Consider the following 61,011-nt stretch of genomic DNA (forward strand, 5'->3'; position numbering starts at 1 on the left):
TCAGGCGATAGTTTCAAAGTGATTTTATTTCATTTACCTCCGTCTCTCTCTCTTTGCTTGTCTCTTTTGCATCTCTGTACTCACTGATTATTGTAAAAGCACACATTAAACAGATGTTATTAAAGGCTGTCTGTACCAAAGTCCAGCTGGAGGGAAAGGCAGCTACTCATATAGTTAATGAGACTATAGTCTAATGCTGATTTCTTAATGTTTGCTACATGATACTATGAACAGTGAACTTACTATAACAGTGAACTTTCTCATGTTGGTTGTAGTCTGTTATGAGTAGGTAACACAATATAACTTTAATATCTTACTAATCTCTAATATAGCCCACCATGGAGCCTGTAGCCTAAACTGAGCAGCCACTGGAGCTGGACTAAAGCATGTTGATTTGGCTAGCCACACTACGAGCAGTCCAAGCAAAAAAAATGAAATATAGTATTTTCATTTTACAGTCTTAATGTGTTAATTGTGCTCATAAATTCTCAGCTAGCTACATTTTTGCCATTGCGATGTTATGTGTTAGCTTATAGCCTGTGTGCCGCATACCTGAACAGCTCACGAACTCAAAGTTGCTCTGGTTCTCTGGGCTGTAGCGTCTCGTACAGAGACAAACAGCAGGCAGATCAGCCTATGGCTGAGCCACAGCTGTACTGAGGTCAGCTGAGAACCTCTCCCTGCTCGCTGTGTAGTTTCTTCGCAGTGACAGCGCTCACAGAGAACAAATCAAATTTCACATAAAAAATGAGGCATAACATTCTTTCCAATCAATAAGTTGGAGATGAATTGACTTATTTGCATTTATAATCACTCCAGCTGGTTTCCGGAAACGTTTAATCCGCAACGAGAAACTGTCAAACACTAAGGCTACGTTTACACAGCAGGTAAAAGCGGCCCAGATCCGATCTTTTTCCTCAAATGTGTGGCAGTGTGAACAGCAAAAAACGCATTGAATCTGACATTTTCAATTCCGATTTGAGACGCTTTCAGATGTGGTACTGAAATCCGACACGTATCCGATCTGCGGCAACGCGACTCAGTCTGAACAGCCAGATCGGAATTCATGCGACTTTTACGTCAGTCCAACTCGACATTCGTCATAATTTCGCGCTGCTGAGACTCATAAACATTTAGCCTGATGTTTCTGTACCAAAACATTAAAAGAGCCTCATCAAACCGCTCCGTGCTGCAGCGTCAGAGAACAGTTTAAAGAATCCGAGGACTCGAACCAAAGAAGTGACCGAATAACGAGCCTTTTTACGTCGAACTCGACTGTCAACCACTGGAACTTTATACTCGCTCCTGTGATGCTGGGAAGACGAAACTGAAAGCTCCAGGAGCGACAGCCGTTCACTGGCCGTCATGACTGTTTACCTCTGGACGAGCCGCCATGTGAAGCACTGTTCTTTTACGCATGCGGGTCGGTTTAGGAGCTGATCTGTTCAGACTGATGTCGCCTACAGGTCACATTTAAAAGATAATGTGAACAGCCAAACAAAACATCGGATTTGGGCCACTTTTACCTGCTGTGTAAACGTAGCCTAGTTCGAGCCAACGGTCACGCGCTGCCCCCACGCTCTGATCACCCCTTACAGGCTTAGCTCAGGGGTCGCAACCGAAGCATTTTATATCCGTTTTACGATCTTGGCTGTAAATAAGTCTCAGTGTGTGCTGATGTGCTGGTATAGGCTAAAAACATAACATAAACGAAAACGCAGACTTACTGTGCTCTGCTTTAAGCTTTAGCTCAGCTCAGTCAGGAAACTTTAAAATGTAAAATGTCTCTGAACGTCCGACTTTTTCCGAGGCTGAAGTCAGATTCTCATTTACCAGCTTCTTGTTCGAACTGTCCCGTTTCACCTTAAATGGTGCATGAGGCACCAGAATGTACGTTACTGCTGCGCCATTTAAGGTGGAACGGGAGAATTCGAACGAGAAGCTGACTTCACGACTTAGGCTACGTTTACACAGCAGGTAAAAGTGGCCCAAATCTGATTTTCTCACCAAATCCGATGTTTTGTACGGCTGTTCACATTATCTTTTAAATGTTACCTGCATGCGACATCAGTCTGAACAGATCAGCTCCTAAACCGACCCGCATGCGCAAAAGAACAGTGCTTCACGTGGCGGCTCGTCCAGAGGTAAACGGTCATGACGGCCAGTGAACGCCTGTCGCTCCTGGAGCTTCAGTTTCGTCTTCCCAGCATCACAGGAGCGAGTATAAAGTTCCAGTGGTTGACAGCTGGACTCGTCACCCACAATATCGAGTTCGCCGTTAAAGGCGCGTTATTCGGCCGCTTCTTTGGTTCGAGTCCTCGGATTCTTTAAACTGTTCTCTGACGCTGCAGCCTCGGGCTCCTCCGGCCGCGCTCGGCCGTTTCGTTCTAAACCTCTTCGAACACGGAGCGGTTTGATGAGTCTCTTCTAATGTTTTGGTACAGAAACATAAGACTAAATGTTTATGAGTCTCAGCAGCGCGAAATTATGACGAATGTCGAGTTGGGCTGGCGTAAAAGTCGCATGAATTCCGATCTGGCTGTTCAGACTGAGTCGCGTTGCCGCAGATCGGATACGTGTCGGATTTCAGTACCACATCTGAAAGCGTCTCAAATCGGAATTGAGAATGTCAGATTCAATGCGTTTTTTGCTGTTCACACTGCCACACAGACACGCATCAGTGTCACATTTGAGGAAAAAGATCGGATTTGGGCCACTTTTACCTGCTGTGTAAACGTAGCCTAAGTCAGGATTGCGCAATCGCCACCAGCCCAGTTAACGACCGCGTTCTGTGGTTCAGAATTTGCGCGGATTGACTGAAAATTATCGCTACAGCTACACAAAAATATGTAGGCGCTACAGCTGTTAGATACATGTTATACAACTATAGCGGCTACAGCTACCAGCTACAAATATTTGTAGCTAACTACAAAAAGTAGCGCGCTACTTAGCTACTCCCCCATCCCTGCAAGAGCATTTGTGAGGACAGGCGCTGATGTTGGACGAGAAGGCCTGGCTTGCAAGTGATGTTTCAAATCCACACCAAACTCATCAAACCATGTCTTTATGGACCTCGCTTTGTGCACAGGGGCAGAGTCATGCTAGAACAGGAAAGAGTCTTCCCCAAACTGTTGCCACAATGTTGGAAGCATGTAATTGTCTAAAATATATATGTATGCTGTCGCATTAACTTTGCTCTTTACTGGAATTCAGGAGGATAGAGACTGATAGTCAAGTCAAGTCAAGTCAAATTTATTTGTATAGCGCTTTTTACAACTGATGTTGTCACAAAGCAGCTTCACAGAAATCCATTAAGGACAAAGTTTTAACATGAAATGTAAATCTTCCAGGTGAGCAAGTCAGTGGCGACAGTGGCAAGGAAAAACTCCCTCAGAGCTGGGGAAGAAACCTTGGGAGGAACCAAGGCTCACAAGGGGGGACCCATCCTCCTCTGGTCAAACTACCTACAAAATTATTATAGTAGTAGTAATAATTAGGAGTCCACTTCAGTGTAGGGTGGGCAGCTAGTCCAAGGCAGGTGGCGGTAGCTGGGCAAGTGGTGGTGACTGGGGCGTGGGCAATTGGTCTGAAGCGGGTAGAAGGAGACAATCATCCATCAGTGTACGGCCGGACAGGTGGGCAGTCGTTTTCTCGGAAGAAAGGTAGGGAGATGGAGTTAGTTTAGTTCTGTATGGGTGTATGTATAATAATATGTAAATCATTTCCAGAGTGTGGCTAATGACTCCAGCAGATCTGACTATAACAGCTTAACTAAAAGGAGAGAACCAAAAGGACACACAGATACGCCCTGAAACAATTTGGCATCCCTCTGCTCCTCCGTCCACAAACCTGAGTGATCGCGTGCGAGCGGCGGGACGACAGCACCAGTCTCAGTTTACTATAATTCCCTGCGTCCATGGCCCTGGATCTGCTGCCTTTATCTAAGGGGAAACATTAACTACCAAAAGCTAAACTAAACAAGTGAGTTTTCAGCCTAGATTTGAAGATTGCGACTGAGTCTGAGTCCCAAACATTTTCTGGAAGATCATTCCAGAGTTTGGGGGCTTTATAAGAAAAGGCTCTTCCCCCAGATGAAACCTTCTGAATTCTGGGAACTATTAAAAAGCCAGCACTGAGTAATCGTGGTGGCTCGTAATGGGAAATAAGGTCTTGTAGGTACTCAGGAGCCCATGTGGGGCTTTATACGTCAATAAAAGAATTTTGTAATCAATACGGAATTTAACAGGCAGCCAATGAAGTGATGATAGAACTGGACTGATATGATCAAATTTTCTAGTTTTAGTGAGGACCCTGGCTGCAGCATTTTGAACTAGTTGAAGTTTACTCAAATTCCTGCTGGTGCATCCTGATAGTAGTGCGTTACAATAGTCTAGCCTTGAGGTAATAAAGGCATGTACTAATGTTTCTGCATCATGCAGCGATAAGGCATTTCTTATTCTGGCAAAATTGCGAAGATGTAAAAAAGCTGTCCTAGTGATACTGCCTATGTGTTGATCGAATGATAAATCTGGATCAAATATGACACCAAGATTTTTTGCTGCTGAACCAGGTATAACTGGGAAGTCAGCGAGATTTAAAGTTAAATCTGATAATTTATTTCTTGATAGTGAAGCATGATCTGTCACTCCAGTGATGGCATACTTTACACCACTCCAGCGGACACCTGGCATTGCGCACGGTTCTTATGCTGCTCTTCCTTCCAGAGGCAGTTTGGAACTCTGTATTGAGTGACGCAACGGAGAATAGGTGATTATTATATGTATATGCACTATGTGCTTCAGCACTCTGTGGCCCTGCTCTTTGAGTTTGAGTGGTCTACCGCTTCATGGCTGAGTTGTTGTCCCTCCTAGATGCTTTCATTTCACAATAATGGCAATTACAGTTGACCAGGGCAGATATTTCCTATGACAGTGCCACATTTAAAGTCACAAGGCTCTTCAGTACGACCCATTCTACTGCCTGAGTTTGAATATGGAAATTGCATGGCTATGTGCTTGATTTTATACACCTGTTATCACTGGGTGTGGCTGAAACACCTGAACTCACTAAACAGGAGAAGCGCCCACGTTATTTTGCCTATATAGTGTAGCTTTTGGACTGGAATAGAGTGCACATCAGTGACACTGCTTGTTATTAAACTGAATGTGTCTTTGTTGCTGAAAAGTGAAAAAAAAAATGTTGCAAATTAATGAGTAGGAACTACTTTTTGTCCTCTCCCTCTGCTTCTCATACACACAGGCAAAGACAGCCACATGTGCTCTACAGTGGCACATCATACAGAATTATTTTACTCCACTAAACAGTCAGTTTATGTGTCAGTTTATTTAATACCAATGCAAACGCTTTCAACTATAATTTTCAATATTTACTGGTTTTCACTGAAGAATTTAAAGGTGGGCGATTCAAGAAAATTCAAGATATTTTCATGATTTTTAGTATGTCATATTCATTTTTACTTTAACTATTTTTACTCAACATTTCACATACTGTGTTGTACTAAATCCAGCTGAACAGCACTATTTTTTTCTTTATAATGAAACAGGCAGTATCACGTGTTCCTTGTAAATATGACCAGATAAGACAGACACCGTTGTAGCGCAGCAGGGAAAAACATCTACAAAAAGATTCCCAAGGCTACAACCAGCAAGCCAAGTTGCTGCAAGTGCTTTAACATAAAATTGAATATTATATAACTGACCCAGGTTAGCGAGTTGCTAGCTTGAGATGTGGTGTGAGAAGTTTTGCTAATGATGAATGACTACCACAAGACTCTCACATTGTGGTCAGAGATGTTTCAGATGGTTTCATAAGATCTTTTGACTCTTTATCCTGTGTCGTCACACCACAGGAGAGAATGTTATCTGGGTCCAAGTGAGTTCAGTCGTAATCTCCACTGCAAGTGAGAAATATGTCAGTTAGGTGAAAAAAATCAATGAAAAAGTCACTATAACGATGCATACATAGTCCCATACATAACTACTGACTGCGCCTCCTCAAATTCAAGTATTTGCATTATGTACAATGAAATTCATCCTCCTATATATTCCTCACAGTTTAACATGGTTACAATTCACAAAAAAATCAGCACAGCAACCGATTTAGATGAATAGTACAAAGTGCAGATTGCACAAGTAGAACAAATACATATTAGTATTTGAGAAAATCTGAGTGGAATTACATGGTCTAATATGTGGGTGAAAAGGCAATCTGATGCTTTTATACCTTGTAATAAGGAGAAAACTGCCCATATAGAGGTATAAAAATACTTAATACCTTTCCTGATACAGTGCTCATTAGAAATATTTTTGAAAAAGTGGCAAATTTATGCTGATAAAATACATCTAGCTCAGAAACGACTCCCTATATGGCCTTGGGATTGAATATTGATATGATTTGAAACAGGTTATGCCAGCAGGTGATAATGATTCATCCAGGAAAAGCCTAGTCCTTTAGGAGCAAAGATGGGCTGAGGATCACCAGTTTGCCAACAAATATGTGAAATAAATATGTGGGAAAAACATTGTTTAAAAACAATGTTTCTAAAAGAATTCAGATATTTCGCCATCTATGGTGCATAACATATTTAAAAATTCAAGAAATCTGGAGGAATTTCAGTGCGTAAAGGGCACAAGCCTAAACTGAATAACTGCTCTCCAATACCTCAGATGGCACTACATCAAGAACTGTCATTATATAAGCGATACAACCACGCTGGCTCGGGATTACTTTGGCAAACCTTTGTCAAGCACGTTGATACGTAGGTACATCCACAAATGCCATTAAAACTGTATTGTACCAAAAAGGAAGGCTCATGTTAACCATGTCCAGAAGTGCTGTGGACTTCTTTGGGCTTGGAGATATTTCAGGTCTCTTTTGGAAGAGATGGAAGCCACATGTTCTAGACCGAACACAATGAAAGGAGCACCCACATTGTTCCAAGTCCAAAAGCCAGGGTCTGTCATGGTACGGGGCTGTGTCAGTGCCCTAAGCAAAGGTCACTTACGCTTCTGTGATGGCACGGTTAATGCCAAAAAGTACATTGAGATTTTGGAGCTACACATGCTGCCTTGAAGAAGACGTCTTTTCCAGGGGTGCCCATGCATATTTCAACAAGACAATGCAAGACCACATTCTGCACACAGTAGAAAGGCATGGCTGTGAAAAAAGAGGGTGTGTGTGCCGGACTGGTCTGCCTGCAGTCCTGACCTGTCCCCAACAGTGAATGTATGGCTCATTTTAAAACACAAAATGCAACAGTGAAGACCCCACACTGTTGTACACCTTAAAACTTATTTGCAGGAAGACTGGGACAAAATTTCAACTGGAACAGTTTAATTTTAATTTAACATACCATCCCAACTTTGTATGATTTGGGGTTGTATGAAAATGTTTTCTCTAATATATGGCAAAAATAGCAGTTAGTGTACAGTAGATCTATATAGTGTTTATTGGCATTACTATAGAGTACAATAGATCTATATTCACTGACTACAGACTACTGACCATTCAACCATTTTATTAGGTCCACTTTCCATATAGGTTCACATTGTATATCTTCAGTTACTGATTGTAGTCCATCTGTTCTCTGATAAATTTGTTAGCCCCACTTTACCCTGTTCATCAACTGTCAGGATCCCGCCAATGAGCAGGTTTGGGCATTGCTTGGGGGGTGAATACAATACATCTGCATGGTGTTTATTAGTGTTAATACAGAGTACGATACATCTGTATGGTGTTTTAGTGTTGTTAGATAGCCCAGTAGGTATATATATAATACATTTACAATACATTTGTATAGTGTTAGTGTTATTGGAGAGTACAGTAGATCATTAGTGTTTATTAGTGTTATTAGATAGCACAGTACATCTATGGTGTTTATTAGTGTTATTAGATAGCACAGTACATCTGTGGTGTTTATAAGTGTTATTTGATAGCACTGTAGATCATTAATGTTTATTAGTGTTATTAGATAGCACAGTACATCTATGGTGTTTATAAATGTTATTTGATAGTACAGTACATCTATGGTGTTTATACGTGTTATTAGATAGCACAGTACATCTGTGGTGTTCATTAGTGTTATTAGATAGCACAGTACATCTATGCTGTTTATTAGTGTTATTAGATAGCACAGTACATCTGTGGTGTTTATAAATGTTATTTGATAGTACAGTACATCTATGGTGTTTATACGTGTTATTAGATAGCACAGTACATCTGTGGTGTTCATTAGTGTTATTAGATAGCACAGTACATCTGTGGTGTTCATTAGTGTTATTAGATAGCACAGTACATCTATGGTGTTTATAAGTGTTATTAGATAGCACTGTAGATCATTAATGTTTATTAGTGTTATTAGATAGCACAGTACATCTATGGTGTTTATTAGTGTTATTAGATAGTACAGTATATCTATGGTGTTAATTAGTGTTATTAGCACAGTACATCTATGATGTTTCTAGGTGTTTTTCGATAGCACAGTACATCTATGGTGTTTATAAGTGTTATTCAATAGCACAGTAGATATTTGGTGTTTATTAGTGTTATTATAGAATATAGTAAATCTATGGAGTTTATTAGTGTTAATAGATAGCACAGTAGATATTTGGTGTTTATTAGTGTTATTATAGAATATAGTAAATCTGTAGAGTTTATTAGTGTTAATAGATAGCACAGTAGATATTTGGTGTTTATTAGTGTTATTATAGAATATAGTAAATCTGTAGAGTTTATTAGTGTTAATAGATAGCACAGTAGATATTTGGTGTTTATTAGTGTTATTATAGAATATAGTAAATCTATGGAGTTTATTAGTGTTAATAGATAGCACAGTAGATATTTGGTGTTTATTAGTGTCACTATAGTATATAGTGAATCTAGCTATAAAGTTTATTATTACAGAGTACAGTAAATCTCTCCTTTCTCTTTCCTAAAGTCAATCACTAATTTTAAACCTTTTGTTTCGCTGCCCTGAAGTAGTATAACTATCACGCACCATGTCACTGCCTCACCCTCAGCTCTACGTCTTTTTGAATTCAGTAGGAAATTGTCCTTCAGTTCCCGGTACATTCAAATTTTTTTGCTGAGCTGCATTTATGAACGGGAGAATGGTACATTCCTTCAACGGTTATTGGCACAGGGAACTATTCGTCAGTAAACCACAATCGATTTGTGTCATCGCTGCCTGGCCAATGTTAAAATTGAAAAAAGTAATCCCCCGCTTTATATCTGTAAAAGGTGCCTCCCCTCTCTATCAGGCTCAAGCCCGGGTTTATAGCTGGTCCCTTTGGTTTTGGTACAGCCTTTTCCACACTCGCGGCTTCTCTTTTTTTCCACGCCGGTCAAGATGGCGGCGGTATCGCCGAGATGGAGCAGCCGCTCGGCATGAGCAGTTTTTATAGAAATTAGCCGCAATATCTCATTTAAATCTGAGTAAACAAGACTGTGTACATTTTTTTTAATTACTCATGAGCTTCCCGTAACTTTCGACCTTTCGGATTTCGTCGAGTATTGGGATATTTTCTGTCAAAATGTTCAAATTCTAGACAGTTTACTGTCTCGTCCACTGCACTAGCAAGCTAACGCCGCCGAGAGTAGAATGGGAGAGAAGCTGGAGCTGAAGCTGAAGTCGCCGGCCGGAGCCGAAGCTGCGGGATACCCGTGGCCGCTGCCAGTATACGTAAGTTTTGAAAGCGTAATCGACCGTCTTCAGTTCTGACTCACATTTATGTCAGTGTTGTTCAGCAAGCGAAAGCGGTTTGAGCTAGACAGCCAAGATTAGCGCGTTAGCCGGGTTGCTAGCTAACATTAACGTTACCCTACCTCCAGCTGGGGTTTGGTTTAGTCACTGAAGGCTCGCTAGGGTTTTTCTTAGACGGTTCGCTGAGGTAAAGTGTTTGAAACACGTTAAGGTTCTCAACAATCAATGGCAAACGAAATATGTGTAAGCTGTGTTCTCCAAAATGTGCTTATAAGGACATTTGGAGTCCAAAAGTAACAGTTTCATTTATAAAATTAGCAACAAGAGTCATTCTTTAGACAATTGACGTTATTTATCTATGGATGTGGGTAGCCTCGGATGTATGTCTAATTTTGTCTTGATAAAAACAGCCACGGCTCACCCCCTCTAATGTTATTGCAGTGTAGTGTAGTAGCGAACTGACCTAGTTGGCCATCACAACTACTGTGTGGAGCAGCTAACGCTAGCTGGCATTAACGGTCGCTACTATCAAGCCTGACATGGCGGCTTTTCTAACAGAAACGATAACGTTTGGTACTTTTTGTTGGCTGTTAGCATGTCTTGGAAACGAGTGTTGGCTTGTTTATGAACGTTTAACTCCTTCTGAACGAGCTTGGGTTCATATGCGGTGAGTGCTAACGTAGCTAGCTTATTATTCCGCTCAGTGCGAGCTGTGACTGTACGACAACATTGCAGACGGATCTAGCTGGGGATAGCAAAACGAGCTAAGCTGAGCAGTTGCTTTGTCAACGGTCTAATATAGATTAGGTATGCAAGGTTAGAAAACAGCCAGCCTATATTTGTCTGGCGTTGTTTCAAATTGTCCGTGATTTTTTTTCCCAGGTTTTACATTTAGCTTCGTGAACAAAAGGCAGACGACCCGGGTCAGCTGGTGCAGTCGGGCATAGTATTGCCCCTGTGAGGTCGACATTGTGTGTGGATTTCGTTATCAGTCTGACAGCTAGAGGTTTTTGTTGTTGTCCTTGTTTTTGATGGACCTCTTCACGCTTGCTTTCTATGTAACTCACTCTTTGTTATCTTAGTTGAACGATCATCGTGGGACCAATTTCAGGTCCGTAAACGCAATAAACATCAGATGTTTTGTGTGTAGCCATCGAGTCTGGGCATGCAGCAGCACTACATGTTAGTCTCAAGATCACGACAGATTTTCTTTTGCAGTTGTTGAAAGTTTGTGCGTAAGAAAATGGTAGACAAATGAGTTAATAGTCCGTCTGGTCTAGAGAGGAACTTTATGGTTAGAGAACTGTGCCATCATGTGAGGCATGACTTGTGGAAACGACCTACCTTAGGTCGCTTCTTACAAGAAGGCAACGAAAAGCCACAGCTTGTGTACTGTACTCACAATGCTTGAGTTCCATAGTATGAGTAGCACCAGTGACATTGTGTACAGTTGGGTTGTTGGCTGTGGGCAGGACAGCATTCCACAGATTTTTTCGCCTTAATCATTCCCTGCTCTCTTTGCAGTGGTATAAAAGCTCAACCATCAGAGAGAACAGGAAAACAATATTCAGATTTGTGTGATTGCATTGTCGTAAGTCCAAAGTATGTTTTGACCAAAGCATGAGCATTTGGGCTGTTTTTTTACTTTTAGGCTGTTACACTTTTCCTCCCATTCCTCATTTTTTCCCCAGCCACAAAGCTTTCTCATGTTCATACTGTTGTTGAATGTTCGTCCTGTTAACATGACCATCGAGTGCCACTCAACATCTGAGCTGCAGACGGAAATGGAGGCAGAACGCAGCATGTGGTTTCCACAGAGACTACAGGGTTTCAGTTGTGTTCCCCCACTCTTTGACAGCAAACGTAATGACTTCCATCAAAGGGGTTCTACTTAGAAAACGTGAATGCGGCTTTCTCTGAATTCAAATTTTTTTCTTCTGAAAACTATTTGAACTCCATTCTCACCTGCATCACAGAAAAACGCCCCCAAGGAACACCATTATATAATTTGTCACTTACACACTTTGCTAGCTCAGTATGAAAGATGACCTCATCTACAGGCCTACGGAGTCTCAATTCACCTCAAATGACTCTGCTCCATGAATTTGGTTGATAAGCACTGCCGCACCCATTGTGAGACATGTTTCAGCCCTCTGTGAAGGCTGATGTTGGATGAATAGAGTTGTACAGATGTGCTCAAGTTGTTAAGCCTTATGATCCTTTGTTTTGGAATGGCTGATTTTCTGTAAAAGAAGGTTTGCATGTCAACATTTAAGCCTTTTGCATTTTTATCACTAAATCTTGAAAAGACCGTAGAACTCTCTTCATTCCCTCTTTCCCCACATGTATTCCAGCAGGACTGGGAGGGGTGAACTTAGTCGATAAGATCAAAATACTTTGATCCTTGCCTCGTTTTTCTTGTTACTCAGTAACTCTTGTAGCTCTTGCTCATAGAATTCTACACAGCACCAAATGATCTGCTTATTTGTGGAAGACTAGATAGAATTTAGTAATCATGTGACTCATTTTTATTTTCTCCCGGGCTGGATGAATTGTTCCTCTGTGTTACTGTTAGCAGAGCAACTCAACCAGCAGCTGCCCGTCTGTCATTATACCTCACCATCTCATGTTGTGACACAAACAAAAGCGTCTTACTCATCTCTACCAGGGAACTGTTGCTGTACACTAGCACCTTTCACCTCTGGGTTGGGGCGTAGTAGCAGTCATTATGCTGTGGTAACTGTATCAAAAGTACAGCCGGATAACAGTGTGATACTGTGTGACAGAGGGAGGAAGAACATCTGGAGGCTAAAAATCACCCATAAGTGCTTCCATGTGATGGAACACCTTGTTTGTGCTGCTTCTGCAGGAGTTGCTTGACTAGTATTTTCAAACAAACGTTTTAAGCAGACACTCTGGTTTGAAGTGACCTCACATAGTTTGATGGCTCTCTCTAAGTAACTTGTGTGGAGGGGTGGTCAATGTATTGGTATGTCATTGCTGTCAAAATTTGTGTTTTTCTGAGTAAATTATGGGTATCATCAATACTTTTACAACAGTGGACAACAGCATGTATTATAAAAAGGTTTAGACCAATTATAAAGAGCCTATAAATAGGCATGTAACAATATACTTGGCCCATGATTCAGTACTGGGTTAACGATTCAATATTCACACTATTTCGAGCAAAAAAAGGTTAATAGGTGTTGTTTGTTTGCAACTCTGGTGCTCAAGCAAAGCAGTTGCATTCGATGCCTAATTAATAGAATGTCCATTCTCCACAAAGCACATATTCACACTTTTACATTGCAGTATTGCAGTGTCACAATACATTGTTGTGTCCCTGCCTGTAAACAGTAAAAAAGGTGTTTCTTTTCCAGTTTTCTGTTTTGTCTCTTCCGACTTGTTCACAAACCCTGTGAAATATCATAATGTAAAATTTTTGCCATATCACCCACTCCTAGTGGTGTGTTCTCAAAAAGAACAGCAAATTTCCCCCAGCGCTGAAGAACATCGGAAGTTACATGAGGTCATCTGCTCGACATAGTGATAAATAATCATCGAGGCATGTGTAGTAAGAGAGGTGTGTTTTCCCCCCACACCTTCCCATGAGTCATACTGTGGAAGCAGAAGGTGATCACGTAAGAGTGTGCGTGAGTGAGTCATGGACTTGCTCCACTGCTCACGACGGTGGGCTGTGACGAGAGCTGTCCGTGACGATTTCTCTTGCTCTCTCGCATTCAGAGTCTCATAACGTGCCTCAGCCAGTGTTATTTTTAGCCCCTGCGCTGGTGTTGCCGTGCCGTGTGTGCGAGCCCACAGGAACACCGCCCCCTCCTCTTGCGCACACACTCCCCCTCCTACGCGCTCTGCTCGTGAGTGTACCCGCTGTCCTCTGGCTCTGCCTAACTTTACCATTCATCACAGGTTGCCTTATTTCACAGTGAACCTTTTTGTATTTCATTTGTGCTGAGTCTTAAGCACTCGTCCTTCATCGCACAGAGGTGGAGCAGGGATCATAATTGCGGAGGAGGAAGAGTGTACATAGGGCGGGGTGTATTCAGAGCGGGAAAGCGGCTCCGTGCCGAATGAGGTGGAGTCTGGAGAGGCTTTTGGGCCCAGCAGCGGCACACTCAGGCAGACACGAGTCCTCTCAAGCCCCTGCTGACTGAAAGTGGGTCACTGGGTCAGCCAGTGGCAGGACTGCTGTGGCTTGGATGCAGCCATGCAGGTCCGCATGCCCTGCTGTGGCAGTGCCATTTTTAGATGGTAGTAATAATAACAGTAATAATAATAGTATTTTAAGCACCTTTCAAGTCAGTATTTAAAATGTATCTGAACTTTAGACACCATATGTAAATCATTAATAATATGAAATAAAAAGTACAAACATTAATGATGCATAATAATATTGGAATCATAATGTTTAAAGTGTATGTCTGCATATATATTTATATTGATCGATATTTCGAACCGATATTTGACAACATATTTATTGTTATCTGTAAGAGTAGACTTTTTAGGTGACCCAGGGCTACTGTGCTAAAAAAAAAAAAATTATTTTATTAATTTTACCTCATTTGGAACTAGACCTGAAAGATTAATTATTTTATATCAAAATCACAGTTTGCAATTTTAAAATCGCAAGAGCTGCAGTTTGTATTATAGCCTGCATTCTAAACAACGTTGAAAGTTTTACATGGGGAAGTTTAACCTAATAACACAGGTCTTGTAAACTCAGAGGCAGTGAAATGCCCATGTGGGATGTACCTAACAGCACAACCACAACTGGCAGACTGGAGCATTGCTTTCAGCATTCAAAGCTTAAGCCAAAAAAAGTGGATATTCTGGTCTTCTTGGCCAGAAAAGCAGGCATGGACTTTAATTTACAGAAAATAATCAGCACACTCACAGTATTGTTGAGAAAAATCACAGTTAGATATTTTCCCCAGATGGTTGAGCCCTATTTGTATCCCTCCTTGAATAAACATTACATTTCTTCACAGTGCTAATTCAGATAGATTTAGTCCTGACTTCTACGTTTTATAAACGTTTATTTACCAGCACTGGCAGATATGTCCATGGAAAAATATTTGCTATCGGCATCAGCCCACAATGCATCCGTAGTAGAGATAATAAAAATAATAATGAAGTCATGAGCCAGAAGACAGTAGAGACTGATTATCATTAAAACATTATTCTATGTAAATTGTAATGTCATAAATCAGGCTACAGTAGTACTATGAAGCTGAAATGTACTGGCTGAAGAGCCATGCTTTGCTTGAGAAGCATTTTCATTGTTGCATTAATGGAATAATATGTTGGATGAAAACAAATTGCAAAAGGCAGGAAAAGACAAACTTGTTGGAAATGTTTTAACATTTGTGGTACAACATTTTGAAAGCTGGTTTTCTTGAAACCAACACTCGTGAGTGTCAAATGGTTGATAAAAGCTGTTTCGCTAATTACGGGCAGCATGCATTTATTTATTTATTTATTTATTTAGCTAGCAAGAACTTCAACCTTAAAGCTATGGATTCATCTTGCACACACATCATATATAAATGTAGCAGTTTTGCCCAAAACAATTGTGAAAACTTTGCTTTGTTTACTCATGCTAGTTATGCTCTTTGACCTTACTGTGTTGTCTGTCTTTGCTGTTGACTTTTGTGTCAGTTTCAGTTGCCACTTATTTACCACTTCTCTGTTTTTTTTCTCTCTTTATAGGACAAACATCATGATGCTGCACATGAAATCATTGAAACCATTCGGTAAGTCTCACTCTGACTCTGCAGTGATAGGTGACTGAGATGGGGGTTGTCAACGTTAAACTTGTTTAAACGTGGCTCTTTTTTTGATGTAGATGGGTGTGTGAGGAGATACCAGACCTTAAACTGGCCATGGAGAACTACGTGCTCATCGACTATGACACCAAGAGGTATTTTCTTATCCCTAGGGAGTGTAGATGATTATAATCACTGGTTAGAGCTTGAGTGTCGTTTAGGTGTTGCTGATGGAGTATGACAATTTAACAGTCAGTAGCTTTCCAAAAATATAAGAGAGAACATTAATCCACTGTTTTCTTCAAAGACCGTTTCTTCAGTGACTTTGGGCTTAGTCTAGGGCTGGGAAACTGACCTGTGATTTTAAAGACATGCACATATGAAAATTAATACCTAAGTTCTGTTGCAGTTTTGAGAGTATGCAGAGACTATGTGACAAGTACAACAGAGCCATTGACAGCATTCACCAGCTGGTGAGTTGACTCATGCTAAGAATGATTACATTACTTTCAGTTATACAGATGGCAAATAAAGATGGTAACAGTCTAATGACTCAGCTGCTTGTAGATAACCTGACTGATCAAGCTTTCTATATTTTTGATTACAGTGGAAAGGGACCACTCAGCCCATGAAGCTGAATAAGAGGCCTTCCAATGGCCTGCTACGCCACATCCTGCAGCAGGTCTACAACCACTCCGTCACTGATCCAGAGAAACTCAACAACTACGAGCCCTTTTCCCCAGAGGTGTACGGAGAGACCTCCTTTGACTTGGTGGCTCAGATCATAGATGAAATCGAGATGATGGAGGATGATACCTTTGTGGACCTGGGCAGTGGTCAGTGTCCTTGCTTTAACAAAAGTAGTCTGAGTAACCGGTCAGGGTGGTAATTGACAAGTACTCTTTCATTTTACTGTAGTGTTATAATTCAGTACCCCGTGACTTCCTATTTACCTGTTTAATTTGGTTAACAACAGAATAATCTATAACAGACTTATGATGTCCTCGCCTTTACTGGCTCTGCTGCTGTGGCTGCCGCCCATACGGCTGCCATTACAGGAAGATCGTCTGGTGGGACGCACTGGAAGGCATTATTGCAACAATATATAACCTTCTGTAGTGGTGCGCACGATGTGGAATTGGCATGATAAGACAGCATAAGGATTAAAACTGGCAGCGTACTTTAAAGAAAAAATAAAATGAAATCGACTTCCACCAAACACGCTGTTGTATGTCTCAGCATTGCTAGAGCTCTGTACATTGACACAGGCCTCTTTTTCACTGAAAGGCCACACGGTTCCAAGCATGGCGGGTAACCCAGTGGTATGACAACATGGATATGGTTTGATACAGAACGCTTAAAAATCAGGCTCAGTGTGGTTATATCGACACTGTTATCTAACTGTGTTCAGGGCCACAGAACCGTTTGGCGGGACGACGTAACAACATAGATGTTTGCTGATTTGTTGTACGTTTATGTCAGTATTGTGCCACATGTATTATTTTAAAACCGAAAACAAATAGCTTCAGTTCGCTCCCACGGATACCAAATAAGTCAGAGCAGTGTGTGATTTTAAGTCCACCGTTCAGCGAATATCAGACCTTAAATCTGGCAACAATTTCTATGTTAAACAGCGCTGCTAACCAGGAGAGAGTAGTTGGTTAATATTAGCTTAGCTAGCATGCTGCCAGCCCTGCTCACCACAGAACAGGTTTGATACTGACAAACAAAAGCTTTACTGACACAAGTTCAGATGATAATGACTAAAATTTGAGGAAGCGAAAGTGAGCGGTTGGTGTTGGAGGGACAATAACCCGATATTAAACCTGCTCTGAGGTGTTTGGATCTGTAGCCTTCTAGCTAAGCTAATGCTAACCGACGCCTCGCTCCTATCTAGCTTAGCTAGTGAGACGTGATTAACCCAATACAGGCTCAGTTTGCCTAAATGGTGCTCTGCTATCACAAGTGTAGTTGACTGATTGGTGTTGAAGTGACAAAGTCGAAATCAAACTTGTTCTATAGTGTTTTAGACAATAACAAGCCTGTGTCTGGTCTGTTCAGTATGTTCCATGTCATACATGTGTGCACTCACCGAGACAAATGCCTTGTATGTTTAACATACTTGGCAAAATAAAGTGATTCCGATTCGGATTTTAAGCTGTAACCTGCTGGGTTAAGCCCAGTAAACGCTTCCAACCACAGTACATGCCGAGCAGTTGGTGTCGGAGTGACAGCTGGAATCAAACGTGTGTGTTTGTGTGTGTGTAGGTATTAGGCTATTAGCAGTCAGCCACTCTTTTTGGGTAGTTTTCTTCAGTATTTCCTGGTTCTGATTTAGCAGCACAGCAGATGGGGGGAAAAAAAAACTAACCAGTCTCACAAATCCACACCAGCACGGAATTGCAGAGAACAATTTGGCTCTACAGTGGAAATGAAGCTTACATGAACCTATCACAATTACAGAATTCCATAAAGCATAGAAATGTATAAATATTTATACAAGAATAGTTCGCTTGGTTCATGCTTATACCTTTGCAAACGTTGTTTAGTATGTGACATAAACTGATAAGGTGCTGCCCTTTAGCTGTGAACAAACTGTGTTCAGTTCTGTGAAGTGTTGCTCTTGTATGTCTGAGAAAACGTGATAAAACTAGCTATATTACAGACATTGAATCGCACTAGTCTGTTCCCTTCATCTTTATATCACGTAAGTACAGTGAGTAATAAAACTGGTATTGTGTGTTTGTTTTTTTTTTTTTCTCCCTTCTGTTTGTATGTACTGGTATGTATGTTGTTAATGTAGCAACTCTTGCCAGCGAAACAATGATTGTTATTTCACCCAGTTTAAACAGACGTGGTGTCATTTACTCATTCACACTTTGAGTGTGCATATGTGTCAGTGTGAAGGCATCATCTCTGTCCATATGGTTGTAGGCTGGGCGTGTGGGTGTGAATGTGCTCTTAGTGAGGGCTCTGTTTAGCTTTTTCTTCCATTTGCATGTTTCATACTTTGATTACAGGTTACTGACTGTTGTCTTTTCTTGAATTGCAGGTGTTGGTCAAGTAGTCCTGCAGGTTGCTGCAGCCACTAACTGTAAGCATTACTATGGTGTTGAGAAGGCTGAAATTCCAGCTACGTATGCAGAGGTACAACACTGTTTATTTCTGTACACATTTAAATGTACCTGATGTGCAAAATCATCTTGATGTAAACTACGTGCAACAGTATACTGACACCCCTTCCAATTAGTTTTGCTTTAAAGTGCATCCATTACTGACACATGCGTTTAGCTGCGCATACACAGCTTGTATAGTCTCCATAGAAAGCTTTACCAATAGAATAGGACACTGTGGAGCAGCTGCTCATGAGCACAAGGCCACAATGCTCAATGCTAAGTGTCAGCTAGAGGGGTACAAAGCCTTGCAGCAGTACCTTGCTAGGTGTAGTGAAGTCAAGATGTAGAGGGCGTATTCTCAGTAAAAGCACACATGAATACATACAGAACTGATTGTATAGATTGAGTATGTAAGTGTATTTGAATATGTAATAAAATACATTAATTGTATTTTTTTTTTTTTTATTTATTTATTTTTGCTTTGGCTGCAGGCAATGGACCGAGAATTCAAGAGGTGGATGAAGTGGTATGGGAAAAAACATGGGGAGTATACGGTAAGTTATAGGAAGGGTCAGCTGCTTTTATGTGCACCTATTATTAGTGGTAATAACCTAACATACTGGCAAGTTTTTTTTTTTTTGTCCCCCCCCCCAACATGCTGAGCTGATGCAGTAGCATGTGGTAAAACAGATTTGCAGACATTTGGAATCCACCACAAGTCATTTGCCCCTGAATCCAACCCAAATGCTTATTAGATTCGGTGGAGGAAAGGGCAGGTTGTCTGAGGCTTAGATGATGATGATGATGATGATGATGATAATGATGTTGTAATTGAGCATATCTGTAAAAAACATAGGCTACATTCAGATTGCAGGTAAAAGTGGCCCCAAATCCGTTTGGTCGTTCACATTACCTTTCGATGTGACCTATATCTGACGTCAGACTGACCAGATTGTGCTGCTGGATTGACCCACATGCACAAAAGAGCAAAGAACCAACCCAGCATGTCGTCGTCTACCTTTCCTTAAGGATAATGGGTTCCTTTCTCGTGATGAAGTGAGCTGTATGAGCTGCTGCTTTACCCTACAAGGACAAATGGCAGAAACTAAAATGACCACATTGAACAAATTTTACAGTGTCAAAAGTGAATTTTCTGTGCTCGTTTTAATTGTGAAATCTGATCAAGCAGAAAAAGGAAGCAGAGTTTTTTTTTGGTGTTTTTTGTTTTTTTTTTCTTTCCTTTCCTCGTCATAAAAAAAGAAGTGACGCAAGTGGTGGTATGTGTCATAATGGTGATATACAGGATAAAGATGCCTGATCTGTGTGTGGACTCCTTTGACTCACACTTTGACTTTTTCCTCCCAAAATGTCTTTGCAGTAAATGTGATTTTACATAGTTGTTAGTTTAATTGTTGTCGTAAGAAGGTGCAATGCTTATTTGTTTACATTGCCAGCGCTTGTCTTGTGTGTCCTCCAAAACAAAAGATGTGAAGTTTAACCCATAACTTCCCTTGTTATGAAGATGAGTTGCGTTGATGGAAAAGTCTATTTAGACAGAGGTCACATTGCATTGGATTTCAGTATTGTGTATGAAAGAAGCCGAAAAAAAAAATTGTTCACGTGATGAAATGAAATCAAAATTGAACATTGAAAAAATGAAAATTACTTCATTCATTTTGTTATATTGTTGTTATGATTTTGTTATCACTATCACTAAATCATACAATATACACGATTTATTTATTTATATATATATATAATATAGATATAGATTTAGGGACTGTTCTAATTTATTTAGGCTACTCACATTGGCTCCTGCGCACAGCACGGTAAATGTCCCACACAGTGCAGACCTCTGCTATTCTATTTACTGTTAATAGTTAAATTGTGGTTCATTCGGAATTTTTAGATGTTTCGAAGTCCTGGTGAAAATGTGCTCAGTTAGAATCCTCCATTAGAGCTTGGTGCTTGTGGCCTGGAGGGCTCATTCGGTAGAGTATGAATTAAATCTAAACGCAGTATGACTGCATGTAAACATGCAGTCAGTGGCATCACGGGGCACTTTGTTGTGTTCATTGATTTTGATTTATTGTTCCATAGCTGGAGAGAGGAGATTTCCTTTCTGAAGACTGGAAGGAAAGGATAGCCAACACAAGGTACAGCTTATGTTAGTTTATCGTTGATCAGATGTTTATTCATATATTAAACTTATTGCATGGTTTGTAAGCATAATTTCATCATCGCCAGTTTTGTGCAGATACGTTAAAATACTTGCAGGGAACTCATAAAGATTACCTGCTTTAATTTCTTTTGAATTCATTAATGTCATTCCTATGTAGAAAAAGATTAATTTACAGCTGTGTAATAAAATATGTAATAGAATGTGATTGGTAGTAATTGTATATGTTCTCTTGCAGTGTTATTTTTGTGAATAACTTTGCCTTTGGTCCAGAAGTAGATCACCAGCTGAAGGAAAGATTTGCCAACATGAAGGAAGGTTTGTACATGTGATCTTCATATAGTTTTTTATAACATTTAAATAAAGCATAGTAGCAAACACTTAGCTAGCTATCTAAGTGCTTAGTAGTCCCAGTAAAGCAACGATTAAACTGGTAAAAGTTAATAAAATAGTGTTTCAGATTTTTTGGCTTGTTTGTTTTAGTTTTGTTAGTTTTAAGTACAACAGACAACAGTTGACTTGATGTCTATCTGCTCTCTTTTAGGTGGAAAAATTGTATCCTCAAAACCTTTTGCACCTCTCAATTTTAGAATAAATAGTCGAAACTTGAGTGGTAAGTTTTAGGTTTGCGGGCATCTTGATTCATTATAGCTTCATTTTTACTTGGCTTCATTGTAACTGCTGTTTGTCGTTCTGTTGTACAGATATTGCCACGATAATGCGTGTTGTTGAACTGTCTCCACTGAGAGGCTCAGTGTCGTGGACGGGGAAGCCAGTTTCCTACTATCTCCATACAATAGACCGTACCATAGTGAGTGCTTTTTTGTGTACACCCAAAAAAGTGTGTAATGCTGTTACACCTTTGCTGCAAACAGTAATCTGCTGCCAATGAGTAAAACAAACTGTTATGTTTAATATTTATATGATAGGTCAGCATTATTTAAGCAATAAATGCATGCCTGTTACTTTCTAAGCAATTGCTTTTCTTTTTTCACAGCTTGAAAACTATTTTTCTAGTCTCAAAAATCCTAAACTCAGGGTAAGTGCAAAGTCTGTTATGCAGTCTTGTTAAATGCTAATCAATGTTAAATCATTGCAGACCATTCGAGATAATTGTGTTGAATCATTGCAAAGCAGTTGTTCTTTAAAAATAGAGAAAGTATTAGGCCACACTTATCAGTTTTATTAATGATAAATTTGCAATCTCCTTTTTCCCCTCCTTGTTATGGCTGCAGGAGGAGCAGGAGGCAGCAAGACGACGTCAGCAGAAGGACACCAAGGAGAATAAGAGCAACACCACCACTCCGACCAAGCCGAAGGAGCACAGGGTAATTCTGCACATCTTGGCTCATTTCAGTCTTCAAAAGAATTGCACTATTGTGACTGTACCAGCAAAGGCCGACTTTGAGTTTTTGAATGGCATATCTGAATGAATGCCTCAGCCCACAGCCCAAAAGGGCTGAACGTGTGCTATTTTTAGCTTTGGAACACACTGTATTGCTTGCTCAAAAAATACATGCCCAAAAGGAAAATGCCTCCCACTCTCTTCCTTCAATCAGGACTCCGGTGGTGAGGAAGAGAGCTCAGTTCCGCTGGTACCTGTGAAGCCGTCTCCTAAACCCCGTCGTGCCAAGCTACTGGCCAAGGGCCGCAAGCTGGGCAACAAGAAACGTGGGCGGCCTAAGAAGGCATCGGCAGCGGCGGCAGCGGCTGCTGAGCGCAAGACCAAGAAAAGCCAGAGCGCTTTGGAACTGCTACATGCCAAGACACTCTCAGCAGCCCCTCCTCAGGGTGAGTGTGGACCAGTCACATCATCTGCCTTAGCCTGGCTGTACCCAGTCTTTGCCCTATCCTAACTGTATGCTGGAGACTAATTTTAATCGTATTTTGAGCTTGCAGAATTTAGTATTTACTGCTAAAGTTGAGTAAATTAAAAAAATCCAACATGCATACTGAGGCCTGATCCACACACATCCGTATATTTAAAAAACGTAGTTCTCCCTCCGTTTTCCAAAAAATTGTCCACAGCATTGTTTTTGAAAATCTCTACATGAGAAAAACGCTCAAAATCACTCACGACATGCCATTATTATCTATCAAAGAGGAAGATAATATCCAACAAGATTTGATGTCATGCACCTCAAGAAGAACACACAAAGCTAAAGCGGAGATTTAACAATTTGACAGCTGTGTTGCAGACACTATAGATGTTGACTTGCAGGCCTGCAGCCTTCCATAATTCGGAATCTCAGAAATTCAGAGTCCGGTTTTCGCTTGCAAATAAGTTTTAAAAAGCGGAAGCAAACCTACTGCTTGCCATGGGGTTGTTTACGTTGCCATGGCTATGACACCATCTATGAAATGTCTACACAGTCTTGATGAGGCAGGCAACGTTTTTCTGGCCTTTCACCCCAGTTAAATCATGGAGTTAGGATTTATTTTGAATCTGACTTTAGTTAGATTTTATAAAGTCTTTTAAGAAATACTGAGGTGTTTAAATATCAGCATTCTAGGTGATACTGCAGTTACAAGAACTAAGCACAGTATGTTCTGACGCCTCCAAATTAGGGTTTAATGAAAAAGTGAAGACAATTTCAGTTATGTTGTCAACGCCCAAATGACTCGTAAATTGCTGAGTGCACAGAAACAACCCAGTAGTCGGTCATATTTCGTACATAGTTTTGCATGCTCTGTAAATAAAAACTGCTACAGACATGCGCAAGATAATGGAATGATGTCATCCTTTTCAAAAGATGTGTTTTGCTGGTCCACACAAAAACAATAAACAATATCCACCATGGAGAGCATTTTCAAAAGCCATCATTTTCATTTTGCGAAAACGGCGTTCACATGTGGCTGGGAAGCCAAAATGCAAATAAAAAGAAAAAAATGTTTTTCAGCAACATGTAGATAGATGTGGTCCCTGCTGCATTGCAAAGCAGAAAGGAAGAAAACAACTACTACTGGTTGAAAATTTTTGAATGGATGTTGCATACAGAGTTTATCACTGCATGGTAGTTCCAAAGTTTGATATGAAGTATATTGACTAAGCGCAATCCCTTCCTGATAGCACAAATGGTCTGCCTACATTTTACACTTTGAAGATTAGTTCACAGTATGTACTAGCGTTTCACATGTAATAGTGTTGTTTTGTGCTTAGGTGACACTGCAGTTGTTGTTGTTGTTGCTCCCCCTAGATGGATACAGGTCACCTCAAAGCCCCTTCTACCAGCTACCTCCCAAAGTGCAGCATTACACAGCGAGCCAGCTCCTACTTGGTTCTGCGCCGCCTGGCCTGCAGACTCTGCTTGGTAAGCATCCTAACACTGAAGCAGTTTAGTTTGACTAGGAATTCTCAGCTATTACATACATGCGTACATATTTATGGCAAAAATGAAATATCCCACTGCTTGGAAAAGACCAAGTAGTGCCATATTTTATTAAAAATACTCTCAAATTCTGTATAATAATTGGTATTCAATATCTCACATACTGCCCTGGGTTAGATTGAAATAAACAGGACTAATTGCACTTTTTTTGCAGTCAAACTTGTTTGATTTTTGTGCATTGATGGTATCCATGATCTCCTCAGATTGTGATACATTGTGAAGTAATTCATCATGATATCGAAAAATAATGCCCAGCTCTAGTTTGTACCAAACTGGTTTCATACCTGCAATTTGATGGCAGTATGAGTGTTGGTGAGACAGCTAACAGTTATTGATCTTTTTCACCACAGATAACATCAAAGTCCAGTACCTGCAGTTCATGGCTTATATGAAGACACCACAGTACCGCACAAACATAGAGCAAGCTCTGGAGCAAGAGAGGGTACAGTACTTCACATTTCACATTTCCAGTCTGGATTTGTGGCCCTGTTGTGCACATTTACTTTTTAGGTTTCTTTACTTTTTCCCTATTTTTAATGAAGATCTTATACTCTGTTTTCATTAACATTTTGAATTAGCTTTTTCTATAGTTTCTTTTCTGTTGTATGCAAATGTAACATTTGCTTAAACTGTTGGCCTTGTTATAAAAGTGTTTTGGCAGTGTATTAGCATTAACTTATGTTTTTCTCTTTCTTTTCTTTGCACACATACACACCCCTTATAGCTCAGACACACTGAATTGTCAGGTCAAGCCCAGCAGCTGATGAATGCTTGCCATGCTCACAAAGAGAGGATCAAAGACCTTTTCCAGTCCAAACTGGAGGAGGTAAGACTGTGTGTGAGTATGCGCATGGGTGTGTAAATGGGCAGACCAGAATGAGCTCCTGAAATCTGAACATATGTGACAATAAAACCCGAAGCTCTTGTCGATTTGACAACTAAAACAACCAAAGCTCTCAGATAGTGTGACCTGTTTGACTGTTAGCTTAGTGACATCCCCATATTGACCCCCTTGCAGCTGGGAGTGAAGGCAGTGACTGTGGAGGACCTGGTGCAGGCTCAGAAAGAGATCACAGCCCACAACATGCAACTGAGGGAGCAGACCAAGCAACTGGAGAGGGACATGGCTGAGTTGAAGGACCAGAGCCTGATGTTGGTAAGCCCCAGTGACATGAATTTCTTCAGAATTGCTCTCTGGGTGATGACCCTTAGTGCTGTATGAGTTCTAGGGCTCTACAGTACTGACTGCTATATGCAAATAAGCTCTTTACCCAGTTGGGTGCTGTGAACATCTTGACTAACCTTAGGTTAGGTGAGTGTTTCTGTGTGTTTTCTGACAGATTGAAGCTTTTATGTGATCCAACAAATGTCATTTTGTCAGAATAAGACAGGCCATTCATAGCACTTAAAAATGTCTTTTTAATATATAGCAAATTATGGAAAAAATTAGGACAGTGCAAAATGCTGTTTTGATTACATTTTTCCACTGGTTTGCAATTCCTCATTAACAATTTAGAATCCAGTGGAGTCTGCAGTCTTACAAAATTGGTGAACTTGCATATTGTCTGCGCTGTTTTAGCCAATGCTATCTTGTCCCATGCAGCTGAAGGCTCGCTGTGAGGAGTTGAAGTTGGACTGGGGCTCTTTGTGTCTGGAGACTCTGTTGAAAGAGAAAGCAGCCCTTCGCAGGCAGATTTCTGAGAAACAGCGCCACTGTCTGGAGCTTCAGGTACCTCACAGACTTGCATGCATTAACAAAAATGTTTAAATCAGTAACCAAACAGCAGTACTGACTGCCAGTTGTAATGGCAGAGTATGTATAGTTTTCGAAAAAAAATATTTTTACTGACATTCGACAGGGCGGGGATGATTAGTTGACAGTCAGTAAAGTTGGTTTACAAAAAAGAGTACATGATTATTATACCAGTTGTTGCAGTACGTTACAGGAGATGTCAGGATTGATAGTCTGTTCTTTTCTTTCACCATGAAGGAAGCAACCACTTGTCAAACAGATTTTTACAATAAGGGCAGCTGCTAGTTTTCTCTCTAATGTCTAACACTGCCCCTTTCTTTCTCTTTTCAGATCAGCATCGTGGAGCTGGAGAAGAGCCAGAGACAGCAGGAGTTGCTGCAACTCAAATCCTCTTACAGCCCCTGTGAGGACTCGCCCTACCGCAAGAGCCTTCCAAGTCTGGAGCCGCGCCCCCCTCTGGACTCCGATACCCCAAAACTTGCTGGCCTCAACGGCCTCAGCCCTGAGCTGTCAATTAACGGCACAGCCTCTCCCAGCTACGAGCGGGGCAGCAGCAGCGGCAAGAATGAGCTCCTGTCCCGCTACCTGCCCATCTCGCCTGACCACGAGATTGTGCCACCCACCCCGGACTCCCGGGGCAGACAGGTGGGGCAGCCGCTGCCTGACTACACTCGTTTTTCTCCAGCCAAGATCGCCCTGCGCAGGCATCTGAACCAGGACCCATCCGCAGGCCAGTTCAGATCACTTGGGTCCATCCACAGGTCAGTCTGTTGTTCTGTTTTCACTAGGCTCTGACTGTTGGGTTAATAATATATAATCATTAAGTTTGTTGTTTTGCCTTTCAGGGGTGATGTTGGTGTTGTTTCATCTCCTACCTTAAGTCTAAAACAGGGTTGCCCCTCCCCCAGTGCATCTGATAATCAACAAATAACCACACCCAAGAGTGCAGAGAGGGTAACTGACGCTTAGTACTGATTGTATGCGTTCTTTTGTGGTAGTATAGAATTGTGTATTAGCTTTCAAGAATCTGGTAAAGTGTCCAGTCTTGTATGTATTTAATAAGTGTTTGTGTGCTCTCTTGTCTCTCTGTCTTAGATGAGTAAGGAGAAGAGCCCAGCAGGTCCAGGTGACAATATCACTAGTCTCCCAATTAGCATTCCTCTTAGCACTGTGCACCCCAACAAGCTTCCTGTCAGCATCCCATTGGCCAGTGTAGTGCTGCCAAGTCGAGCTGAGAGACTGGTATGTGTGGTTTATTTATTTATTCTTTCTCTTCTTCTTCCATGGTATTATAGTATTTCTTCCAAGAGAATGCTGTTTGTTCTTAACTGTCACTTCTTAATATACATTATGGCAGAGGAACACTCCCAGTCCTGTGTCCAGTAGAGAGCAGTCAGCGGGGCAGAGCAACAGCAAACAGCCTCTGACACCTAACTCAGGTATGTTTTGGGAATGTGTGTTCTGACTTCCGTAAGACTTTGGCTGTGGAAAAACGAATTAAGTCAGGTCAACTGTTGATTTGCATAATTTGGTTATTGGACTATTCTCAATTAATGCCTCTAAAATGTAGTTTAATCTCTTCAACCTTATCTTTAGGCCTCATCTTACAGTTTAATGCCTCCTTATAGTAAAAGAGGAATTAGACATACTCTGAACTGCCTAACATCTATTTTAAGACTTTTCTGGTAGTAGAAGAAAAAAAGAATTGCAGTGTGAAAGAAATTAGGTCAGGTCAAGTTTTTGCATAGCTTTCTTATGTGTAATTTTCTTAATTTAGTGCAGTCAAAAGTTCTCCTAGTTTATATTTTTAGTACTGCATCTCATTTAGGTCAGCAAAACAGTGTAAGTTGAGCTTACTCACAAAAAAGATTTTGCAGACCTCACTTAAATTTGAGAAATACGGTAACCCTAACAGTTAGTTGTGTGTATGTTAGTAAAGATAATACAGAAACAAATTAGAACATTGAATGCACTGCAAAAACTTTACTGAATGTCACTATATCATTAAAAATGATAAACTGGAATTACTCATTAAAATAGTGCAACTACTAAATGCAGTAGCTCAGTTAAATGATGTGCAAGACTGTTAAATTACAAAAACATACCTGTTTCACTAAAGTGCTGTCCTGTATCATTTCTTTGTCTCTTCCCACGATGCAATGTGATGAATACCCAGTATTTGAATACTGATGCTAAAAATGTACATGAGCACTGAATGTTACACTTTCATTTATTACTAGTGTGCTGCCCTGCCCAATCTAGACTACGAGGTGAATACTGTAGCTAACAGGTGCTGCTGCTGATGTGTGTGTCTCTTTCAGGGTACTCTTCCCACTCAGGGTTGGTGAATGGTTCCCACTCTGCCATGCTGACAGGAGATCAGGACTGTGACGCTCCATCCCCACCACCCCACAGTACCCCTCTGCTGGGCCCCCAGTCCCGTGGCCCTGGTCTCAGCCCTCCCCTGGGCACTGGAGGAGTCCTGCAGTATGCAGACAGGCCTCCCCGCCTCCCTCCTGAGGAGGGCCCTGAGCGCCAGGGTCCCGAATCAGACACTGAGCTTCTGGACAGTGAGGCCCGCCGTCGCATCTTCTTTTCTTCCTCCTCCTCTTCATCCTCTTCATGCTCCTCCTCTGCTGGAGGCTCCCGGCTGCACCATGGATCATCCAAGCCGCACCACCACGGCAGCCATCATCACCACCACCACCACCACCATCACCACCACCACTCTCCAGGCTCCCACGGTCAGGAGGGCCGCAAGAGAGGTCGTCGGAAGCGCAGCTCCTCTGGGGTTCCTCCAGGAAGCGGCTCTCCCAAGAGGAGGTCGTTTCCTGGCCTGGGTTGTGCCCCTCACACTTCTGGTTCCCCCCTAAATATCAACACCATGGTAAGTGGTCAACAAGTTAGGGTATGAAAATGGTGGTAGTAGGTTTGGTATTAGTGATATTTTTATTAGGGAAGAGTTTGAAAGGGAAAATGGTAAATCAGGCGTTTAGACAATCTGAATATTTGGCAGCAATATACAATCTCAGATTTTGGATTTTGTATGAAAATAAGCTCACCTAGAATGCTAATGTATGCTAAATCTGTGTAGGATGTATGTGCTCTCAACTGCACCCAGAGCATGTCAGCAAGTTCATCTTCCTGAATAACTATTCAGTTTTTCAAATGCCTTGACGAATAGTAATTTTGCCTGAAATGCCCATCCCTAATTTCCATAACTTGTGGCTTTTGTACCAGAAGACCTGACTTCTTTGTATGTAAGCTTCTTGGTTAGATTTTCTTTGTGAAGCTTCACCTTGGGCTCATTAATTAATAAATCTCATTTTAACCTCAGGTGAACAACATTAATCAGCCCCTGGAGATTGCAGCCATCTCGTCTCCGGAGCATTCGGGCCGCAGCCCACGTGAAGCAGACCTGGATCAACCACCAATCCTGAAGAGGGAGCGCCCCCTCGAGCTCAACGGCTCTAGCCGCTACTCTTCCACCCCCAGCTCGGAGGACGAGGATGCTGGCTACCCTGCAGACAGCAGCTCCTCGCGGTGAGGGGAAGCTCATTTTTGAACTGCAGTCTTGCTCTTACAAGCCGTCTGTTTGCTAAAGCTTCGTTCTCTCATCTCTGAAGTAGCTGTTCTGCCCTAATCTATTTGTTTTTTCTTTAGAATTGAAAGGAAAATCGCAACAATTTCCCTCGAGAGCCGAGATGGTGATAGGGGTAAGGCGCATAAGTATTTGTTTAATTAAAAAAAAAAAAAATAAGTGAAACCGAATGTAGGTTTTAGGAACAGATTTCAAGTGCTTTTTATATTCAGTGTAAGTACATAATGTTATATCTGGCATGCCTCCTATAGGTTCTCAGGGCCGTAAATCTGGGGCCAGCAGTGTGAGCAGCGAGGTCTCCTCCTCTTCCAGCAAATGGAAGTCCACCTTCTCACCTATCTCCGACCCCAAGCCTACTCCACCTGACCTCCGGCAAGGAGGCTCTCCTTTTGGCATGTCCCGTGGCGCTGGGGGAGGAACAGATTCTGACTCAGACCAGAAGCAGCAGAGGAGGGCAGAGCGGGAGCGGAGTGAGTCTTATGGGAACCCGAAGGCCTTCCTGGGCTCGGAAGCAGGTGGTCGCTCAACAGCACTATCTGAGAGGCAGCAGCAGAAACAGAAACCCCGGGAGTGGGAGCTGAAGGCTGTGAGCGGATTGGCCAGCCAGAACCTCTTCATCTCTGCTGCGACCAGCGGTGGCATCCTGAGTGGAAAAGTGGGTGGAGCCAACACAGTTTCTTCTGCCTCCTCTGTGGGACAGTACTTCCCTCTGGGCGGAGCCTCAGTCTTGCAGTCCTTCTTCGGAACACAGACTTCCAGCCCAGCCACCAGCGGAGCTACACGATTGGTCAATGGCCACTCAGCGCTGGGCAGCTTTTCCAGTGCCGGACTGGCAGGGGGTGCTGCAGGTGGTGAGTTGTTCCATCCCGTGTTTTTCTCATGCCTCTTTTGGGTCTGTTTGTGTTGAGTTTGGCAGGCCGTTTTGGAGTGTTTAAGGTAAGTGTGAGCCCAGTGCTGCTGCCCTGCCTGGCTTCCCCCATGCTGCTTTGTGTGCTGCTCAACCACTAGCTGACTGTGCACAGTCTAAAGTTGCGCACCCTTAGAAAATGGCCCTAAAAGGCAACCAATTTTTTGCAGAAGAAGAGTTCTGCAAAAGAAGAAGAGTAATGCCTTCAAGGCTATATCCGCAAAAATGAAACAATTCCTGAGACTTTTGGCATACCTTGATACCTTGAAGACCGTTAAATAAAAAATTTATCAAAATTTTTCTGATTCTTGTTTGACTTTTAGTTGTTTCATTAGTTAGAAACCCATGATACGTGAGTTCTGGACTTCAAGGCAGCTGTCACTTATTTTTTTCTAAGAGTGTTGGTATCATATTTGCACATCTTGTTTGTGGTGTTGAGACATTCCTCTGGCAACCCAGTTCTTTGAAGGCAAATAGATTTCTGTCCAGGTCAGGCTTGTCTGCTTGATTGAGACAGATACTTAAATTCATGTTGTGTTCAACTGTGTTGGGTCAGCAGTGGAATGCCTTATTGCTTTGTGTGCTTTGTCTGACTTGCTTGCTGCTATGCACAACCTGGCTCAGCCCCCATTCTCTCTCTGTCTCCCTTTCTTTCTGTCTACTCTCTCTCTCTCTCTCTCTCTCTCTCTCTCTCTCTCTCTCTCTCTCTCTCTCTCTCTCTCTCTCTCCCTCCCTCCCTCCCTCCCTCCCATGTATCTCTGTCTGTCTACTCTCTCTCTCTCTCTGTCTACTCCATCTCTCTCTCATTTATCTATCCACCACATATCTCTATCTCTCTCTGTCTCTCTCTGTCTCTCTCGCTTTGTGTCCGCAGGGATCTTTCACCACATGGTGCCTTCTTCAGTCTCCTCTCAGCAGTCTGGGGCCACGCTGGTCAGCCCTGGGGCGCTCGGCTCTCTGCTCAGTCTCTCTTCCTCCCAGCAGAGGCATCCAGATGGCAAAGCCTCAGGAGCACCCTCATTCCTGGCCTCGGGCTCCTCCGTCTTCCCCCCTCCGCAGACGCAGCATGGCCGCACGCAGACCGTCCTGCACGCTCCTTCCCCTCCTACGCTCTCGCTGCCTCCCCCTCCCCCCCTCCTCAATGTTTCCTCCTCTTCCTCGTCCTCCGCCCCTCCCCAGCCCTCCCCGCCGCGTTCGGAGAGACAGCAGTCCGCCTCCCTCCAGACGCTGCGAGCCGCCCCTTCCGCCTCCTCCAATTCAGGCACCTCCCCTGCTTCCGCCGCTTGTGCCACAGCCACTCCCACTGCCTCCTCCCTCTCCTCCACCTCCTCCCGGCCCTTCACCGTCCACTACCAGCCTCACCTGCCCCCTCCAGCTGCACCCAGCAGCAGTAGTAGTGGAGGTAGCAGTAGCGGAGGTGGGGGTGTGACTTCCTGGAGGACTCTGGGTATGCAGGCGTCCTACGCCGCCTCGCAGGTCCCCAGTGCCCGTCCCAGATAGGAGCCGGCATGAGCTGGGGAAGGAGGGGGGGCAAGGAGAGAAGCGTAGGGATATTTATAAAAGGGAAGCTGCTGCATTGTACCTCTCCCAGCTGCTGTCTCTGGCTGAACAAGGTATGTTGCTTTGCTTTTGTATGCTCAGTCTAATTGTGGGATTAGATGCGTCACGGTCATGACATTTCAGCTGATGGTGAATTGCTCTCTCTCTTGCTCATTATATACGTATGTGTATATACTCACTATATGCACAATCATATGCACACTATATATATATATATATATATATATATATATATATATATATGTATATATATGTGTGTGTGTGTATATATATATATATATATATATGTGTATGTGTATGTGTGTGTGTGTATATATGTGTGTGTGTGTGTGTGTGTGTGTGTGTGTGTGTGTGTGTGTAGTGTTCTCCACAAATATTGGTATCCCTGGTAATCATGAGCAAAATGAGCTATAAAAAACATTTTTAATTGCTTATCCTTTTGATCTTTTATTCAAAATATGAGCAAAAATCCAACCTTGAAAATCTTTGTGTGCTTTGTTGGCACCTCTAGAAATTCTTCACTAGGGAACATATGAGATGAAACACAGGCCAAATGCCCTTAGTCATCTCTCAGCTATAAGAAGTTTATAAAAACTGGAGATGTTAATCTGTTGAGTAGAGGACGTATGTCTATACTGACCCCACACGCATTGGCGAGGATAGTTAGAGTGGACAAAGAATCTCCAAGGATCACAGATGGGAATTGCAGAAATTATTTAGGTCAGAACATCTTCCAAACTACAAAGGAACATCACCTATATAACAAGAAGTTGTTTGGAGGGTTGCCAAAAGGAGGCCTCTGCTGTCAAGGACCAACAGACTCAAGAGGCTACAGTTTGCCAGGTGTTACTGACATTTTCAGTGGGACCGTGTTTTATGGTCAGATGAGACTGAAATAGGGGTTTTTGCAACGAACACCAGAGTGGGCGCAAAGGAAGCCATGCAGAAAAGTACCGCTCTCGTCCACTGTGATGTATAGTGAATCTATGATGTGGTTCTGTTCTTCTTCCAAAGGCCCTGGACAATTTATTTGGGTACACGGTATCACAGACTGTCAAGTACCAGCAGAAATAAAATCAAAACCTCACTGCCTCAGCCAGGAAGCCTAAGCTGGACCATAGTTTTCATCTTGCAGCAGGACAGTGATCCAAAGAACAACTTAAAATCAACACGAGAATGGTTGTCTGACCACAGAATTAAGATTTTGCCATGGCCAATGCAGTCCCCTGAATTAAACCCCATAGAACACCTGCGGGATGAGCTGAAGAGAGTCCACAGTGTGGGCATCAAAATCTGATTGATTTGGAGAATCTGTATGAGGAATGCTTTCAGATCTTTTGCCATGTGTTCTCCAGCCTCATTAAGCATTTTAGGAGAAGACTCAGCTTTGCGAAGGGAGGCTGTGCAAAGTATTAAATGAAGGGGTGGCAACAATTGCAGCACATGCAGGTAACAGTAATAATTCTGGTAATATTTTGAATGAAGGATTAAAAGGATAAGCGATGAAGAGAGGGTTTTGTTTTTTGGTTTTTTTTTTTATAAATAAACAGCCTGTTTTGGTCATGTTTACCAGGGGTGCCAATATCTGGAGGGCACTGTATATATTTGTGTGTACATGTGTGGGTCATTCTATACCAACCTTGCCCTCCCATTTCATGTAATGGATTTTCTTGAAAAAATGCATCTGAAAAAACAGGCAACATCTTATAGTTATACTCCCAAGTACTTTTTTTAGTTATGAATTTTTTGAGGTTTGGCCATTTTTTCATCATTTTTGCAATTCTTTACATGTGCACCCTGTGCCTCATCAGTTGTTTACTTTTTCACTGAATTGGGTTGCAGTTTGTACTGAACATCCAAGAAACCCAATGGATAATTTACAGCATGAATTCATGTTCATTCAATTCAAGTAGTTATTGCTGAATGTTTCAAAGTAATTAAATTATAAAATCATTTTTATCCAAATCAAGAATCTTGTCAAAAATTAATATCTCCCCTAGTTTTCACTTTCTTGCAGCTACAGCTGGGCGATATGGTCAAAAGTTTTATCATGATAAAAAATTTTATATCAGTCGATATATATATATATATATATATATATATATATATATATATATATATATATATATATATACACACACACACACACACACACAAGTTTTAAGGCTGCGGTGGTTAATTGCCATTTTTAAAGTATCCTTTTTGGTCAGAATATGACACAAATCTGTCTTGGGATAGTGGGAGAGAGTTTCTGGTGAGCTGTTTTTACCAGCTGGTAAAAGCACAGCCACAATTTTTGGAATATTCATAATTTAAGAAAGAAAACATTATTTTAGCTGTCTGGTGGTGAGTGCTGGGCTATCTGGTTACAAGTGCTAAACTGTTTAGTTTCTCAACAACATTAGCTTAATACGAACAGTAAACATTAGCTGGCTCGGCACATCAATGATGGGTCACACCGCCTTGCTGCCGTCACTCCTACCACATCCACGTCAGAGCACATCACTATTAAAACAGCAGCTAGCAGACGACTGGATTTCTCTATTCTATCATAGTAGTTTGAGGGGTGAATCGCAATACATCTGACGCTTGCTGTGCAAAAGCATTAACTGCAGTGTGATTCTCTCACGCTAGACAAACAAGAGTTCTCCTTTTAGGTACGTTTAAACCGAAACACTTTTTTGTCTTGTTCTACAGTAACATGAATTCGGCCATGCTGTGCGAGTGACAGAGCGCTGCTTCAAGCTAGCCAGCTGCTAAAACAGCTAGCCTGGGAAGCTAGCGATCTCCCACTCTCCAGTGCCACACATACAGAATCCTCAGTTTACTTTTGTTTAAATCAGGGCTGTAACTTGCATGAACCCACTACTTTCTTTCACTTTTGTTACTTGGAAATGCACTAATACTAAAATATGACTGAGCGCTGTAACAGCGCTGTAGTTGTGAGTATCAGACGTGATTTAACGCTGCTAAAGCTTGTTAGGATGTACAGAAAGAGGTGAGTTCACTGTAGGACAGTACAGTTACACCACTTATATCGTCACTCACACTTGGTCACAGTAGAACAGCTAGCTGATCGCTCCCTCAAACAGGGACTATATCACTCCACGTTTCAGACTCTGCCAAAGTATATTTGGCGACTCATTTTACTGGTAGCCCCCTCTCTCTCTAATCATGCTGAAAAACTCGCTAGTGCGCCCTCTTCTGGCGACAGTGGAGTAGTGCCGCTTTCCTTGCAGTAGAAAACACCACCAGGGCAGTTGCTAAACCGAGAAGTGTGAGAATGCTCTATTATATTGAACGTTTCTTATATTTCTATTAAGGAAAGTTATATCACGATAATTATCGTTTTATCGCCCAGCCCTACTTGCAACCAGATTTTGCTAGTTCTATCACATCTAGAAGAAAGCTGAAAACCCACTTTTTATGGTATTTTGACTGTATATTTTCCCAAGAAGGAATATTTGTGCTATCTTGACTTTAAGGTTTTCTATCTTCGTGTGAGAGCTGTTGAGCCTGTTTCATTGGGTTCAGGAAATTTGCAAGTTACAGCTGGTAATGGCTTGATTTGTTGCATATAGATGATGTCATCTTGCTCTCTGTGTGTGTAGACAATTTTAGAAAAGATGTTAAATTCCTTGTGCTATTGTTAGAGGACTTTACACAGCGGCCAAACGTCTCGCTGTCAGATGCAAGTACTCATACCTAACAACCGAGCCTAAGTATAAGACAACAGGGTGCACAATGACCATTACACTGGTACTTAACGGTACTAACAAAAACAAAAAAGATGGCTTTGTGAGCATTTCACATGGCTTGTCATGTGGGTACCTTTGTCATATGATGCCCTAAATTTAACTAAAGCTCAGCGGTGTGGTTGCTGAACTTTACCCTCTACTGCTATCACTGTAGACTGGCAGGGTTGCATACAGAGCATCACAAGTAACCTGTTAATGAAGTAATGTTTTTTTTTTATTATTATTATTTTTATTTGAGGGTCCCATTTTGTAGGGGAAGATTTCAGCCATTACCCCTTGTAACTCAGTTCCAACGGGCAAGGTGACACTCGAAAACAAGGGGTAAAAATAAGAAATAGGATTGGGCTGAAGTATGGCTGAAGATGGCTTACTTAAATAGGCATAAGTACAGCTGTTTGTCTCTCAGTAATGCTTGGACGTATCTTGAGGTGTATCTGTTGTTGTCTGTGATAATGACGTGTCCTAACCCATCCAGGATAATTTTATGGAAAAAAAATATTTATTTTGCGAAAGAGATGAAAATGGGCAAACTTCAAAAATTAACTGAAAACTACCGTATGTATGTATGTTTGTATGTATGTATGTATGTATGTATGTGTATATTTTTCCTTGGTTGATTGAATGCAGCTGGTAAACTACAAGCCAGATACACACAGCTCAAATAAACAAACAGTACTCACTACTGCCCTATGGAGGCGTTAGTGTGAAGTCATAACGTTTGTTATTGTAAGACACAAGTCTCATGCATTATCTGCTTTCTTTTATGTACGTGCATTAGCCCGTAACATTAATTCACATTGTTTGTTGCACCATTAATAACTATGGAACATAATTATGGTCAGCTGCATAAATGTGATCAGGTGACTTGCATAATAAATGTGACTTGCTTAGGAATTTCGGAATGCGGCTAACAGTTGTTCCCGTTTTTAAATAACCTATAATTACCTATGCTGTCTTTTTATATTATGTGATTAATTGACCGATTTAACAATTAAGCCTTCTTTTGCTCCCCTACTTTACTGCTGCAGTTATTTAAAGTTCTATTTGTGGAATAAGCAGTTACTTCTTTTAAGCTGTAACAAAACAGAAGCAGCCAACAAATTTGTTTACCTTCTCACCTCTTTCAGGTAACTGACGCAATCTACCTCAACCCAACATAACCTATGCAATGGACAGGTGTGGACCAATGGGCTCCTCTCCCTCACTGGTGCTCTGACGTTTGCTAAAGCCGCTGCGGTAAAACCGGCATTGGTTTCAGAACTCAACAAAGGTGCAGCTGAACTTGTACACACAAGTACAGACAAATATACACAGATGCAGGCCCACTCACAGCATCGTGCTCCAGTCTGGTGAGAGTTGAAAAGGGAGGCACATAGACAAAAATGACAATGTTAACATTCATAATTGTCTGTTTAACTCATGCCTTGGTGGATGGTTCATTTTAAACATCATCAATGGAGGTTTTTATGCGCAATTAGAGATGCTACGGATGTGTAGTGATTGTCCAGCAGAATCAAATTTATGGATTCTTCTCAGAAGTTTTATATTTTCAATTTTTTTTTAACATTTTGAATCCCATTAAAACGACATCAGCTGAGCCATGACGTTGTATAAATTGTCATTCCTGAATGCTCACTCTTTGCTGTAGAGGGTGGTTCAGCAATGTGTTTGGTTGCAAGTTCGCCTGTCCTCATGGCTGTGTGCCTCCCTGGTGCTGGAACCTGCTGTAAAATCTAGAATTCTAACCCTGTCTGCTGCACACTCGGATAATTCTAGGACCTTCTTAAGAGACAAATGAGGTGGGATATACTTAAACTTTACTTGAAAAAATGAAAAATTGCAGTTCTTTATTTTGAGAGTCCTGAATTATTTTGAATTGGAAGTCCTTCAAAAAAATGCAGCCATTTGGTTGATAAATAAAGTACTGTGCTACAGTTTTAGGCACCTGGGGAAAATTAGATTTAAAAAGCTATTTAACTGGGTAGTGAGTGTTTTTTTTTACTCAGAGAACACTAATATTACAATAAATACAAACAGTATTATTACAGAAAGTTCTCTCCTCTTGTGGCAGCCCAGTGTTGATAGTAGCTAACAATAAATACCTGGTTTAGAAAATCAAAGCTTGGACTACAATGAAGTGTGCTGATGAAATTTAACAAAACTGTGCAATGGCTGGGGGTCAACAAGGAGAAATCTGGAACAGAACCTGTGTTCTGATACAGAAATAAAGTCTTACTTTATACTTTTAATGTTTGCATTTATTTTAATGTTATATGGAGTTTTAACATTCTGAAACAGATAAATGGTTAAACAGTTTACGCAGGTGCCTAAGACTTTTACACCGTACTGTATTCCCCTGCATTTACACTGGAGAGCAGACCTGTGGAGCTGTTCATTACATACAACTGGTATGATTGTGAAGTAAATTTTAGATTTTTGTGCTTTAAAAAGCAAAATGACCATTTTAAACTCATTTTTATTTGGGGGGTGAATAGATTTGGTGTCTGAAAACTGTTAAGTCCCCTACCTTGATACCTCCACCACACGCACTTGCTAAAGCACAACCTACCAGGAGTGAACACTGAAAGCCTGTGCGCAAAAGCATGAAGTCAAAGGAGCTAGTTAATCAGGTTAGTTATCGTAACTGCCGAAGCTATTTTAAAATCACTACATTAACCCCAGCTCAGCGTAAGGCTTGCTTTTTGCCTTTTACTTTAAATATATAACAAGCCGTATGTTGCAACTGAATCTTCCTTATTCCCTCCTCAATTACTGCTGATATCCTTCGAAGATACATTCACATGTAGAGCTCAGTGTTGTATATGGTACAATATATTCAGGTGATTTATCCGAGACAAATAAAGATTTGTGGTGCTGAAACACCTTTTTCTCAGAAAGGTTTCACAGAGAACTAGTATCTGCCTAGTTCTTGTATGATCCACTCCGATAATGTTTTGGTGCTCTCTGCAAGTAGAAACAACTCTCATACATAGATTTGAAGAGAAAAATCACACACTGGGGAAATGCAGCGTCAAACAGAAACTACTGGGCAACTTTCATTTTATTTTCCATTATTCCTTTTGTTTTTGACAGCTTTTTTTTGTACTGTGAATGGGAGTCACTCTCAGACTGTATAATTGTATATAATTTAGATTATTTATCATTTCAGTTTCTTTTATTGTATTTTGTTTTGTTAATTTTTTGTGTGTAACAGTAGAGCACAATACGTGCAAAGTGTGTGTACTTGACTCACAGTCTCAAAAAAAAAAAACATGGTGCTACAATCTGTACAACTCTGGACTGTGCCTATTTATATTACGAACATCAGACTAAAAGATCGATTCTGGGTGCTTTTGTTAACAGGGACTTTTTCTTGCTGTTTTGTGGCTTTTCAGATATTTATAATAGCATTTAGCACCGGGTGTGATGCGTTGAAGCATGTTTCAGTAGTGCTGTCGACAATGGCTGATTATACGTATATTTAAAACACCTTTTGCTCTTAGGAACCGAAGACGATTTAGACCGTGCCGCCACGCTTTTTCAACAGAACGGCTTGTGATACTACGGCAATAACTGATTGGGGCGTAATCATCAAAAGGTAGGGGTTCTGCCTCCACTGGTGCTGATGTTTAGCAGCAAGTGCTAGCAGCCTTTAGGCAGGGTGCGACTCACCTTTCTTAAACCTGTTATGATTTGACTCAGTTCGGCTGGTGCTATTGTGCCTGTATGGCATTCTTCCTTGAAAATGTCTTTTTAGTTAGCTGTGGAAAAATAAAAAATAAAAAAATAACTGCAATTCTGTGCTTGAGACCATTGCCTCCTTTTCTGGGTGCAGTCGAATCACCCGGAATCTGTCCAAATGTTTCACATAATACACCTTAGTGTGAAACCGGTGCTGCTTAGACCATAGGAAACACAAGTTGTTTTCTCGACGCTGAGCCGAGGGTGCTTTTGTGAACTGCTCTACCATTCCAGATTTGTAAGCCTGTTCTGTGAAATCATGATGAAGTACAAGTTGCTCTGGCTTGTAGAGACCAGTATTCAGCGAGAAGAGGTTGGAGAAATAGCGGTAGCCTAGTTGTTAATGGTCAGGCGAGTGCAGGTTTATTTCTCATTGTTTTGTGCGTTTTATTTTTTGCTTTTTTTTGTGTGTGTGATCAAGGAGAAATCGGCCTCCCCTAAGCTTTATGGTAACAAGGCTGTTAAATAGACTACAATGTGTTAGAAGTGTGTTCTGATCGTTCTCTGTGAAGTGGAGGCTATTTTTTATTATGTATGATATTGACCAGAGAAGAAAGTCCATTGTTACATTGTTACCAGCACTGAAAAGGTCTGTCTATATATACATATACATATATATAAATATTATAATTATATAATATAGTCTTTGTTAATGTTATCTGTTTTCAATTTGCCTGTTTGTGTTTGATATCTTTGCGACTGTTTTATTGATAATGCTTTTATTAAGACTTAAGATCCAGATGGTTTTAATACACTTTAGACCAGTAACAAAAGGTGCTCTCCTACACTTTAAACAAGGATAATGCAGCTATGAATTTATCTACACTTTTCACAGTGTGCTAAAGAGGGGCGAGATCTTTAAAATTAAAAAAAAAAAACCTCCAGTACAAGCGCAGCTTGTTTGGCTTTCTGTGACGTCTGAATTGATCTTATTTGTTTATAGCTTTGTAAGGGTGAAAAAAAAAAAAATTAGCTGTGTGTGTGTGGGGGGGGGGCATCAGTTTTAATATGTGTAACTAGAACTCTCGCAGTTAATTAGGGTAGTGTATTTACTCAGGTACATGTGTAAGGTTAGAGTCATACACTCAAAGGCAACTTGTGTTGGCATGTCTTTGTGATAGAGCGTACTGTGAGGATGCGTTTAGATCCCTCTATAGTCTCAGGAAGATCGCTTATTGTTTGGCTTCATAGATAGTGTCTCAAACCTAAAGGGAAGTCTAGAAAGATTTTGGATGTCTTCTCAGTGGGTTCATGGACACAAACGTACTTTTCCCCACCATTTTCGAGTTTGCGTTAATGCGTTCTCCGCAGGTGATGGAGCTTTCTGCTCTTTTTCCCCCTCCGTCACGGCGTCAGCTAGCCTTTTCCAACCACATGCGTGTGCGTACTGTACCCGTACCTGTCCCTTCACACTAAATGAAAAAGGTGATCATAGTTCTATGTAAAGGAATTGTAACTCTTTGCATTGCTGTTATATTCAGTCATTTTACTTCCATTCTTTTCTCCACGCAGAACAGGATAGGATGGTGGTGCAATAAGTCTACACCAATGTTCTACTCCTATTGCTGTCTTTGGTGCTGGTTCTTTTATCAGATGAAAAATGAACAGCTGTTTTAAATTAAGACTAAATTCCTTTGAATCTCTCAGCTTTTGTTATAACTTAATAAAGTGTTTCTAATAAAAAGTCTTGTCTTGATTCATTCTTTAATCGTCCTACCCAGACTTTACGTTCAGTTAGTTTTCAATCTCTGCTCTGGCATACCATACATTAAGACAACCCCACTAGCAGCAAATGAAAGCTGAACATTTGTTCTCACTGTATTTGGGTTGTCCACGATAGTCCCCTATAGATTCTCTACAGGTGTTCAAATTGTTAACAAACTACCTGTTGAAACTCAGTTGATTCTAAACAGTGTTGGGGTTAAGGTTAGGATTTGGACCAGCGTGAGTGTTGGGTTTAGGTTAAAGTTGGGGTTAGGATTAGAGCCAGGTTTAGAGTTAAAGAACATTCTGGTCAATTTAGTAGATATTTAGATATATGTAACTTGAAAGTCAATTATGTATCTACAAAGCATCTTAAGTGAACCATCCAAATAAAGTGTTACCAAACATTTTTGTTAAAAATGGAATTTGTACATTGGTGAATAAATGAATGCCCCAACACTGGACAAAGCTCCTACATGGACATGGTTACCACAACGGTAAAAGGCTGTAATTTCTTGGAACGAGGTACTGAATAGAAATAATCAGTGCTTTTAAGCCAAACCACCAGATGTAAACATTAAATGACAACCAAATAAAGTTTTTAATCAATAAAACGTTGCCTTGTATTGTACATTGGTGGACAGTACCTCTTGTACTTAAGTGAAGGTGGAGATACCTTTTGGAAAATACTACATGACTGAAAAAGAGAAGTCCTTTACTGATATTTCATATTTAATGCATAAAAAGTTTGGTTAATTTGTTTTCATCACAAGATAAGTGAATCTATCTTCATGGTCTGCTAAATTTCTACATATGCTTTAAAATCATTTACACTTCTATGCAAAGATTTGGACACCCCCAGTCAAGTTACATGTTTTGTTGATTTTCAAAGTGAAAACAAGTAAACATGCTTTACAGAGAAGATGCTTAAAATGTGGCATTTTTCTGTCAAATTTAGAGCACAGTTTCTGTTTATTTGCTGAGTTTAAAATACTGGGGAACAATATGAAATGTGCCTTTTGCATGGGCCACATTTTATGTTTGACTTTTTATCCTTCCAATATGTTAAATTCAGCAAATAAACAGTACTTGTGCATTAAAATATGCAGAAGGGTGTCCAATGTAGAGGATTATTTTCACTTTGAAAATCAAAAACTGGTAATTTCACCAGGGCCGTCCAACCCTGTGCAAACGACTGTATCAGAATGTAGCTGATTGCTATTTCTACTAAGAAGAATCAACATTTGTGCCATTTTTTTTTCTTTCTTTCCTATATCTATAAAAATCTATAATGTATTTCCTTAGGCAGGCTTGCAGTAAATGTCATCAGATGCTGATATGAAGCAGTCTTGTGTTGCTACCTTAGAAGAGCACACACTGTTCATATCTTATCACAGCCTTGACCAAAGATGGGCCCAGCTGTTTTGGGAAACTGCCTGTTTCACCTCTCTGCTCTGAAATAGTTTGTGCAGCAGAAAGAATACAGTAGTTTTAAAACGTCTGACTTGTTTGCCTGTGTGTTGGAGGTTCATGTCCTCAGTGGGTTCCAGTTCTGCATTAAACTGAGAACAAACACTAGAAGCCGATGGCACTAAGGAACTGTTCAGCTGTTAACAGTGCTGTACTGTATGTTTGCCCAGCATGCTAAAAACGTCAGATTCTCTTTTACCACAGAAGTGGGGGAAAAATTCTTTCCTTCTCTAATTGGTAAACAGTTCTAGGAATGGCTTCTTGTTATTTTGTGACTTTTCGGCTGCATTTCTGTGTTGCCACATCTTTTGCCTTATCTGTTCGGTCTTGTCTACCACCTAGCTGGCCTGAGCTGTGAAGACCTTGAAAATATTCAACACGTTTGCAGCTGCGAGTCTTTTGCAAGCCAGGCCACAGAGCAAAGCTCAGTTTTTACAGCCACAACATCCTGTTTACTAGGGCAAACAACACATAGGTGTGTACCACAAAGTGCGTAACTCATAATTGATTCACCTGTGATTTGCCATTGCAGTGGCCGAATGTTATCATTTTCAAAAGACGTTTGTAATTTTGACCCTGAAATCAAAACTGACCTTTTTCATGTTAGTTTTTGTGCCTGGTCACATTAAGTATAACTGACTATATCACAGAGGTGAGGGACGGTGTTTTAAGTTGGGTGCTGAAATGTTAAGCATTATATATGTGACTTTTACAGTGATGTAAAAATACATTTTTGTATCATTTGCAAAACAGACGTGTCTTGTGTCATAATGTGGCAAGAGATGACAATATATGCATGTAACAGCTGATGCACACACACACACACACATCATCTAAGCTCCTTATCCTTCTGGGTTGTGCGGGGAGCTGGAGCCTATCCCAGCAGGATGGAAGGCAGGATACACCATGGACAGATCACCAGTCCATCGCAGGGCAGACAGACAGACATATACATTCACACCCACACCCACACTCACACCTAGGGGCAATTTAGCGTGTACAGCTGATGCACACCCTGCTTATTCTGCTCTCTTGCTCCCTCTGGACAGAGGTCATAGAAATGAGCTTGGTGGTGACCAATCAGATTGTTGCTATGTGGATGCGTAACTGAACATTTGACATTCAGAGTCAAGCTACATGCTGAGATTCAGTATTTAAACACACCAACGTGGCGATTAAAATGGTGGAATAAAACAATGTTCAAAATGTGGGATGTTATTTTTTATTCATTATGTATTCATTTAAGTTTGTTTATATATATATATGTGTGTGTGTATATATATATACATATATATATATATATATATATATATAACAAACTTTATATATATATGAGATACTCATATATATAATTATATATGTTTCAATACTCAATAGATTTTTTCAGTTTTTTAAATTTAGCTTGAGATTGTTTATGCATTTTCTAACTAAAAATAAAGACAATAAATATGAATACCTTATTCAAAAATTCACTGTTTCAATGAACGTTCCTAATACAAAAGAAGAAACTTTTTTTTCCTGTCAAAATTTAAAATCAAGGATGTGCAAAATAGCAGCAATAAAATAACAAAACTACATCTGTTTTCCCTTAATGGTGTCAACAGGTTCTCTGTGCTTCACCACGCAGCCATATCTACACATAAACATCAAAACACAAATAATAAACAACACACAAACATGAGTGTGGATCTCTGCGTTCTCTCCGTTGTATAATCCTATCCCACTTTCTGAGCAATGTTTTTGTAATAGTATCATTTCAGACAGTACTTTTCTTACCCTGCCACTCTGTAAAGGTACTGAATGCAGTCCAGCAGCAGTCTTGACTGACGTGTTTCATCTTCAGATGAACCAACTAATCGATGATTAAATTAGTTGCCAACTAATTTGGTTGTCAATTTTAGTCAAATAAGTCAATTAATTGTTGCACCCCTAATTAATAAATGCACTCAGAGTTAATATATTAATAAATGAATAAATAAATATACACCGATCAGGCGTAACATTATGACCACCTCCCTGTTTCTACACTCATTGTCCATTTTATCAGCTCCACTTACTGTATAAGTGCACTTTGTAGTTCTACAATTACAGACTGTGGATCAGACACAGCAGTTCTGCTGGAGTTTTTAAACACCTCAGTGTCACTGCTGGACTGAGAATAGTCCACCAACCAAAAATATCCAGCCAACAGCATCCTGTGGGCAGCGTCCTGTGACCACTGATGAAGGACTAGTGAATGACTCACACAAACTGTGCAGCAGCAGATGAGCTATCGTCTCTGACTTTACATCTACAAGGTGGACTGACAAGGTAGGGGTGTCTAATAGAGTGGACAGTGAGTGGACACAGTGTTTAAAAACTCCAGCAGCACTGCTGTGTCTGATCCACTCGTACCAGCACAACACACACTAACACACCACCACCACATCAGTGTTACTGCAGTGCTGAGAATGATCCACCAACCAAATGGTACCTGCTCTGTGGGGTCCTGACCACTGAAGAACAGGGTAAAAGGGGGCTAACAAAGTATGCAGAGAAACAGATGGACTACAGTCTGTAATAGTGGAACTACAAAGTGGCCCTATATGGAAAGTGGAGCTGATAAAATGGACAATGAGCATAGAAACAAGGAGATGGTCATAATGTTATGCATAATGTTATCTGGCCATTACAGGATCCCCATGGCACCCCCACTTCCTGAGTTTCTTGCTGTATCATCTCATCTTTTGCTCACCTCTAAAACATTATTTCAACTGTGCTTATGTCACTGTGCACCAGAGGGTGAGGAAAAGTATTAACCAATAATGCCTTGTTTCACCTCGTCCTCCCACCACCCCCACCTCACCATCAGAAGAAAATGCTCAGCTAGCTCAGAGACCCTGCTACCACATTTCGTGAAGAAATATGTCACAGTACAGAAGAAAAATGTTTTCCGATTCAGGCATCACCCTCAAAATGTACGATTGTCTTTGTGAATGTTAGGAAATATAGATTGAGTAGAATCTAAAAGAAAGAACAGAGAATCCATAAACCATGTTTTCCATGAGGATAAAATGGGGGCGAGGAAATGCTGACACATTACTTCAATTCACAAAAGACAAAGACTTTTAGACGCCACCAACTCCTCACACTTTGCTGTCAACTCAAGCAATCGACCTCAGATTTAACTTGGCAGCCTTGAGTGATTCTTATACAGTAATCCATTGTGTGTAACTTGTGTGTTACCTTATCACGGCCTAGCAGGGCATGACAGATGTCTTCTACACATTCTCACAGCCTGCTTCAACCTTACTACACAACAAGCCCACACATCAAAAACCCTCAAGGACACTGCTATTGTGGAGCTATTCTGGCAGACTGTTTTCCTTCAGGAATGCAGGAGTCGTGTATAAAATGGGCTTCTTTTGCCGAAACGCCCCAAAACAAGCACTTGACACTGTTGTGACTGCGGGGCCATGGCTGTGCAGGCAGGCCTTCGGCTGTTGCTGCTTCTGTCTGTTCTGACTGCGGTCACAGGGCCTCACGCTACCACAGAGGGAAAGCTGGACCAGAGCCAGGACATGACCCCAGTCCATCCACGGCCAGGTCAGTCACTTCCACTACAGTTAGTAGGGCAACATGATATGAATAAAGTACTATACTCTGATTAAATTACTAATCATATTGCAATTTTGATATGCCTTGCGATAGAGTAACATCTTATGTGGCGTGACTACAGATTAGCTTGTATTAGTTTATATACATATACATGCGCATATACACACACACACACACACACACACACACATATATATATATATATATATACATATATATATATATATATATTTTTTTTTATCAAATTCATCTGGAACATCTGAGGTTATTTAAGATACTGATTGGTTCAAGGGCTCATTTGCGTTATTTAGGCCAATACTGTCATAGCAATTAATATCTTGAGCAGCTCTAATAACGTGCATCATTATTGATCACTGAGCGGAAATAACTGCTGAATGATGTAACTACCAGTACTGGGACATATAATGCAGGGTGTTGATGGTGGCTGGGCCCAGACGTCTTTATTGCACCCCTTACCTTACTTCAGTTGTAAGCAAAAGTTTTATCACCCCTGGTCGAATGACAAATTTTGTTGATTTTTGAAGTTACACAACCTCTGCAAATGTACTTTCTAAAACACCTTTTGGCAGATATCACAGCTTCCAGATGCTTTATGTAGCCAGCTTAGGAGTCTTTCTATTCTTGTTTTCGGAATCTTCGTTCACTCCTCCTTTCAGAAAGTTTCCAGTTCTGCCGTATTCCTGGGCCGTCTCTTTAAGATGTACATACCAATTTCTAATGATGTTCGAATCAGAGGACTGTGAGGGCCATTCCAAAAGCCTCAGCTTGTGTTTCTTTGAGTAGGTCATGGTGGATATTGAGGTATGTTTCGGATCACTGTCCTCTTTTCGGCTTCGGTTTCTTGACTGACACGTTTATTTTCAGAGTTTGTGTTACTGAGTTTTCTTGGTCTTCCGAATCTTACCCTGACTTTCACACTTCCTGTTATCAGCTATTTCTTGATGACATTCTGGACAGTACAAGCTGGATGCACTTTGATATCTTTTTATAGCCCTCCCCTGCGCTGTAGACGGCAATTAGCCTCTTTTTTAGTGGAGTGTGTCCAGAATGTGCACGACACAATTACTAATTAATTTTTTTTTTTTCTGTTTTTTTAAGTTAATCAAATATAATGTAACTGTGCATTTACAGGGGCTGTGTTTGTCTTTTCACTTCAAAATGTGTAATTTTCCTTTGGTGCCAAAACTTTTGCATACAATTATACAAACTAATATATATTGTATGCAAAATATACATTTTTTTTTCTCCCTTGATTAATGGGTTGCAATGATAATAATGACAATAATTAACTCCATTAGCCTATATTAGAGCACCTACTTCATTAGGATATAACAATACAAGCAAACGATATTGCTGTTTCTTTTATTTAACCCAATTTTCAAAATCATTTTTCTTTTTTTGCATTAAATTGGGCCTCGTGATCCTAGCATTGGTGAGTGGATGGTCAGACAGTAAATGCACATAATTATGCACACACATACAGCGCAAGGCATAAAACAGATAGTCAAACAGTTACATTCAGTGATGTCTGGGACGTGAGCTGTATTGTTTATATTGATCTGATTTCTTTAGCCTGTTTCCTTTAGAAATGTATTACCGTAGGTGAGGATCTGCACTGTCTCTCAAGCTTTCTTTCTAATGTGATTTGCACCCATTCACAGAGCACAGTGGAGGTGAGCTGGAGAAGGAGAATACAGAACATTTACCCAATGGAGAGATCTCTGGTTCCCTTTTTCCTCCCTCTCAGCACCTCTCGGGGCACGTGCCATGTGTTGAGGAGCACACGCGTTCTCATGATGCTCTGAATCACTTCCTGCTTGCTTTGCGTGATGGCTGGAGAAAGCAGAGTGAGCTGGAGAAGGAGGAATTAGCTGAGTTTGGAATTTGTTCAGATTCTGATGGTGTACAGCGTCAGCAGTTTTCATCACTACTAATGCTGGGTCAGAAGGCACATAAAGAAGACAATGGCCCAGGATATTTTCACACCAAAAAAGGTAACAGTGCTCAATTTTAATGCTCAAATAGATGCACCAAAGCAATAATGTGCAAAATTCTGAGACTGCCTGAGAAAATGTTTATTTGTAAAGCTGTTTATTTGGGATGTAAGCATTTTATTTTTGAAAACACAAATATTAAAATGAGTACAAATAAACATTAATACAATGAAATGTGAATTTATATCCGTCAGTGTGCTGGTGTAACTACTTCCAAGCCTCCACTCAAGTGCCCTCTAAAAATACGAGTTAATAGGTATTAACCAGGTTCTGAGAATCAATCCATTAAACATAAATGTAACTATGTTAAAGGGGACCTGATCTGGTGCCAGTTTGGTAATATGTGGAGATATAAGCTGAAATTTTGCATGTGATATCTTTGATCTACCTTGAAAATGAGGTATTAAGGACAACTCAGTAATAATATATGGCCTCCAGACAATCAGTTCCAGCTGGCATTTGAAAGGTATGTACATGAAGGCATTGTCTAACATCCTATGAAATTGGCCATTAGGGGGTGCTATTCATAAAAAAACAAGCATCTGTCCTATTGTGTTTATCTTGTAGAAAAAAAAGTCTCCTGTCAAGCAGTGAGGTGAGCCTGACAATTCTGCAAATACTTTTTGTTTGTTTGTTTGTTTTTCTGCAGCTATGACAAGTTTCCAAACAACTATTTTGAGCTAGTCTCACTAATATTGTCTCAAAATTGGTATGGAAAAAATCTGTGATGGCTAAAAGTAAATAATTATCAAAAATGTTGACACTGCACATTATGGCTGCAGCACATGAATCAATATGTTCAGGTTATTCTGACTTTGAAAGTGATTGTCTGATTGGGACAAAATATGGAAAATATGTTCAGATTGATGAACTGAAGCAGCATGCAAAAATAAAATTGGTTTGAATCTGCCTCAGTAGGGCAGTGCCTACAGTGCTAAATCTGTGCCAGTTTTGTAAAAATTTCCTTATCTCTTCCGAAGATTAAAATAAAGAAATAATAAGAGTAGGACATATTTTACTTTTTCACATTTTCAAAAAGCAGTCAGACAGTTTGATTTATGTATTTTCACTACATTTGCACACTGCAATGGCATGGTAATATTAGCACTACAGGGGGGCTGCAACAGTAATTGCCAACTAGACATTCAAAAACAATAAAAAAAACCTACAGGATTTGTCCTGTGGAAAAGAAATTTGTTTCCTGTCACACAGTGCACTGAGACTGACAATTATTTGTGATGGTGCAGTTTGTAAAAAGCCATTTTCAAACTAGTTCCTCACTTTTCATCATATGTGTCAAAATTGGTATGTGCAGTATATGCTGGTATGCTGAAGTCTTATAAACATTAGGGCCTCCTAAGGCCCCACTGGGCTTATGGTGCTTGGGCCCTGATTGCTGCTTGTGGCTTGTTTTGCATTGTTTTTTGTGACATCATTCCAAACAGTGTTTTAGCAGCATATTTTATGTAATAGAGCTATATGGATTATATGGGTTTGGTTTTTGAAGTATAGCAATGTTTACATAGAAATTTCTCTCTTCCATGAGATGGAACCTTTAACAAATCCATGCAATGTCTAAGGTGCATTGAGGAGAAATGGAGCCAAACCTTGCTTTTACTGTTACTGTTTACTAATATTTATTCTAATGTTATTGTTTTATAAGCAAGTGCCCAGATAAATAGTTTTAAACATTGTATTTGACCAGTTTTTGAACATTACTGTACCACTTCCAAGTTATTTCCTTATTTTATTATTAGCAGACAATGTTCTAGGATTGTTCTCTTCACTTCTTTAGAGCACTGGGATGTTGAAGAGAACGGAAAATTCACGCTGACCCTTCACCTCACAAGACCATGCAAGGATTATCAACAAAGCACGCTGGCCTCCATAATGCTCCTGTTCTTTGTGGACACCATTAACACAGAGGGGTTAAACATAAAGTTCAGCAGTCATGCCCTTCAGCCAAACAAGCAGGTCAGCCATAATACTGCCTTATGAGAGCTTCTCTATTCTGGTGTACAGAGACATTATTATTATTAGCAGAGACTGCAAACGTACTTCTGTGGTGAGCTGTTTGAGTCAGACTTTGTCTCTGTCTCATTTTATCCCCTCCTAGACTGTGTGTGTTTCTAAGGGGACACAGTTTGTAGTTCTGCCAACTGGCCAGGCAGAGATCTTCAGGCATGGTCACCTGAAGCTGAGAATTGTTGTCGATTCTCAGGATGACAGTGGTGAGAACCAATATTTGCCTGCTTAATATTGTATGTAGTAATTTTCTTGAAGCTTAATTCTAACTGTTTGCACATCTCCAGAGCAGAAAATGGGTTTGGCTGACTTTCAAGCCATCATGGTGAAGAAGGACACCAGAACCAGTATTCCACTGAGCCCAGTGGTTCTTTTCTTTACACACGGAACTACAAGTGATCTACAGGCACCTCCTTCAAATCGGTATGTTCTCGAGGGAAGTTTTAGAACTGAGAGTCATTGTATAAATGGGAGGTTCCTCTTTCTGGGGAACCCCAGCCAGCCTGGCTTTTTGTTTGGCTGCAGTATTGTATAGTTAGTTGAACTAGTATAGTTCCGTGAAAAATCAAATTTGCATTATTTTCCCCTTTATCTTGAATCCATGAGATCAGCCAAGACATGTTGGCATCTGAAGTTTTGCTTATTTAGTTTTGCGCTAGAGCTACAAGACTAATGTCGCTAACATATTAGGGAACTAAATCATCACGCTTGTTTTAAACTGCATCAAGATGTTACGTAATCTCAAACAGACCTGCTTCTGACACTGAATGACACACTATTATCTATTAAAACAATGTTTTTAAAAAGTTCAAATTCTGTTTGCTAGATTAGTTAACAACTTGATACAGGCAAGTTTGTGGTGATTTAGGCAGGCTGTTTGCATGATGCTACCCCACCATGTGATAGAGTTAAACTGCAGGAAAGGGAGTTCCTGTAAGACAAGAAAGCCCTCAACAGAATCTGTCTCTTTTATTGGCTCGCAGTGAGATAAGAACGCCTACTGGATGTACTGCATGTCTCTCACTGGTTCATACACTCATACAGATGCACAGGTGTTTATAAGGTCCTTATCATGGAAAACCGAGTTTACCTTGTGCTTTTGTAATGAAACATTTGACAAAATTTTATAAAATACTATCAAAAACTGAACACTGATTTTTATTCAATATTTTGCACACTGTGTTGCAGTAAATCTGGTTAAACAGGACTAATTTTGCTCCCTTTATAATGAAACAAGTACTGACAAGACACACACACAACAGTTAGTTCCGGCCACGCAAGCTGATTGGTTGAGAGCGTCCTAACAGTATGTGAAATCTTCAATAAAATCATTGTATCCAGAGTTTTGGTGGCTGTTTTTAAATGTGGCTCTACTGGCACATTGTGTCAGTGTGACAACATATTTTGATAGGCATATGAGAATTTTGTCATTACACAATTTGTCATATCATCATTTTGTCAGGGGTCTGCCTCAGACACCAAATGTCCTCGCTGAAGGGGTAAACTGAAATTTGAACTGTTCCTTTTAAGTGTGTAGCTAGAACAGAGTAAATATGTGGACTGGATTGAGACTCTTTGGTATGAAAGCGACCCACGGTCATATGCTCTCACCTGGCCCTCTTACCTCTTCCAGAACGTTCTTCTTCCTGTGTGAGCTCCAGAAGTTTCTGAATGAAGTCCCCCTTCAGAGAGATCCAGCACGTCCAGCCCAGGAAGAGGCCCCAGTCTCTCAGAGTGTTCTACACTCTCTGCCTCCTCTGACTCTTGGAGTGTCATCAAGCGAGTCTCTTCTTCTAGAACTGATTAATTCCTCCGGCCCCACCGTCTTCTCCTTCCCCCGCCACAGTCTGGGGCTGCAGAGCCACCGAGTGGAGCTGGACCTGAACCCAGAGCTGCTGTCTGTGCTGAGGCTGCGGCTGGACGAGGCCTTAGCTCAGGTCCGCATGGAGGAAGCTGGACGCAGTGTGATGGACAAACTGCAGATGCTCACTGCTCTCACTGCTCTCCCTGATGATCGAGAAGGAGCAGAAACAGGTGATCATTTTACCATTTGGCATTGTATGATAATCTGTTTTCAATAAAATATAACTTTTTTTTTTTGCAGATAAATGTATAAAATGATTCTAACATGCTGCTCCTCATGTTTCACAAAATTAACAGGAAGCTACAAAGTTGTAAAAAAGAAAAAAACATAAGAAAGGTTAGATGCTGAATGATGAACATAGATGATTATGAAAAGACTGAGAAGTCGGTGCAACATACACAATAATAAATCTAGAATTACATTATTAGCTAGCTTATATCCAGAATGCCTAGTTTTTGCCAAGGTTACGATGAAGTCTGAGGCAGAAAACCTGAAACTGCTGTAAACAAAGAATTACATTATATAGTTTATCATAACTTATTGCTGATCCCAAAATACTAGAAATACTAAACAAAACATACTTTTTGTAATATTTTAATCTACATTATATAAGCCAAGAGTCGGCGACCCAAATGTTAAGAAGAGCCATTGTGTCAAGTTTCAACAAAAATCTAACCAACTTGGGAGCCACAACATTTTATGTCCATGAAGTGGCAAATGTTTCACCATCTTTGTTGTAAATATGTCTCAGTATGTGCTAATGTACTAGTACAGACTAAAAAATATAATATAAACGAAAACACAGACTTTCTTTGCTCTGCTTTAAGCTTTAGCTGCTTTTCTCACATCTCCAGCAGGAAACTTTTCCGCAAAAGTAAAACAGTTTCTTGCAAAATGTCTTTTAACGTTTGACTTTTTACGAGGCTGAAGTCGCTTCTCATTTGCCAGCTTCTTGTTTGAATTTTCCCGTTCCACCTTACATGGTGCCTGAGACGCCAGAATGCAGCCAACTATGTAACTTAGCTAACTGTTGCACCATTTAAGGCAGAATGGGAAAATTTGATCAAGATGCTGGCGAATGGGAAACCTGACTACAGCCTCGCGACTTTTTAGTGTTTGACAGTTTCTCCATTCTTCTCCAAATTATCGATGTTCATCTTCAATCTTTTTTTTCGCCGTTTCGTCAACGAGTAGCTAGGCGAGACCATAGATTTCCATACCTAGATGCCGCGTTGTCTGTTGTTCTCTATCTGAGGTGATACGTCTGCGCATCTGCCATGTTGGAGCGGTCAAGATCCGCTTGTGAACAAATTCACTTGTATTGAGAGATGAAGAGTCTCAGGATTGAATTGGGCACAGCTTCCTTATTACTCAACCGATTTTCACCAAATCTGTTTTGTTATAATCCTCAAACATAGATTAATCTAGGTTGCACCGACTGGAAATTCGAACCAGGAGCTAGCAAATAAGAAGCTGACTTCAGCTTCATGTAAGGTGTTAAAGTTAATCTATTATGAATATCTACACGGTTTTAAGGAATGCTATAATTTACCTACCTACAAAGCAATGACCACCATTGTAAATAAATAACTACTACATAAAGTCAAGATCCCTTGAGTAGATGATTAAATGAAATAAGCTTAATATAAAACCAGAGGAACAACTATGCCATCAACAGGTTCTCTGTGCCTCACCAACCACACGGCCATATCTACACATAAACATCACACAACCTGAGCGTGGATCACTGCGTTCTCTCCGTTATACTCACTTTCTGAGTGCAATATTCTTGAAATAGTATAATTTTGGACAGTATCTTACTTAAACTGCCACTCTGTAATAGTACCGAATGCAGTCCAGCAACGATGTTGACCGCCCTAAAATGGCGGCGCTGTTGACGTGCCTGGCTGGACCCAACGTGGCATCTAGGTATGTATATCTATGGGTGAGACTGTCTGCGTTGCTATGTAACCAGCAGTCTGCGCGCCAGCCTTCAGGGTTAAAGGTGAACTAGCAATAACTATTTATTGTTAAAACTGTGTTGAACGATCAGCAGAGCTTTATTTTAATGCAAAGGAGGATTATTTTATTTTTTTACATAAAAATGTAACTTTCATTTTGTGTACAGTGTAGATTTAATAAACTAGACATGTATCTTTAGATGTTTTATTCCACTATTCAAGTATGACAGGAAAGAAATAATATACTGTAATCATCTGTTCACAGTGCCTTTTGTCAAGTTATCTGGCTCAAGATTTGATCACCACTTTGAAATATTCTGGATATAAATATTTTTTGTAACTTCATTTTAAACATTTATCTCATTTATTTGCAACCAAAATCGCTTTATATTACTGAAAACATTAATTCCTATCTGCTCTATAAAGGTTTGGAGAACCCTCATGAGGTCCAGTACAGGGCATTCTTGCTGCTGAAGGCATTACAGACTGTGCTGGGCACGTGGGCAGTGGAGAGAGCACAACGGGCCGCCAGAGCTGACCAGGTAGGCCCGACAAAGCCGAGTCAGTGTCGCCTTCAGAGCCTTACTGTGTCTCTGGAGAAGTACTTGCTCGAGCCACCTGCAGCCAACATTAACAACTGTGAAGGACCGTGCGGTTTCCCACTAACCAGCGGCACCAACCACGCCATCCTGCTGAACAGCCACCTCCAGAGCGGTCAGTCTCTGAACCGCACACTCTGCTGTGTGCCTGTGGACTATGATGACCTGTGTGTGATTGAAGTGGGCAGTGAGGGCTCCACCATCTCTTACAAAACAAACATGATAGCCAAAGCGTGTGAATGTCGCTGACAGGCTCAGAGTGCAGGACTACAGCCAAAATGTATGGAAGTGGGCAGTGATTTACTGACATATTATACAGGAAAATCCTTCACTGTCTTTGTTGATAAGTCACTTACACAGACCAGTTTTTAGTTATTTACAAACACCTAATTTAACACATCTGATTAGGGCTGTTTTAGGACTAGTTTGTCATTGCTCAGTTAAGTCCACTTGCATTGCTTGACCTGTTTTAAAAAAGCTCTGTGTATTTTATTAATTGTAAAAATAGTAGATTTCTCAATTAACAATATAATTGACTGTGACAGCACTATGATTAATGATACCTGATATAATTCAGCAAGCCTTTAGGGAAATTTGTTTTGGTCTGTTGTTTATATACACATTCTCCAGTATATGCATGTGTTCTGACAGAGACCTCACAAATTAGTCTATATTGCATTTATTTTTACATGTAAGCACATCGTTATCCATCCACAAAGCAGTTCTGTACTATAATGTTTAATGCAGAGCAATAATATACAGTCCTACCAAACAAGGAAAGCCAGGGCCAGGAGACTGGACCTTTTCTGAAACTATAAATATTATTAACAAATATTAATTTGACTAAGTAGGATACTGGTGTAGGCATCAGTGCATATTCAGCAAAGCATGTGTCTTGTTTATACCAGTATGTGACCAGATATTTAAAAAGAGTGTTTTGAACACAGGAGAGGTGGAGTTATCCTTGTGTTTCTGACCCACTTTAGGATTTTTCAATGTAAACTCTGTCTGTGGCGTCTGTAGCGTACAGTTGATTAACCTGGAAAATCATTTCAACACATGTACCAGTTCATAGTTTAAAAAAAAACACATTTAGAACAGAAGCCAGTGGGCAGGTGCTCCAACACCTTCCCTTTGGCTTCTATTCTAAGTGCACTGGGAAATTATTGCTGTGGTAATGGACTCTATGCTACAGATGCTGGTTGAAAAAGTGTTCCAGTAAAAGTTTTAGAGTGTGCAACTGTGAAAGATTCTGGGTCCGTTTTCCGTATTAATGGAGATTCTCCATTAAAAGGAAAATGTAGTCAAAGACTAGGCTTAATCCCTGTGTGGGATGCTGACTAAAATAGTAGAACTATCTTTTAGTCAGTAAATCTAATATGTCATGTTTAGATTGTTGTAAGCTTACTTTAAGATTATTTACCTTATTTCTAGACCTCTTTTACTTAAGTAATTTTATTAAGTAAAATTATCTCACTATACTGGCAGATAATTTTGCTTGTTTTAAGAAATGTGCTTGAAACCAGCTAAATTGTCTGCCAATATTGGAGATACTTTTACTTAATAAAATTACTTAAAACAAGTAAAAATGTCTAGAAATAAGTTAGAGAATTTTGTGCACAACCATCTCAAAAGGGGAAATGTTAGATATATTGACTAGATTTAAGATAATTTCATTCGGCAAGATGCTATTTTTGCAGTGTAGATAAAGTCACTTATGAGTCTAATGATTTTCCAGAATATTTACACATAAATAGGGATGCAACAATGCTTTGCGACATAATGATGTCACGATGCAAAACTGTGACAATGCATCATGGAGAATAGACAGTCTTTTAACGATGCCATCTAATGCAGTTGCATTGTTTGACAGCTCTTGTGTTGTAAGTCGTGCAAAAACATGATTACAGACATTATTTTTCTTGACTTCAAGCTTGTTAAAAACATTGTGAGGGCATCAAAACAGGAACCGAGTATTGTGAATCAAATCAAATCATGAGCTGAGTGCATTGTAACACCTTTGCATATAAACATTCTAGTGTATTGCACAGTGATAGATTTAGATCATATTACCTTTTTTTTTACATCATTATCAGCATAAACACTTCAGTATGTATATATTACTAAGACCACAGACCATAATTTGTTAATGTAATATATATAATCTCTCTAATGTATGTTTGATTCATGCCTTGATGTAACCACTTATGGCACTTTAAACAGTCAGCCTTTGTTTTACATTCAGTGATTTGTGTATTGTATTACATTAAAGATCCACAAAGCATGCTTACTCTGAGTCATGTGTGATAAACACTTGAAATGCTTCAGATTTAAGGCTTTTGAGAGAGAAGATATCAGATGAATGAAACATACAAGATGTAACATGTAATATATAAGATAGTAAGATGAATATGGATTGTATGTCCCTTAAAGCGCCAGTTTTACAAAAATTAAATTTACACACTTTCCTCCTTACATAAAACTGTATATAACAGGACGGTTACCATACAGTGTTGGAAACAACATAAGCAAGTTTACCTGAGATTACTGAGCAAACTGAGTATTTGATGGTTTAGGCAAGCAGTTTGCACAATGCTGAGGACAGAAATAAGCTTCTGTTAGTCGTTAGCTACATTAGCCTCATAGCTAATAAGCTAATAAGCCTCATAGCGCAAAACTATAAAAGCAAACACCAAATGTGGCCAATCAACCTCATATAGGTAAGGGATGAACTGTGTATATTTGATTTTTGATGAACTATCACTTCAACGTGCCTCCTTACATGTTTATTTAATCACACAAGTCTTCTGGTTTTGCTCCATGTTGAAAGACAGGTCTTTAGCTATTAACTGGTCTAATCCCTTTCCTTTAGAAGTCCTTTTGTAGACATTTCCCTGTTACGGATCCGGAGTCCAGCCTTCTCTCCAGGTTGCCTCTGCCTGGCTGCTCTCTTCTTCCTAAATTCGTCAATTTTATCTTCTGCTCCCCAGTTCCAAAACGCAAAGGTGTCCCACCAGGATGCTTCAGACTGAGGGAAGGATACAGAGGTTTCATCAGAATGAGCCTCTAAACTCAACGTCAGTATATTACACAGTAATAGAGGATTTCTCCAGTACCTCATCTGCGTCCCCTTCCTGCACCTCTGACCCTGCCTCCTCTTCTGCCACCTCAAACAAAGGCTCCAGTGTCTCTGAAACACACAAGAGTGCTGAATAATCGAGCCAGTCACTCTGCAAACTAGACATAACAGCTATCTGATACCAGTAGAAAATGCTGGAGGAAAAAAGAACAACTCTGATCTGATTATGTAACAAATCTAGGATTGATTTTACTGTATTTGTCATGTACAAGTATTAAACCAACTTTCAGTCTTTTAAAACTTTAAACAGTTGAATATTACATATGTTTGTAAAATATACGGTACTACGCAAAGGTCAGACAGTACCTTTTTTTTTTACCATTTATTTAATTTCCAGTCAAAAAGGCTGTTAAGCACAAATTATTTATATTTCAGGACATTAGATATAAGGTAACCCACTAGTATGAGGAATGGGAAAGGAAAATATGTGGAAAAAAAACTGAAGTTCAGATAAGTAGTCCTTTCATTTTTGAGAGAGGCAAAAATCAAGCTGCTTCAGATCTGAAAAAATCCACAGGTGTTTCTGTCCATCCTTCCACTGTGAGAAGACAACTGTACGCTATGGGTCTGAAAGGATGTCAAGAAGCCGTTAATGAGAAAAGGACATGGACAAAAAAGATAAACATTTGCAAACTAAAGAAAGAAAAGAAGAAAGAAAGAAATTCTCAGAGCAATGAAGAGTCCAGACCTCATTATCACTGAATGAGATTACTTGGAGCATGAAATACAGAAAATGGAACCAACTTCTAAGACTGAACTTTTCAAGTGTGGATAAACATCATAGCAGATTTCTTTAAAAAACTGAAAGTTAGTCTTCTTAAAAAAATGGCAGCTATAATAAATGCAACACACTGTAATAAATGGACACAATACTGAAAAACTGGATATTACATTTAGTTGTTCAGGCTTCTGTGTCATTTTCTGTTAAATGTATGTTTTCTGCTTTTTTTCCTGATGCTGAAGAATGAATAACTTGGACTATTTGACTGGAAATTGCACAGTACTGTGTGTACTAATTTTAAATCTTATTAGTTTTTTAAGCAAAAAAGTATTGATATTGGAAAAGAAAACATATCATGACATCTCAATGAAAATGTTTTATCAGCACTGGATTACATGGAGACATAAATGAGGGCATCATTATCAAAAAATAATGATAGAATGCTTTACCTTGTACAAGTTCAACCCCTGAGCTGACCACCACAACCACCATGGCCACTAATATGCAGCGGTTCAGAGTGACCCCTTTCCATGGGTTTTCCACCTCACTCAAAGACTTGACAGGTAGTATCCGGCGATATTTCACTGTGGGGTCAACATACTAAATTATCTGCTATGTCATTTTAATCATATTCATAAATATGGTCACTTCCACACCCAAGAACGGTAAGAAATCTACCGAGTAACAATTAGTGGCTCCTGATTGATGTTAACTAACTAATTGAAGGTTAATGGAAGGTGCATTAGTGAGCTATCAGAATGGCCGCAGTCTAAGTGTTAGTATCACAACAATACAAACTTTCAGTAGAGATCTTTTCTCAATCAGTCAATGATTCCTATGAACAGAGGAAAAGAAATCAGTAAATGTAAAACAGAACACTTTTTAACAGGCTAATATTCATTATCAGTCTGTTATACTGAAGACTTAAAGGTGGAGCAAAATTACCACGAGGAAAACAACCACAAATGGACACAGATGTCAGAAATCTCATCTGTTCCATGTGCCCAGTTGCAATATACTGTCTACACACTGTTATACGTAGTAGCTGTATGAAGTACACAACACTTACAGCACAGCTTAAAATAGACGTTAGGTTGAACATGAGAAAAGCTCAAGTTCTTCAGGAAAGATATAGTACATGTAAGACATTTAAACATTTCCAAAACTACTGAACACCAGCTGTAAGAAAACAACTCATCTTACCTGGTGTAACCTGTGCAGTCATGGAAAGAATGGATATTAATTTCAAACTCGGTGCGTCAGTGTCTTGTTGTTCGTCAGATGCAGCTTCTTGACTGACAGACACAGCTGAGAGTGGATAAAAAATAAAAGGCGGCACTGAAGGCGCGCTTGGTGGTCAGTGCAGACATGCTTTCACCTCACTGAGTTGCTGAGATTCAGCTTTGTCCCAGCTGTGATACGTGCTGTCTGCTCACAGCTGCAGACGACAATGATGTTTTTGAAAATTCACTTGAAATTCACAGGGAATTAGTGAGCCAACAGCTTTCTTTGTGTAATAAATCATACGTTATGTTGCTGCCATTATTTTGGCGTGAGTTTACAATAGTAAAAGTACCAAGTGTACCATAAAAATGCATAAGCTTTAGCCAAAGCTGATTTTTTTCTATTTCAATGTGCATGCATTTAGTTTGTTCTTTCAAAGGCCTGACAGATTTAGACCAGTATTTCCCCTCCTCAGCTCCTGTAGGCCTTCACAATGAGCTGATGAGTTGAGTAAGGTGTGTTAGGCCAGGGAGAACTACACTATGTAAAGCAACAGTAGTCTAGATTTGGAATTCAGAGACACAAAGACAAGATATTTAATGTTTTACCTTATCAATTTCATTGTTTTTTGTAAATATATGCTCATTCTGAAATTGATGTCTGCAACTTGTTACAAAAAAATGGGACAGGGGAAATTTAGGGCTAAGAACCTTGTAAAATGTTCTCAAACAGGTGATGTCGTCATGTATCATAGGTATAAAAAGAGCATCCAAGAAAGGCCCGGCCCTTAAGGAGCAAGGATGGGTCGAGGCTCACCAGAAAATGCATCAGCAAATAATCCAAGATGAACAACGTTCCTCTGTGCACAACATCATCAAAAAATTCAGTAAATCTGGAGAAAGTGCATAAAGAGCAAGGCAGAAAACCACAACTGGATACCTCTGACCTTTGATCCCTGAGACAACACGGCATGCTTCTGTGATGGATATGACCACAAAGGCTCACTGTTGTCAATAAAGACTGTATGTCACTGCATCCACAAAAACAAAAGGAACTAATAGTAAAACTTTTCAGGACAATCAATAAACTAACCATAATCATTTTGACAAGCAATGTATTTTAGAACAACAGGATCCCAAAAAGGGGAGAACCTTACGCTTTAACTGACCCTTTTTATTCCTACT

The 61,011-nt window shown here is 40.3% G+C and overlaps 2 protein-coding genes across 7 annotated transcripts; both read left to right on the top strand.

Annotated features, from left to right (window-relative positions):
* The first annotated feature begins 9,250 nt into the window (after window positions 1–9,250).
* On the top strand, window positions 9,251–39,086 carry dot1l (DOT1-like histone H3K79 methyltransferase). 6 transcript variants are annotated; one of them, XM_036586186.1, is made up of 28 exons: window positions 9,251–9,700; window positions 15,449–15,492; window positions 15,585–15,659; window positions 15,914–15,977; window positions 16,112–16,340; window positions 18,557–18,651; window positions 19,112–19,174; window positions 20,721–20,776; window positions 21,038–21,117; window positions 21,344–21,412; window positions 21,504–21,610; window positions 21,797–21,838; window positions 22,035–22,127; window positions 22,359–22,590; window positions 23,997–24,110; window positions 24,539–24,630; window positions 24,913–25,026; window positions 25,207–25,344; window positions 25,792–25,917; window positions 26,272–26,702; window positions 26,787–26,895; window positions 27,037–27,183; window positions 27,299–27,380; window positions 28,263–28,828; window positions 29,279–29,484; window positions 29,605–29,657; window positions 29,794–30,393; window positions 36,895–39,086. In XM_036586186.1, the coding sequence occupies exons 1-28, from the start codon at window positions 9,620–9,622 to the stop codon at window positions 36,900–36,902; spliced, it is 4,116 nt and encodes a 1,371-aa protein (XP_036442079.1). In that variant the 5' UTR covers window positions 9,251–9,619; the 3' UTR covers window positions 36,903–39,086. The 6 variants fall into 6 exon arrangements, with proteins under 6 accessions (XP_036442079.1, XP_036442081.1, XP_036442083.1 ...); XM_036586188.1 differs by having other exon boundaries at window positions 24,913–25,014; XM_036586190.1 differs by lacking the exon at window positions 9,251–9,700 and adding an exon at window positions 9,765–10,388.
* A 7,051-nt stretch (window positions 39,087–46,137) lies between these two features.
* amh (anti-Mullerian hormone) lies at window positions 46,138–55,053 on the top strand. The gene is made up of 8 exons (XM_036586641.1): window positions 46,138–46,271; window position 46,373; window positions 48,048–48,294; window positions 50,090–50,268; window positions 50,411–50,525; window positions 50,607–50,742; window positions 51,953–52,353; window positions 54,571–55,053. The coding sequence occupies exons 1-8, from the start codon at window positions 46,138–46,140 to the stop codon at window positions 54,990–54,992; spliced, it is 1,635 nt and encodes a 544-aa protein (XP_036442534.1). The 3' UTR covers window positions 54,993–55,053.
* Window positions 55,054–61,011: the final 5,958 nt, after the last annotated feature.

This window comes from Colossoma macropomum, unplaced genomic scaffold, assembly GCF_904425465.1.
Source record: "Colossoma macropomum unplaced genomic scaffold, Colossoma_macropomum, whole genome shotgun sequence".
NCBI classification, from domain to species: Eukaryota; Metazoa; Chordata; class Actinopteri; order Characiformes; family Serrasalmidae; genus Colossoma; species Colossoma macropomum.

Coding starts and splice junctions, on each gene's coding strand:
- amh (XM_036586641.1), top strand. CDS start 46,138: ATGGCTGTGCAGGCAGGCCTTCGGCTGTTGCTGCTTCTGTCTGTTCTG. Junction 50,526..50,606: donor CGATTCTCAGGATGACAGTG/GTGAGAACCAAT, acceptor GCACATCTCCAG/AGCAGAAAATGGGTTTGGCT. Junction 52,354..54,570: donor TCGAGAAGGAGCAGAAACAG/GTGATCATTTTA, acceptor TGCTCTATAAAG/GTTTGGAGAACCCTCATGAG.
- dot1l (XM_036586186.1), top strand. CDS start 9,620: ATGGGAGAGAAGCTGGAGCTGAAGCTGAAGTCGCCGGCCGGAGCCGAA. Junction 15,978..16,111: donor TTGACAGCATTCACCAGCTG/GTGAGTTGACTC, acceptor TTTTGATTACAG/TGGAAAGGGACCACTCAGCC. Junction 19,175..20,720: donor AAAAACATGGGGAGTATACG/GTAAGTTATAGG, acceptor ATTGTTCCATAG/CTGGAGAGAGGAGATTTCCT.